Here is a 71,083-nt window from a genome sequence, read left to right as displayed (position 1 = left end):
TCAAGATTTACATTTGAACCTATTAAATAGGTCGAATATGTTTTTCATCTTAATCAAATTGATATTAATTAAGTGGTAACAAATCACTAATTGGCAATATGCATTTGTTCTGAGAGAACAGTGACTGTCTGCCGACTGGAAGTAAGTGGAGACAAGTGCAGGGTTCCGGTACAAATTATACGCGTGGACATAAATTCCGCTGCTTGCACATCAGTCTCTCTGTCTCTCTCTGCTCTTCTGAAAGGAAAAGATTTTGCTCACAAAAAAATAAAAATCGTAAGCAAATTTCAATATACATATCATCATCCTTATTCACTTCATTATATATGCCTGCAATCATGATTCTTGGTTGCCACACCAGCATGCCCCTTCTCCTCCTCCTCCTCCTCTTCTCTCTCTCTCTCTCTCTCTCTCTCTCTCTCTGTCTCTCTCTCTCCTACCTATAAATTCCACACACCCCACCATCTCTCTCTCATCTCCACATTCCTCCTCACAACCTCTCTCTCTCCCTCTCTCTCATAACTCATTTCTTTCTCTCCATCTCTTCCTACCCATTCTTTCATTTGGAACTTGTTGATTTCTGCTCCTCTTTCAGGGCACTTGTTTGCTATCTTACTAGGGTTTACCCTACAATTTGCGTGTGACCTAAACCTAAACAACCCAAATGGCGGTTTCTGGTTTTGAAGGGTTCGAGAAGCGTTTGGAGCTGCACTTCTCTGGGGACGACCGTAAAAATGTAGGGTCGTCGTTCGGTCTTGGTCTTCGCCTCCTTGACTTCGAGTCCTTGCAACATGTCCTACATGCCGTACAATGCACTGTGGTCTCGGCCGTAGCCAATCACTACTTCGACGCCTACGTGTTATCCGAGTCCAGCCTCTTCGTCTACCCTACCAAGATCATCATCAAGACCTGTGGGACCACCCAGCTCCTCAAATCTATCCCTCCACTTCTCCGCCATGCGTCGCTAGATCTCGGCCTCACCCTCGTCTTCTGCCGCTACACCCGCGGTAACTTTATCTTCCCCAATGCCCAGCCTTTTCCCTACACCAACTTCCAAAACGAGGTCGTTTATTTGGAGGAATCTCTTCCCGACAGTCTCTGCTACCGCAAGGCAAACGTCATGCCCTCCAAAACCCCCTCACATGCATGGCACGTGTTCTCCGCATCCACAGAAAACACGAAATGTGCTTTTGGAGAAGACGACAGCGACGGCGGACTGTTCACACTCGAAATCTGCATGACCGAGCTCGACCGCGACCTCGCCCGCAATTTCTTCCTCCGTCCCGGCACCGAATACGACGGTGACTCCGCCGGCAAAGAAATGACTGCGCTCACTGGAATATCCGGAATTAACCCTCGTGCTCTGATCTGCGATTTCGCATTCGACCCCTGCGGGTACTCCATGAACGGTATCTACGGGAACCGCCACTCCACCATCCACGTCACCCCGGAAGACGGCTACAGCTACGCGAGCTTCGAGTGCGTGGGATCGGTCTACGACGATCGAGACGACGTTGTTCGGGTGCTGAAGAAGGTCGTCCAAATCTTCAGGCCGGCGACGATGTCGGTATCGACCACGTGTGCGAGCCACGAGGTGTGGATGCGTGTCGCGGGGGCATTGGAGCCGCTTGGACTGAAGTGCCGGAGTTGCTCCGTGGACGAGTTTCCCGCCTCCGGTAACGTCGTGTACCAAACGTTCGTCGATCGTCGGAGTAAGAAAAATAATAATAAGTAGGATTAAATCGTAATTAAGTGGGGTTTTTCTTCTAAATTTAATTAGAAATTTAGCGGAAAAATTTAGAGCGATTGTACGGTGGAGGTACGAGGAGAAAGAAGGTATCGAATGTGGGAGTTGTGGGGATAGGCAGTAGAGACGACGTGGAAGCATCGCGTATTAGTTAGCACGATGTAATGCACCCCACTTAGGATTGCCACGCCTAAGATTTTTAGGTTGTTTTTTGTCTGGTAGTGGGGTACATCAAAATTAAGTGCCAAATGTTGAGAGGGATGTTTACTTAGAGTTTCTTTCTTCTATCTTCTCAAGATTTCTATTCTTTTCATTTTCCTTTTCCCCGATCCTTTCGGATTTCCTGTTTAATTCTCCATATCTTTGTCTCACACAAATGCTGAAATGTTTAGACAATCAACTGAACATTTGTTTGCAGTTGGACGTTTATTCGTAATATGACAATATATTATATGTAGACGTTCAAAAAATGTGTTCAAACTCTTCAGTGTGATTATTTGAATATGTTTTGTTCCTTTCACAAGTCTACAACGCAAACACCAGCCCTTAATTAACACAACAATATGTTAGAATGTATAAGTTCAAAAATATGATCGACCTCTCATTCTTGAATATAGACTCATAATCCTGAATATTCTTCGTTCATTTCACGAGTATGCAACTAAGTATACCAACACTTTATATGATCAAGTCATCGTTCTTGTACTATAAGCATATTACACCTTGGGACCCTAACAAAAACAACGTCGGTATTCTGTTGGAAAGCTCCTTTGTTTTGAAGCGTCAACCCCAATTTGCATGCATGGGGAGTTAAATGAATTTTTTCATGAACAAATTAATTCTCCGTCCATGATAATATGCGATGGGCAATGAAGTCACGACCCCTCCTCACTATTATGTCATTCAATAGTTCCTTGTCGCATATAATTTTAATTAATTTTTCATCCCTTTTACTTTCACGTTTATAAAAAAATATCATATAATTTGCACATGATAATTATTATGGAACTTTAACGAAAAATTTCCGGTATTGTTTATTTTAACGAAAACCCACATTTTTACACTAAAAAGTCAATCCTGGTACTATTCACTTTACCCTTTATTTTGTCATTATCGTTAAAACTCAAAGTTTTAAAGTTATTTTCATTAATTTTCCTTAATTATTATTAAGTTGAAGTGGTCGGACAGGACACACATAATGAACAACCTGTCTAAAGTTGATTTATTACTCAAGGGGTTCCTATGATATGAAATTATTACGTGTGGGCTATAACCTTATTTTGTCTAAAAATGGGTTCATTTTTGTAAGCATTCTGTTTTTGGTAAGTGGACTGATTGGTAAATTGGGTAAATCCGTTAACAGGCTAAGGCCCATTTCATGACAAGAAAAAGTTCTAAGCCCAAGGACCTAAAGTTCTTGCCCGAAGGACCCGGTGCAAGTCAAAATAATCGACTACAAATGAAGGTCTCTACTCCCTATCTTTTATTTTATTTTTATTTTTAATTCCAGCGATATTTTAGGTTTTTTTTTTTTTTTTTTTTAAATTATGAGAATGAGAATTCAAATTTAGATGCATTTGGGGGAGTGTATCTATAATCAACGAGCATACACTCCCATGAAACATAGGAGAAAGACGAGATAATGCGACTTGGAGCCCAATTTTTTTTAACAATGAGAACTAATAGTAATTTTTATTAACAAATAAGAACGCAATTATAAACACACGATAGTGTAGTTACAAAGGTTTTTGTATGAGTATATTCCTTAGTGACCAAATATTGATCTAGTGATAATCTGTACAAATAAGTATAACAATAAAATTCCTAACGACTACCACAAGCACAAGTACCTCCATACTAGCACAAGCACCCCAGTACAAAATTGCCACAAAGTGGTAGACGCCAATGCACAGATAGTGTTAGAAAAGAACTAGAATCCCACCAACACATGGGTCAAAAAAGAAGTACATGATATTATTCTGCATTTTTTTCTTTACAAGCATAACGAACAAACACTAACTTGAGTGCCATAATGTGTTATGCATTGTCTTCTCCTCCCTCGTTGATGCCAATTGAAAGTTGATGTCTAGCTTCTCAACAAGGCTACAAGATTAATGTCGGAAAATCCAAAATTCTAAAATCTAACTGTTGAAAATTAGTTTCTAGATTTCAAAATTTTTGGTGAATAATGAATGAAGGAAAAATTATGTTATTGGCTCTCCAAGTTTGATATTGGGCCGGACTACAAGGTATTTTCAAGCATCTGCTCCTTTTCATTTTTGCTAGCTTTAACTAATATGCTTCCTTTACAGAAGAAAAAGAAAAACATAAAAAATAAAAACAAAAACAAAAAAAACTTCCTACTTAAACAAGATTATGTTAGGGGGATGTGAGACAATTAGACGACTAGTTGTATGGTGCGTGACGGGAAATCATACTTCCCGTTAAAATGGAAACCCATCTATGAAGTAGTATGTATGTTTGCATTATTTCGGAAAGTTATTCATACAGCACAAGTGTTTGTCAACCTAGAGATTGAAGCAAAGAAGTATTCATTCCTTTATATGCTTATGATGTTGGTAGTTCCTTAGTAATGTGATAACACATAGAAGATATTAAACTTGATCGATGCTCCAAATTAATCATGGTTTAGCAAGAGAAACATTAACATGATTGAGCTTGAGCTGTTATCCTTTTTAAAGTGCATGCCTTAATCAAGTAATAAAGCATTAAGAATCTAAGATGATTAACCAAAAAAGAAAAAAAAAACTTAATTAACCCCATCAACTTTTGGAGCTTTATTATCAAAAGCTGAAGATATAGATGGAGAAAAAGGCTTCACATCAAAAGCTTGTATGACAGAATCTAGTGGGACTGATGCGACAATGCTTTTGGTCCCCCAATCATGTTCAAAATTGCAATTAAGGACGCGTTTACTAATCCGTAATCAAATTGAGGAGGAATTGGATTGAGGAGGAATTGAAATGAGGTGAAATCAGAATCAAATTCCTATTGAAGTTGTTTACTAAATCTGTCTGGAAACGAAGTAGAAATGATGTTGAGTCCATATAAGTTGTTTACTAATTGTTATGAATCCGAATGAAAACTAATGTCATTACTAAAATGCCCCTATTCTAAATAATCTATATTATATGCTAATCTTTTTTTATCTTTAATTAAAAAAAATATTTTATTTTTAATTTATGTGAGAAGGGCTTTTTAAGTCCTTTTAAATCCAATATGGTTAGTCCTTTTCGTTCTCTGATATGCTGACAAAACGCCTCCTCCTCACCCTTTCACTCACGCTCGACCGCGACTACCCTCCCTAAGACTCCGACCATTCTTTGCTCTCCCTCCCTACCTCACCATCAAGGATTCAAGGTAAGCCTTCTAGGTAAATTTTTATTTTTGGTTGATTTGATTATGCTCTGCCATGACCTTCCCTATGCGGCTCTGTGTAATGATTCAAGCTAATATGTTGTTGAATGGTTGATCTTTCAAGTGTTTTAAGGATGCCCAATTGCAATCCTTATCCCTTATAAATTCTAACGAGAGTCTGAATTTGCAGTCCTTGGAATTAGAATCGGCAACCTAGCCCCAAATCAAAAGAGTTCGACATGGCAATGCATGGGGCGCAGAGAGGCGGCATCGGAGGAGCACAGAGCTGTTGGAGAGGATGGCGGAGGACAACGAGAAGATGGAAGGGAATGCTGAAGGTGAAGGGTGCTTTGGGAAGAAAGTTTTGATTCCGGATGACCCCTTCTCCCCGGAATCCAAATACTACCTCCGTGTAAGTAATCCAATTCCGTCAATATCATGAATTGAACTCTTGATTTTACATGGGTCCTGCAACAATGTGCATTCCGGTCGAATTGGTAAACAGAGGAATAATCATGAATGGGGAATGACTCCCATTCTGCCATTTCCTTTCCCCATATGTAAACATGCCATAAATTTCTACTCAGCAGCCCAATACCCTCTTTTCCCAAAAGCACTTTCGGAATTTTCTTCCTAACAAGGCTCAAGTTCTTCCGAATATATTATTATGTGTATTAGAAACACATGTCACAATGCATTATTTTATGTGTTTTTAATAAGAGTGAACGATAAAGTTAATATGTTTTATTTATGTAAATAAAATAAGAGATATGCTAAGGAGATTCTTTCAGAAGTGGAACTCTCGATGATCTCTCTATCACTTCATGTTTTGTACATAATATTTTTTAGTGTTGACACGATAATTAAAGTTAAACTGTGAGGTGATAGAGAGTCAATATCGCACTTTAAGAGTCTTCTTATCATTTCTCATTAAATATGTTCTATGTGTTATAATTTGAATGACATAATAATGTTACATAATTGCGTTTTGGGTAGACCGCAAAATTGCTACGAGATCTTCTCACAAGTCACAGCCGAGAGAAACTATGAGCCTTGAGAGGTGTCCATGTTAATAATTTGTATTTTCATAAGAGTTCAAGGGGAAACTTCCAATTTAGACAGATAAGGAGACAAATAAACAATGATACAAAACTCCAATTACTAAAGAGCTGTGGATATGGAATTGGATCCTCATCTTCTTACTGGGGATTCCGGAGATTAATTAATACCAACCATTGATCAAAAATCGTGAGGCTCCAAATTTTTTTTTTTTTTTTTTTCTAACAATAAGGCAAATTCGTTTTGTGTGAGAAATATAAAAAAGAAAAAACTGTAGTTACATGATTTTTTATGAATGGTTGGTATTAATTAATCCTCAAGATTCACAGTAAAAAAATCCAGAGATGATCTAATTCTACAGGAAATAGCACATCATATTGGAACTTTGACTTTCACGTGCATAAGAAAATCATTTCATGGAATATTGTTGAAGTTTTGATTTCTATTTTTAGTCAATTTTGAACATTACATGTGCGTGGAGACGAGTTGACTGGTGGTTTCCTTTTTAGTTTAGGTATAGTTTTTAGTGTTTTACGATGCTCCGCTTGGCAAGTTTGCGCAGCTTGGGAGATTTGTGTATTTTGTCTAGTGGTGGCTGTATAGCTGTTGTAATTATTAGAGGGGGCGTTGAGGGAGAGTAAAAGGTGCAGTCGCACATGATCTTAAAATTTGGAAGGATCCCTAAATTTTTTTCATCTAATATTTATATGTATTAATGTTTTATATTCTAAAATTGCTTTTGTTATGTAATAATGTTCTATATTTAAAAATTGTTTTTGTTATCATTTTAAAATCTCATCATGTATTCCTTATAAGTGTAATTTTTTTTTTTCCTTTCAAAATATAAAAATTTGAAGTATAATGAGATATTTTGAGTGCCAGTAATAACACCTTAAAAGGGACTTTTCTCAATTTTATTATATAATAATGTTATATATTCAATTGAAACCTTAAAGTTAGAGTTTTTCAAGTTTTTTTTTCTTTTTCTTTTTCTTTTTTTCTTTTTTTTTTTTCTTATTTGGTTATTTAAAATTGAACTGCTTTTGATTATTTAGTAAATATTATATTTTTTGTTCTTTTTACTTATTATTAATGATATTTTTAAACATGCAATCATTGAGTGCTAAACTTTGTTTTGATTTAAGTGATTGCTTTCGCTACTTAGTATTGCGGTCTAGTACTATTCATCTTCAATTGTAAATCAGAGGTCTTAGGTTCAATTCTTCCCAAAGGTGAATTTGAACTACATTATTGCCGACACACCCCAACCAAAATCAAGGCGTGCTGATCGTCATGTGAGGGTGACGTAGCCATGTGCGCAGTGCGGAAATGATATTGATAAAAAGAAATGTGAGTAACTAAGAACCAAGCTAACTAATTTACACTAAGCAAATATAAGTGCAAATCCCGATATTTAAGTGTGATACACCATAATCAGAGCATAGGTAGCCTAAGTGCAGTCCAGCAAGACAAATACTAATTATACAATACCAGAGATGATCCTACATTAGTGATAATCTGTCAGAACCATCGTCAATTCCTCGTAAGCCACCAACAAGCACTCCTACCTAAAACCTGGAGGGGCGCAAAATAGAAAATGTAAGTGGGCAAAAACAAAGCTTTTCAAAACCATTTCAATTATCAAAGGTAGTAACCCCTCGCCGTAAAACCTGTATAATTTTCCAGAAATTAGAATATATATCTATATCACAACCATGCTCAGAAGAGCAAAATCCATAGGTATACCATGCCAAAAATCTCAGTATAACGAATTAGGTAAACTAGGTGAAGTAAGTCAATGACAAGTAACATATCAGCCGGAGTCAAGTAACATGACATGTATGGCTGAGTCTATAGCTCATCCATCCAGCTGGAGTCACCTAATATGACATGTACGGCTCAACCAATAGCTCAACAAGTATGCCTGCACACAAGTCGAAACCACCTAAAGTGGTCTATACGACAGGACTGGGTATAAATAAATATGCTCAAGTGCTACGATCACATGAAGACTGTGCGAATGATTGCGGGTCACCTACAAGTCAAAACCACCTATAGTGGTCTGTACGACATGATTGTGCACCTAAATTGGATCCAAGGTGAGCGTATGGTGCAGGAGGTGAACATCACGTGAAGGACTGTACCCTAACCATGGGCTGGAGCACTAACACCGGGGTGCAGGTTATGAGCTATAGATACATCTCAGCATAATCATGCAACTCACATCCACAATCTATAAACTCACCTGGAACTTACCTGAGCATCCTCAGCGTCAAACATAAATATATGCAACTACTAAATGCATATTCTAAATGTAAAACATTTGGCATGGCATTTTAAAACACAAGTCCATTTAGACACGTTTTCTGGGAAAATACCAAGCATATATATATTGAAAACCAAAAGCCCACTTACTGATATGTGGAAGGGTCGTAGCCCCTGAGTCTTGCTTGACTGCACTCGTCCTCTTGAAAAGTCTCACCTATATGCGAAACAACTATTTTAATGTTATTTTTAAGCACATATAAAAAATTAGGTAATAACTTCTCATACGTTGCTCAATTGGGGCATTTGAATATTCCATCGTGGCCTACTCAACCCCACGAATATCACCATATTTTTAGAAAAAATTTCTAAGTTCCCACGCGCCCTAATGCGTCAGCCAAGGCATGGCCACAGGCAGGCACGTGCCTTGCATGTTGGACAGAATCCCTAACGGCGTTAGGGAATATTCAATTAAATAACAGCATATTTCGTCTAAAAAATAATGGTGTTACCTTACGCCGTTAGCATATTTCATCAAAGTTGACGGAATATTCTCCTTTGTCTCCGATGGTTCGCCGGATTCCGGCGCCGGCCGCTGTTGCATTCGCCGGTTTCTGGAAAAACTTCAAACTTCAATAACTTACTCAATTCTCAACCAAAATTCATAAAATTGGTACCAATGTGAAGCTCAGGACAAAAAGAACATATCTTTACCACTTTTAGGTCCTAAAGCCAATGGAATTTGGCCGGAAAAATCTCGATAGTCTGGCCACCCCTGCAACTCGACGAATTCGAGTGTCCCAACATCCAAAACCTTCCAAAATTCTTCTATAAGCTTCACGAAGAAGTATTAAGACTCCCTAGGACCCTAAAACTCAACGAAACATCTGTGATCACGACGGAGTAACAGTGCACCTCGTCGGAGCTCCTTGGTTCTCGAGTTTCCGAAGTCCTCACGTTCAACCAAAGCTATAGTTCGACTCCTGAGCTTGAAAGGAGCACGAAGATAAGATCCACAACCTCAATCTATGAGTGATGAAGTGATTTGAGAGAGTGACCGTACGGGTTGTACGAAAAATGGAAGAAAATCCGAGAGGGAGAGAGAGAGAGGTCAACGGGTGTGTGTGTGTGTGGTACAGGTTGGCCAACCAAACAAAATAAAAATAAAAATAAAAATAAAAAGTTCTTAAGTTCTAATTGGGTCCAACTACTTAGGAAGAAAAATGAATTGGTCCAAATCCTAAGCTCATTCACACAACACACTCAACGTTCAAGGGCATAAGAGTCATTTCCACGCTATCAAGGACAAAATATATTATAATTCAGGACGGGTTGTCACAATTGCTGCCCATTGTGAACCTTAGCCTACTCCCCCACCACATGTAGGTATAATGTATCCATTTGACATCTCATTATAATTTTTATGTTGTTAGCATCATTCTTTCTTTTCAAGGTAAGAAGATGTTCGAAATCCAGTTCTTCACCGCATTATGTTATTAAAATATCATTATTATTACCAACTCATAATTATAACACGTGAATTAATATTAATGTTACTGTCACTTGAAAAGTTGTACAAATATGAATATTTTGATTTTTCTTTGGATTGTCCTATCCATACATCTTTTTACCTCTCACATATTATTTTTTAATTTTTATTCTTTAATTACATTTATTTAATCTCATGGTAAAAAATTAAAAACGGTATATGAGAAATAGAATGACATGTGTGGACGGCACTACCCTTTTCTTATTGTTTCTGTTGCTGTTGTCTTTCCGCAAAGCAAGGAGGCAAGCCATCATTTCGAAAAGCCGTCTCTCTTCAGCTTTTGCAAAGATTATTATTCCATGCGAACCCCACCCACACGTCACCCGTCCATATGAGTGATTTGATGCATTTGCTTTGTTTTTGATAACATTGCTTTTTTGTAGGTTTATTCCAAATTTGAAATTGCAACGCACTAAATAACAAATTTTGGTTCCATACAAGGTGAGTATATTATTTACTAGTATTGAATTAGATTTAGGGCTCCAATTTGAAGGACTCGGTTCGATATTCCAATTCAAGGAAAACACTCAATAACGTGTTGACCAAAGTTAACTTCAACAAATTAATTACTCAAAAAGTTGGAGATAATTGGAGCATATTCAACCTCAACGATTTCATTGACGCCCAATAGTCAAAATGGTGTCTTTAATATTTATCGAGTCCCACTTATGCATTCTATTCTCCTTCATGCACATATCTTTGTCATCTTAATGAATATCATACTCTTTAAAAAAAAAAAATTTAATTTATACGAATTTTTCAAAATTACTTCAACGTTGGTTGGTTTTATTTAAAAAATTATTATTACTATTAAAGGATTTATCAAAATTAATTCAAAATGGTGTCTTTTGCCAACTATTCTTATGTCGTATGTGGCTGATTTTTACTATAGTGGGAATTGGGATGCAAAATGCTTGATCCATTTCCTTCCTAAAGTAATTGTCTATAAAATTGGTAATATTATTGTGGATAGTATTTTGGTGGCTTGTTAGACAAGTGTATATGGAGACCAACTAGTGATAGTAATTTTACTGTGAAGTCTGCCTATGTGTTGGACCTAAACGCTAATATGAATACCAAGTGGCGATGAAGTTTTATCTGGGAGTTGCATCTTCATCCTAAAGTGTTCTTTTTTCTTTGGCTTTTGTTGCTGGACAAATTATTGACCAATGAACACTGAGTTAGACGTGGGTTGGCTAGGATTCTTCATGCGGGAAAATCAATTGTTCATGTCTTTAGAGATTGTTCTTTTGCTGCTAAGGCTTGAAGAAATTTTCCTGCTCTTGATAGTTTTTATTCTTTTCATTTTCCTTTTCCCCAATCCTTTTGGATTTCCTGTTTAATTCTCCATATTTTCTAATCCGACGCCCTTTGTCTCACACAAATGCTGAACATTTGTTTGCACTTGGACGTTTATTCGTAATATGACAATATATTATATGTAGACGTTCAAAAAATGTGTTCAAACTCTTCAGTGTGATTATTTGAATATGTTTTGTTCCTTTCACAAGTCAACAATGCAAACACTAGCCCTTAATTAACACAACAATATGTTAAAATCTATAAGTTCAAAAATATGATCGACCTCTAATTCTTGAATATAGACTCATAATCCTGAATATTCTTTGTTCATTTCACGAGTATACAACTAAGTATACCAACGCGTTATATGATCAAGTCATCGTTCTTGTACTATAAGCATATTACACCTTGGGACCCTAACAAAAACAACAACGGTATTCTATTGAAAAGCTCCTTTGTTTTGAAGTGTCAACCCCAGTTTGCATGCATGGGGAGTTAAATGAATTTTTTCATGAACAAAATAATTCTCCGTCCATGATAATATGCGACGGGCAATGAAGTCACGACCCCTCCTCACTATGATGTCATCCAATAGTTCCTTGTCGCATATAATTTTAATTAATTTTTCATCCTTTTTACTTTCACGTTTATAAAAAAATATCAGATAATTTGCACGTGATAAGTATTAGAGAACTTTAACGAAAAGCTTCCAGTATTGTTTATTTTAACGAAAAACCATAATTTTATACTAAAAAGTCAATCCTTGTACTATTTCCTTTACCCTTTATTTTGTCATTATTGTTAAAACTCGAAGTTTTCAAGTCATTTTCATTAGTTTTCCTTAATAATTATTAAGTTGAAGTGGTCGGAAAGGACACACATAATGAACAACCTGTCCAAAGTTGATTTATTACTCAAGGGGTTCATATGATAAGAAATTATTACATGGGGGCTATAACTTTATTTTGTCTAAAAATGGGTTCATTTTTGTAAGCTTTCTGTTTTTGGTAAGTGGACTGATTGGTGAATTGGGTAAAGCTGTTAACAGGCTAAGACCCATTTCATGACAAGAAAAAGTTGTAAGCCCAAAGATCTAAAGTTCTTGCCCGAAGGACCCGGTGCAAGTCAAAAGAACCGCCTACAAATGAAGCTCTCTACTCTCTATCTTTTATTTTTATTAACAATGAGAACTAATAGTAATTTTTATTAACAAATAAGAACGCAATTATAAACACACGATAATGTAGTTACAAAGGTTTTTGTATGAGTATATTCTTTAGTGACCAAATATTGATCTAGTGATAATCTGCACAAATAAGTATAACAATAAAACTCCGAACGACTACCATAAGTACAAGTACCTCCATACTAGCACAAGCACTCTGGTACAAAACTGCCACAAAGCAGTAGACGCCAATGCACACACAGGGTCAGAAAAGAACTAGAATCCCACCAACATTATATTATTCTGCATTTTTTTCTTTACAAACATAATGAACAAACACTGACTTGAGTGCCATAATGTGTTATGCATTGTCTTCTCCTCCCTCGTTGATGCCAATTGAAAGTTGATGTTTGGCTTCTCAACAAGGCTACAAGATTAATGTTGGAAAACCCAAAATTCTAAAATCTACCCGTTGAAAATTAGTTTCTAGACTTCAAAATTTTTGGTGAATAATGAATGAAGGAAAAATTATGTTATTGGCCCTTCAAATTTGATATTGGGCCAGACCACAAGGTATTTTCAAGCATCTACTACTGTTCATTTTTGCTAGCTTCAACTAACATGCTTCCTTTACAGGGAAAAAAAAAAAAATTAGAGGGATGTGAGACAATTAGACGACTAGTTGTATGGTGCGAAACGGGATATCATACTTCTTGTTAAAATGGAAACCCATCTATGAAGTAGTATGTATGTTTACATTATTTCAGAAAGTTATTCATACAGCGCAAGTGTTTGTCAACCTAGAGATTGAAGCAAAGAATTATTCATTCCTTTATACGCTTATGATGTTGGTAGTTCCTTAGTAATGTGATAACACGTAGAAGATATTAAACTTGATCGATGCTCCGAATTAATCATGGTTTAGCAAGAGAAACATCAACATGATTGAGCTTGAGCTGTTATCCTTTTTAAAGTGCATGCCTTACTCAAGTAATAAAGCATTAAGAATCTAAGATGATTAACCAAAAAAGAAAAAAAAACTTAATTAACCCCATCAACTTTTGGAGCTTTGTTATCAAAAGCTAAAGATTTAGATGGAGAAAAAGGCTTCACATCAAAAGCTTGTATGACAGAATCTAGTGGGACTCATGCGACAATGCTTTTGGTCCCCCAATCATCTTGAAAATTGCAATTAAATTTCTACTCAGCAGCCCAATACCCTCTTTTCCCAAAAGCACTTTCGGAATTTTCTTCCTAACAAGGCTCAAGTTCTTCCGAAGATATTATTATGTGTATTAAAAACACATGTCACGATGTATTATTTTATGTGTTTTTAATAAGAGAGAACGTTAAAATTGATATGTTTTATTTATGTAAATAAAATAAGAGATATACTAAAGATACTCTTTCAGAAGTGGAATTCTTGATGATCTCTCTATCACCTCATGTTTTGTACACAATAATTTTTAATGTTGACATAAGAATTAAAGTTAAACTGTGAGGTGGTAGAGAGTCAATATCGCACTTTGAGAGTCTTCTTATCATTTCTCATTAAATATGTTCTATGTGTTATAATTTGAGTGACATAATAATGTTACATAATTGTGTTTTGGGTAGACCGCAAAATTGCTATGAGATATTCTCACAAGTCACAGCCGAGAGAAACTGTGAGCTTTGAGAGGTGTCCATGTTAATAATTTGTATTTTCATAAGAGTTCAAGGGGAAACTTCCAATTTAGACAGATAAGGAGACAAATAAATAATGCTACAAAACTCCAATTACTAAAGAGCTGTGGATATGGAATTGGATCCTCATTTTATTACTGAAGATTCCGAAGATTAATTAATACCAACTGTTGATCAAAAATTGTGTGGTTATAATTTTTTTTATTTATATTTTCAACAGTAAAAAAAATTTGTTTTGTGTGAAAAAAAAAAAAAAAAAAAAAACTGTAGTTACACAATTTTTTATGAATGATTTGTATTAATTGATCCTCAAGATTCACGAAAAAACCCGGAGATGATATAATTCTACAGGATGTAGCACATCATATTGGAACTTTGACTTTCACGTACATAAGAAAATCATTTCATGGAATATTGTTGGAGTTTTTATTTCTATCTTTCGGTCAATTTTGAACATTACATGTGTGTGGAGACGAGTTGACTGGTGGTTTCCTTTTTAGTTTAGGTAATATTTTTTAGTGTTTTACGCTGCTCCGCTTAGCAAGTTTGTGCAGCTTAGGAGATTTGTGTATTTTGTCTAGTGGTGACTGTATAGCTGTTGCAATTATCGGAGAGGGTGTTGAGGGAGAGTAAAAGGTGTAGTCGTACATGATCTTAAAATTTGGAAGGATCCCTAAATTTTTTTCATCTAATATTTATATGTATTAATGTTTTGTAGATTCTAAAATTACTTCTGTTAAATAATGTTCTATATTTAAAAATTGTTTTTGTTATCATTTTAAAATCTCATCATGTATTTCTTATAAGCGTAATTTTTTTTGCTTTCAAAATATAAAAATTTGGAGTACAATGAGATATTTTGAATGCCAATAATAACACCCTACAAGGGTATTTTGCTCAATTTTATTATATAACAATGTTATATATTCAACTTAAACTTTAAAGTTAGAGTTTTTGAAGGTTTTTTTTTGTTTTTTTGCTTATTTGGTTGTTTAAGATTGAACTGCTTTTGATTATTTAGTGAACATTATGTTTGTTGCTCTTTTTACTTATTATTAATGATATTTTTAAACATGCAATCATTGAGTGTTAAACTTTATTTTGATTTAAGTAATTGCTTTCGTTGCTTAATACTGCGGTCTAATACTATTCCTCTTCACTTGTAAGTCAGAAGTATTAGGTTCAATTCTTGACAAAGACGAATTTGAACTACATTATTGATGCCCATTGTGAACCTTAGCCTACTCCTGCACCACATGTAGGTATAATGTACCCATTTGACATCTCATTATAATTTTTATGTTCTTAGCATCAATCTTTCTTTTCAAGGTAAGAAGATGTTCGAAATTCAGTTCGTCACCACATTATGTTCATAAAATATCATTATTATTACCAACTCATAATTATAACACCTGAATTAATATTAATGTTACTGTCACTTGAAAAGTTATACAAACATGAATATTTTGATTTTTCTTTGAGTTGTCCTATCCATACATCTTTTTACTTCTCACTTATTATTTTTTAATTTTTATTCTTTAATTACATTCATTTAATCACACGGTAAAAAATTGAAAACAACATATGAGAAATAGAATGACATGTGTGGCCGGCACTACCCTTTTCTTTTTGTTTCTGTTGATGTTGTCTTTCCGCAAAGCAAGGAAGCAAGCCATCATTTCGAAAAGCCGTCTCTCTTCAGCTTTTGCAAAGACTATTATTCCATGCGAACCCGACCCACACGTCACCCGTCCATATTAGTGATTTGATGCATTTGCTTTGTTTTTGATAACATTGCTTTTTTGTAGGTTTATTCCAAATTTGAAATTGCAACGCACTAAATAATAAATTTTGGTTTCATACCATACGAGAGTGAGATTTTTCAAGTTCACCATCACACGATGTTGTACATCATATATTTATATATAAATAGTGGGTTATGTGTGTTAAAAGATTAATAATTTAAAAATTAAAATTTTCCATCACTTATATAAAAACACGTGATGTACTATTCGTGTTCTCGTCACAACTAAAAATTTCTCCATACAAGGTGAGTATATTATTTACTAGTATTTAATTAGATTTAGGGCTCCAATTTGAAGGACTCGGTTCGATATTCCAATTCAAGGAAAACACTCAATAACGTGTTGACCAAAATTAACATCAACAAATTAATTACTCAAAAAGTTGGAGATACTTGGAGTGTATTCAACTTAGACGATTCCATTTATGCTCAATAGTCAAAATGGTGTCTTTAATATTTATTGAGACCCACTTATGCATTCTAATCTCCTTCGTGTATGTATCCTTATCATCTTAATAAATATCGTACTCTTTAAAAAAAATATTTAATTTATATGAATTTTTCAAAATTACTTCAAAATTGGTTGGTTTTATTTAAAAAATTATTATTATTATTATTAAAGGATTTATCAAAATTAATTCAAAATGGTGTCTTTTGCCAACTATTCTTATGTCGTATGTGGCTGATTTTTACTATAGTGGGAATTGGGATGCAAAATGCTTGATCCATTTCCTTTCTAAAGTAATTGTCTCTAAAATTGGTAATATTATTGTGGATAGTATTTTGGTGGCTTGTTAGATAAGTGTATATGGAGACCAATTAGTGATAGTAATTTTACTGTAAAATCTGCCTATGTGTTGAACCTAAACGCTAATATGACCACCAAGTAGCGATGAAGCTTTATCTGGGAGTTGCATCTTCATCCTAAAGTGTTCTTTTTTCTTTGGCTTTTGTTGCTAGACAAATTATTGATCAATGAACACTGGGTTAGACGTGGGTTGGCTAGGATTCTTCATGCGGGAAATGTGATGGTGTTTTTAAATCAATTGTTCATGTCTTTAGAGATTGTTCTTTTGCTGCTAAGGCTTGAAGAAAATTTCCTGCTCTTGATAGTTTTTTACTGATGCATGTACTAATAATTAGTTCCAAAATCATATCTCTTCCAAAATATTAGTCTTGGTTTTTTCTATAACTTACTAGTTTTTGTGGCATTGGCGAAACAAAAATATTTTTAAACATGATTTTTCTCTCCTTAGTGATTCCAACTCAGTTATTATTACTTACGTGAAAGATTGGCTTAGGCAAATATGGTTTCCACCATAGATGTTAGATAAAACTTAAATGTTGATGGGTGTTGCAAGGGGTTGGCCAATTTCATTGTTGGTGGTGGTGTTCTCAGAATCTCGTCAGGAGCATGGGTCTCTGGTTTTTTTGCTACTGTTGGTCGAGGTGACATTCTATGTGCTGAAGGTAGGGGTATTTTTATTGGACTACAACTTGCTTGGAATAATGAGTTTGAGAAGATTATGATAGAATTGGATTATGCACTTGCAGTACAATTTATTTTAAATGCTAAAGTGGATAATCACTCTTGGGGAAGTTTAGTATTGAATTGTTATACTCTTATGCACCAAAGTTGGTTTTGTGAAATTCGACATATTTGCCGTAAAAAGTATTTTGTTGGTGATGATTTGGCTTGTTTGGGTTTGTCATGCAGTTTGGGTCCAATCTTTTTTTAACAAGCTCTTCCTTCTTGTCATCTGTTGCTAGTTACAGATATAGCTAGAGTCTCATGATCTCGAGATATTCTTATGTAATATTTCCTTTTGAAACAACAAGTTTTAATTTAGAAATCAAAACTCTAAGGGGGCGTTTGTTTGCCCTCACTAACTCGGACTGGACTGGACTGGACTAGCTATTAGTCCAATACTGTGTTTGTTCCATGCTGGGACTAATATTAATGAGACTAAAGGGGACTAGCATGGACAAAACCCTTCACTAAGAGGTCTTAGTGAGACCCCCAAATAACCATGGGACTAGCTAAGACTATCATCTATTTCTCGTCCTTGTCATGCTCAACGACCACTCCCGACAGACTCCTCGTCATCGCCGGTCACCTAGATCAATCATTAACTTCCCGACTCTCTTTCAGATCCATTTCACAACCAACTTTCATATAAAATATACCAAATTGAAGCTGGGAGTGACAAGATTATGATTTTACTTGAATCGAGGCCAAAATGTGGTCGAATGTGGCCGAAAAATGGCCTGGAAGTCTCGGCCTGTTTGGGCTTCTTCAAATCCATGACAAATTCGAGCATGCAAAACTAAGATCTCGGTCCAGGGATGGTGATGAATTTTTTGGCGGTGCTAACTTCATCCAATTTAATGAGGGTTGGCCAAAAAACACATCGGGAAACCTGCAACTCGTCGGGAAAATTGGAGCCGTGCGGTTCCGTTCGAACAACGCATAGCTAGAGAGGGAGGGAGGACAGAGAAATAGAGACTGGAATCAATAAGGAGTTTGACCAGGAATGAGAAAGAGACATGAATTGAGAGGTCTGAGAGAAAAAAAAAAAGGGAGAGGATGGGACGATGAGAGAAGAGGAAAAGAGTGGTACGGAAATGGTAGGAAAAGATGGAGAAAAAGATAAGATCATAATAAAATATTAATAATTTATATATTAAATAAAATAATATTAGAATTTGTTATTATCCAGCTTCTTAGTCCAATACTGCACCAAACGCTTCACTAAGTTAGTCCAATTTAGTCTAGTCTAAGCCAGTCCAGCTTAGTCCTTGAAGCTAATCCAGTCCAAGATAGTCTGGCACAACAAACGCCCCCTAATTAGACCAAAGTCCATGAATCAATGCTTAAAAATTTATATATGGCTTTTTAGCCAAAATGGTCCCTGATTTTCATAACTCATCTCTTTGATCCCTAAGATTTGAAATCAATAGAAATGATCATTGAGATTGTCCACCATCCATCATTTTAGTCCTTGGGTGAAAAATTATGTTAAATAAGGATCCAAATGACAAAATTACCTCAATTTAATAAACAATAAGCCAAAATGACTTGACCAAAATTAAGGGTATTTTTGTCATTTTATTCTTATTTTATGGAGATTTTTCATGGAATAACCAAAATGATTGATTATGGAAAAACTCATGGACCAATTCTATCGATTTCAAATCTCAATGACCAAAATGATGAGTTATGCAAATCTTAGGAACTATTTTGGCTAAAAAAATCTTTATATATCTCTACTAATTAATAAAACACTCATTGTCAACCAAAACCCTATGAAATTACCAGTTTAACCCTATTAAAACAGAACATGAATAAGAAATATGGGGCAGAAATGTAATTTTACACAACTAAATTTTGCTATTTTTTTTTCAAAACCTCACCTACATGTAATCCTAACATATATCTAATTAACAAAAAAAAAAAAAAAAAAAAAAAAAAGCTTCCCACTCCTACATTCTCTGTCACTCTCTTCCTCTCTCATTCTATTTCAAAAATAAAAATAAAAAATTTTCTCAAATATCTTGTATGTTGTATGTGCCTATATGCTAGTTTATAAATTAAAATTACAAAAAAGAACAGGACCTTTACTTCTACATGGTTTGGTTGGTTTCTTGGGACATGGGTTTCTTTCACACACTCAACCCACCCATGCACACATGGAATCTCATCCCCCTTTCTCCCTCTCTCTCTCTCAAGAAACCCCATTTCGCCACCATTTCTCAGAGTCACAGACAGAGACAGACACAGACCCCATATTCTTTGGACTCTTCCTTTCTTAGGGCTTCGCATTTTTGAATCTTTAAGTTCTTGAGCCCTGATCTTGTGCCCTCAAAAGAAAGTAGAGTTTGTATTTTTTCTTCTGAAAACCCACAAACTCCTCGGTTTTCTGTGTCAATTCCCCCATTGCGCGTGTGATCACAGAAACACAAAAAGGTCTCCCCCTTTTAAACTTTTTATTCCTTTGGGTTGCTCTGTGGTTTTGTGTTGAACATCGTTTCTGGGTGGCGGATATTTTTCTCTTCTGAGAATTTTCCCGGAAATTTCATTTCTTTGAGGGTGGAAAACAAAACCCACCTGAAATTATCATCTGGGGAAAGCTTGATCCTCTGTAGTCACAGCTCAGAGGGATCCATTTCTCAGTTCATTTGCTTTTAGGGTTTTGCTCATCGTGCCTAAATTCTGGTTCTGAATCATGAGCTCTGCTCAGAATCACCACTTCAAGCTCCACAATGTCGAATTCCAAGATTATCCATTTCACCATTCGCACCAAGAATTGCGTTTTGGAAGCTGATCACGCTTAGTTTCTTTCAGGCATTTTCACAAACACCTGGGTGCAATTGACCTGGATTTCAATTTCTTGGCTCTGTTCATCTCGATTCTTTCCCTTGTAGAAGCCATGGGTTGTGTCCATGGCAAGTGTTGTGGCCGTTACCCCCAGTCTTCCGATGGTGATCTCCGGGACTTCAGAGATGCTGGTCCGTACAGCGCTCAGAGGAAGCACATACTCTCACAGAGGTCATTGGAGTTCGTCCCTGTTCCTTCACATGGCTATCGTTTGGAGTACTCTTTGTTAACACAGCGCGGCTACTATCCTGACTCGCCGGATAAGGAAAACCAGGACAGTTTCTGTGTTAGTAAGCAAGTCCGAGGTAACCCGAATATCCATTTCTTTGGTGTGTTTGATGGGCATGGCGAACTTGGTACCCAGTGTGCTAATTTTGTTAAGGACAGGTTAATAGAGATATTAGCCAATGATTCCACATTGTCAGCTGACCCTGTGAAATCTTACAATTCTGCTTTTCTAACGACGAATTATGAGTTGCATAATAGTAAGATTGATGATACTATGAGTGGTACCACGGCAATTACTGTGCTTGTTATTGGGGATACCCTTTATGTCGCGAATGTGGGTGATTCGAGAGCAGTGATTGCAGTTAAAGATGGTAATAGAATTATTGCAGAGGACTTGTCTTGTGACCAAACGCCATTTAGGAAAGATGAGTATGAGAGAGTGAAGCTGTGTGGGGCCAGAGTTATGAGTGTTGATCAAGTGGAGGGGCTGAAGGATCCAGATATCCAGACGTGGGGTGATGAAGAGAGTGAAAGTGGTGATCCTCCAAGGTTGTGGATTCCAAATGGAAGGTATCCTGGAACTGCGTTTACAAGGAGTGTAGGTGATAGTACCGCTGAGACGATTGGTGTGGTTGCCACTCCAGAGGTTTCAATGGTTAAGCTGACACCTAATCATCTCTTCTTTGTTGTCGCAAGTGATGGAGTTTTCGAGTTCCTCTCAAGCCAAGCTGTGGTTGATATGGTATGTCACTTTGACCATTTGTAGACTGCGATAAAGCTATTCTTCCATTGTTTGTTACCCTTTTAAATGATGCTCAACTAATTTTGTTATTGATGCATTGTATTTGAATGTCTCATTGCTAATACATTGATCTTTTGCCGCTTTTGGTATCTCAAGGATAGTTCATCATCTTGCATATTGTACAATGACCAAGGCAAATGATTGTTTGTATGCTCTTGTGTCCATGTTGGTGTATGATACGTTGGGATTTGTTAGCTCTCGACATATAAAAGCAATAAGTACGGAAGAAACCTCTATTGCCATCAGAAAATAAGTTTGTTATTTGGAGTTGATTTTATAAGTACGGAAGAAACTTTAAATATCATTGTGGAACATTGTTGATAAAACCATCTTGTCATTGGCATATCTATTATGGTTGTTGAGACTGAGCTCAATATAAACTAATGGTTGCACTATTGGTAGCTCATTTAGAATCATTAATGTCATGTTGTCGTATTTGTATCTAAGAATATTCCAAAAGTAGAAGTTGCTTGTGTACTTTCCTCTTTAGCATTTATGAACTGGTAAGTCGTTTGACATTTTACAGTTTGCAAGCAAGTTAGCGTTTGAGGTACTGCCCTTTCTTGTCCATATATCTTCTACCTGTGTAATTGACCAATTTATATGTGGATTTCATCCTGTATAGTTACAGAGTTTTCATTAAATATGTAATTATTTAGCATCAATGCTACACCAAAAAGAATAAAATGTCAAACAGTTCTCTCTTTTTAATTTTTAAATATTTCTATTACTATCCTTCCTGCTCACAAATATTCACACACAATTCTTCGTACAGGCGGCAAGATATCCAGATCCTCGAGATGCATGTGCTGCCATTGCTGGAGAATCATACAAATTATGGTTAGAACATGAAACCCGGACAGATGATATAACAATAATCATTGTTCACATCAAAGGCTTGTCCAATGTATGAATTGTGTAAACCTTCTCTTAAGTTTATTACCTTTTCCTTAGGCTGATTCCAATGCCCATGCTTTGTACGAACTCCCATCGGTCCTTATGGTGGTAAGCTGTAAGATTCTTGGGTGTAGGATATGTGGTCCCTAGGGGCTTCCATAATAAGGTTACACTTTTGCTTCTGTTTGGTTTCTATTGTAAAGTTGCACATTTTAAGCGGCAAATTTCTGATCATACGATTTAGCAGGGTGACATCGGACACTGGGTAACATATGCCCCATGTCCAGAAGAGGATTTAAATTTACAACTAGCTTGATGATATTATCTATAACATGAAGGAATAGAGGAATATGAGAAATCTTATTACACTCCTATTGTATTGCTGCTTCATATTGCGTTGCACATGACACATGCATAATCTCATATTAGCTATAGTGGGCATTGTTTTCCGATGTAAGCTCTATTGATTGGCTCGTTTACCAACTTTATATTGTGCGTGCTACAGTCAGCTGGTGGTGCTACAGATGGAGCTAGTGGGGCCAATAATAGGCCGGCAACAAGGGTGAGAAAAATTTCTGAGTCATCTGTAACCACTGGGTCGGAAGTTTACCGTTCTGTGAGAAGTGATTCCTCAGAAATACAGTCTTGTCAGCTTGTGCTTTCGATGAATCGAAGCCCAGCTATTGTTGTTCCATCTCCTACATGTCAGAGCCCTGTGAGTTGGTATGTCTGTTAAGCTGTCATATATTATTATGCGACTATTATGCTACAACTATCCATTTATGTTCCCTCCATTGACTGCAGCGGTTGAACTGAAGGGCCTTAATGCAGCTGCCACACGTCTCCTTGTTATTTTTCTTAAGTGGTACTTATTTACTCGATGTTCCCTTCAGTCCTTTTATATCAGATACAATTCCAATTAAGTTGACCATAACAAGCTTATTATTGGAGAGATCACTTTGGAGAGTCAATCAATGCCTTTGTTCAAATACCTGACTCAATTTTTTCTGATTGCAGGATGTGTGTTAGCGGGGCATTCAGCCGTTACCAGAAGCGTTGGTTCTGCATGTAGAAGGTGTTCCCCCGAACGCTAATCTCACTAATAACACGGTTTCTGACCTGTGTGATATGCCTGGAGAACATATTCTCTTCTGCTAATCCAACAATATAGATAGAGGGAGGAAATGAGATTGAAGTAGGAGGTACATGGAATTTAGGGCGAACATTTCACATACTTAATCTTGTTGTTAGCTTCGGTTGTAATTCGTCATCTCCTAAAACTTAACGATGATTAGTAGATATAACATATTGTGTATGCTCCTACCACTTCGCTATATGTATAATATGATTTCCTCTTGAGACCGAATTGGATTCTTAACTGATTTAGGCATGACCTACTTATGAGCGGTAAATTGCGCTTTCTGTAACGCTATGGTTAGAGTTTCAGAATTCGAATCTTGTTTAACTTTGTTAACGATGAGAAGACGTGTGGTGCTATTTGGATGCTGATTTTTGAGCGATAATGTTGGATTGGATCGATTCAATAATGTGATCAAGGTATGAGATTGTCATGGAATGTGGGGCTTTTTTCATGTTGTTTGTTTCCTCATCAAGTGGCAATATCTTCGGTGCAAGAGTGGCCTACATGCCTTCACCTTCTTTGGCGAACCTCAATTCTTATCCTAGCGATAACTACTTTGCCCGAAAATTGTAGTATGTTCCGGTGTATCTTGTATATTGGGATTTCGGACACAGATCTTGGTTATTGACCATCAATCAGGTTCCAACCGCTAGAAGCGATTGTACATAATATGCTTGTCTACAAGTTGCGTAGTGAAAACATTGCTAGCCAATCATCAACGGCTAAGACAGTGTCACGGGGTAGCGAGGTTCCGGTTGATTATCGCAGTTCTTAACCGAGGCTTAGGTTAAATTCTGTCGAGAAACAGTGTGGGGTTAGGACTTCGGAGTAAACCATCCCGAACTAGGTATATCTCGTCAGGTAAATACAACATTGTTACAACAAATATTACACGTAATACAAACTTCGTACACAAAATCGTTAGAAATTAGAAAAAAATGGACAGCTTCTCGTCTATCACATTCTGTAACATGTCACACTGTTCTAACAATATGCTTAATTTTTCAGCCCCCTTGCCCACTTCTCCAGTCACCACCATTTCTCCGCCAGCATTCTCCAATCTCCCATTTTCGTGGGATACGTTTTCTATTTCCGCTTGATCATCGTGCGCTAAACTTCGTTCATCCTCCATCCAGTCAGTCGTATTCGGGGTCTTCGTGGATTTCACCATTAGGAGATGTTTCAGGAACGGCTACACCAGATTCTACCGAGGGCTGACCTCTATGGGATGAAAGAGGGGCGCGCCCAACTTCGATGATTTCATCCAGAGACGGCTGATTAAGGTAACAGGGTGAAGGTCCGGCATCTTCAAGCCCTAACTTACCCAGATTTTCAAAAACTGCGTTAAGATGAGGACTCTCCAAGACATAAGCTGACGAAGAGGCCCCATTGGCTAAACCCATTAACCGCCAGTTGAAAATTCGTCTGAAGATCATAACCCAATTCGGGACTATATAGCAGCATGAGTCATGGCGCTGCAGTCGACAACTTCTTTGTAGCATTACATGTGCCTCTTTTATAGCAAGTGCACGTCCCATCATCTTACTTGAATTCGTCAGGTATTCGATCAAGCCATTTTCAAGTTCACCTCTCAGGTTCTCAATCTCCTTTCCTGCATTACAACATTGGGGTAGCCACGAAATATGGTCGGGAAAAGCTGGAAGCCTACAATCCCCTAGAGCTGACATTAGTGGTTCAACTTTTTCCGCTGAGCTCCATCCTACGCTTGGCAAGCACCATTTCACAACCCTGTACTCATCACTGAACTCCTCCAGCAAAGCAATCTCGGGGCAAGGCCAACTGGATGGATTTGATTTGACAGCAGCAGCAATTTCCTTCTGTGACCAATCCAATGCTTCGTTGAAGGCAAGGATACAGTTGTCTGGACCTGCTTCATAATCTTTCATTCTGTCTAGTGGCTCCAATGAAGAATTCAAGTGGGTAAGAACGAGTTCGAGTGTTTTTACATGATGAAGAATAGGTTGAAGGGGCGATTCACTTGCAAGCCATCGAAGCCCCTCCCTAAGTTGGTTGTCACTGAAAAAACCATCCAATTGTCCCATTTGCTGGCTTTCAACAAGCGGAACAACCAGAAAGCTGCTTATTCGTGACTTATCCAAGTCACGGAGACCCAAATTATCAACAATAGTGGAGTCATCAACATTGTTCTTGTACGAGCCACTTAAGATCAGAAGGGGCAAGCAGGAGCCGTAAGGTATCAACATTAGAAGGTTATGAAGACGGACTTTTTGCAAATTCCAAGAGATACTTTCAGATGTAAGGAACAGAACAGCACTTGCACCAGACACACTCTGACTTAGGTTATCAAAACTTGCATCCTTGACCACAGACAAATAGCAGTTCAGATCTGAACCAGCTTGGCCACGCACCCATTTCTTCCATACAGAGACACCAGGAGACGAAACTACGAGATCCTCATCATCATTGTCCGCATCATTTGCCGAAGGCATGAGTTTTGAAAACAACCAGGGGGCTGCTCCCAAGAAGTGGCTCCTCTGCCCCAGGTCATCACCTTCTAGATTGTTCATCTGAGAACATACAACAGTTTTCCAACAGAGGCATCTAGCATCCGGGTTTCTTGTGCCCAGTATATCCGCTATTACATCTGAAACATTAAGTCTTGACCATGACCGACCATGGTTTTTAAATCTCTCCCTCAAGACGAGATCAATGTCAAACTCGCCAGAAGTGCTTGGTTGCTACAAAATGAAACAAAAAAAAGTTCCAAGGCTAAGATAAATAATCAGTTGGATTTCTAATCTAGCAAATGAACTATGTTCCAACAGATGTAAACACAACTCTCCTATAGGAACAAATGCTTCAAAAAGTCAGAAAAGAACTTTATGGGACAAGAAATCCAGTAAGACAGCAGTGAACAAAGAAACAATCTCTAAAATCCAACAATTTAATTATCTTTCCATTGACGAAACTATTGAATCATGCTCGAACCCACAACAATAATCACCCAACTACAGCTACCTAAGCTCACAAAGAAGAAAATCTACTGCCTTTATGACTATCTTTTAAGCACAAACAAAAACAAACTTGCACGATAAAGCAGACAGTTATTTTAGTTTCATAAAATTGAAAAGGCTTACATCTGTCTTGAGTTGAATTGGCGGCCCCAATGATAAAGAATTCAATGCAGCATTTGCTGCCAACTGCTTTTTCTCTCGCAATTGTCTTAGCTTCAGAGCACGCCGCTTCCATAATCTGATGAGAAGAAAAGTGAGAACATGAAGGTACAGGATAACAATAGCCTCAACATACAGCCAAAGAAGTACGACAAGCTATATACCTCAGTATCAACTTAAGTTTTGCCTCTGCAATTTCTTCCTGTTGAGAACTCTCCATAACATCATTGTTTTCATCTATCTGATGAAGATCTGAAGGTTCCTCGCCTTCCAAGTTATCAGTGACCATAATTTGGATATCTGGATATTCCTTACCGGAACTATATATACCAACAGATTTCTCTTGTACAGATGTTTTTGACTCAATTTGCAGTGGCATTCGTTCCATGCCAGAATGCATGCTTCTCTCTGGAGAGTTACTAAAAAGAACATCATAATTTCGCTTCTCAATGGTACCAACTTTATCCGGCTGACGTGTAAATGATGAGAAACCCCACGGGGAAGGAGACACAGCAGCCACCTTAGGGGAATCTTCACTGTATATACCAAAAATTGGTGTTTGAATCGTTTGCTGCTTTTGTCTGGAATCTTCCGGAGATGAAAAGATTGGTGCTTGAATCATTTGCTGCTTTTGTCTGGCATCTTTTGGGGGTGAAAAAGCTTCAAAATTAGGCATTTCTTCATCAACTTCATGGAGAGGTTTTGTAACTCTAATGGCTGGAGCACGACGCACAGGACTTTTCTTTTCAACATATGAAATAGTTTTTGGTTCAGGCTTATTTGACTTAGTCAACTGAGTCTTTTTTGTTGGTTTAGAAGACGAGGGTATGACTTGACTAGAAGCCAAAACATCCTCTACTATCCTTCTTGACTTTTTCATATCGACAAGTTTAGAACACTTGGTAGGATAATCCTCATCACCATTGAGAAATGGACCTTCCTTCACAATATATGGCTCCTGGAATGACTTTATTACAAACCCATGATACTCTGAAAGGCTTTCAATTTCATCTTCCTAATTTCAATCATCAAAGCAGAGCATCAGATAAGTTAAAATGGTTCCTCCTTCGCCACAGGGTACCAAAATGGAGTTGTAATCAAACCAAAGAATCATACCTCCATTGCCAGCCACTTGGCACCATCCGCAATAGGGAGACCTTGGTTATTCTGGAGACCTGCGTGTATAGAAGCAAGTGCCTGGGTTCGTAACTGGTCAAAACAGAAAAGATTGTTTGTTATCTTATCTGTACCAATATACAAATCTAACTTCAGCAGCAACACGTAAATCACATCAGCTGAAGATGAGCGGTGTTATTATTCTGTTACAAGACCCTATGGCCGAATCTTACCGCCTTGGGTCAAAAGTATGAAAATCATTAGAGCCTAGGCCCTAGACACTGCAACCATACTTTAATCAAGTTCAACCCAAACTTCTATTCACAAAAGATTTCCATCCGAGTATAACACGGTTGATTTCACAACTTCTTCCCTTCTTTGAGTAAGAAAGCTACCAATCAAACACTTTAAACACTTATGCTCAAAGAAAACGCTCAGAAAACCCTAGGTAAACCTTATCTTAAAAATATGCTAGGTTTAGTAGAATACTAAAACTCTACAACAGCATATTAGAACAATGGCTGAGACTTAAAAATCTTTTAAGCCTATACTTTTGATGACACAGAGTTCAAAAGTATGTTCAAAACATTTCCCTTGAATGTCATGGCTGAACATAAATATGTGATTGATACAGCTGGAAGGGAAGAAACAAAATCTTTAATATGATTCTGTCTATCCAGCTCAGCAAGTTTCTAGAACCACAAGCACATACTGCATTTTACAGTACTTGATGTTTTAGCAACTGAATGCCTTGCTGGTAGATAGAGCAGCTTGTTAATCTTTGTGTGAGGTCAAAGATCCTAAACATAATTGTGAAGCAGTACCTCAAAATAAGCAAAATTTAACCATACCTTTGAGAAGTGAGCATGCATTAGGCATGATTGGAGGTAACTTGCTTTCCTTGCAAGTCGAAAAAAAGCAATAAAATTACCAGTTCTGCAAGCTCTGCAAGAGGAAATCAATCGATATCAATATTCCAGTTTACACACCGAAATTAGAAAACACAAGTGAAGGAAGTGATTACCTAGCGACATCACGTGCAAATAGCACCTCTGAAGTTTGTCTTATTTCTGGAGTCATCTTTGCAAGATCAAGCGAGAGCTCTGCAGGTTCAACCTAGCACGAATCCCTTAATTTTAGACAACAAAATGAACCATGTACAACAGAGTGACTACTGCAGGAGACCTTACCATGTACCCAGGATGCTTGTCCAGCTTGAGAAGGGCATAATAACCTCGAAACTCTTTTTCTGTAGGAATGTTTATTCCTTTCTTTCTGTGATCATCATACAATTGGAACAATTCAACAGATGTTTTATTCATCTGTTCGATATTGAGGTGTGCATCAAATCCCTCAGCAAAGCCTTCTCCTCTTGAGTATTCACATAATTCATGCATGACAATTATGTGAAGTCTTATCTGAAACTCAATGCGTAACAATCAGTCAAACAGAGCTTTGTATTTATCACCAACCAGATGCATCTCCTTGAAGAAAAAAAAAATGCTGAGATAATATGTATGTGAAATACATAGAAAGGCAAATAGGAGTTTCTGAGTTACGTGCCTATACAAAGAAAGAAAAACATAACACGTGTACATATGAATAATTTAACCAGTGTTTTTTATACAGCTTGAAACCAGACGATGCAAAGGGACCTCAGAAACTATGAGGAAGAGCCATAAGAATAAGAGAATTTTGCTATCCCATTATCCTCACTCCTTTCATAAAAAAAAAAAAAAAAAAAATCCACACATTTTTCTTCATACTAAATGTTGATAATTATGTAGTTATGTTAAAGCACTAGCATATCAGTAAACAGGAGGAAAAGTAAAGAGGATTCACCATTTGCTCCAGCATAGTAATAGCCTCTTGGTTAAAAATGTGCTGCATTCTCAAGTCCATTCGAATTGCTCGCATCCGATCCCACAGGAAGTTGTAAATTCTAAGAAACCTATCATTGTAAGGCTGATCAAGCAAATTGAGCAAATAATCAATTGTCTTCTGCAGGATTGGCATTGGTCTTATCAGGTTTGCATCTCGCTCAGCTGTTCTGTTATACTGCATACAAATGACATTGAACATCCATCACACCTTATCTTATTACAGAAGTAATTTCTAGAAGAGTGGGGGTGGGAGGGAATAGCACAAAGAATACCTTTTTAACAGCAAGGGACATGCTGGTTTGATTTCTATCCCCATCCAAGCGCTCATATTGATCAAGATCCCCTTTCCTTTCTCGTTCTGCCCTTTCTGACTCTAAAATATCAAGGAAAATTTAGTGAGATTAAAGGACTGAGTCTCTTACTCTTCTAGCACAAAAAAGAAAGGCAACGGATATAAATTACTAAAAATCTGGAGTGTTAATGTTTCATTGATATTTCCTCATTTATGGATGACACTATTGGCCATTTGTCCTACTTTCCTCCATATTTTATCAAGTGGTCATGCTAGAGACATAAAGAACCGTAGATAATTGTGCATCATGGTTGGGAGGCATACCTGGACACATATCCGGGCACAACCCAATAATGATACCAGATGACTCCACGCCTTCATCCTCAGGTAATGCATTGCCATCACTACCACCCATAGCCAGTTCGGTAGATTTATATGCAGCTAATTTGTTCCTCTCAACATTAGATTGCTCATGTCTATTTGCAGAAACCCCTGGTTCTACATTATCAGGATTGTTTTGTGGAGTTTTACTTAATTCAACCTTGAACCGGGCTAACCGCTTAGCTTTGGCTTGCATTTCTCTGCAAATGACATCAGGAAAAATAATTTAGTAAACCTCAAGCTTGAGTAAGCATGTAGAAAATAACCAACACACCTTAAATTTTACCGTTCAGTACCATCTTGAGTGGCATGAGAGTTTCCATGAAACACTTGATCCTCCGGAAGTAAAGGAGGTGACCTCGTCCTTTTGGCCACAGGGATGTTGGTCGCATTTCCTGCAGCAGCTTCAGAAATAGTATTGCTTGCAGATTGCAAAGACTTTTGATGTACCCGAGAATCAGGAGTACTAAAATTGGTATTTGATCTAGTATTGAACCCAACAGAAGATACAGAAGGCCTGGAAGGGTCATATGAGATTCACTCAGAATATTTCCCACCTCATTTTTGGGGATACAAAGGGGCATATGCAATAAAAATGCCACTAAGAATAACAGGTTTTACAAGTGCACAAATTCCATTGAATTTCTCTTTTTCCAAACCTAAAGACCCACTTTCACTTTACAGTAAAACACCACTTGATAAACTTTGCAATGTAACTGTCCCATTTGTAGAAGAAGAAAATAATAAGAACTCTTATATTTCTCTCCTTATGCTGCTATGCATTGCACATATATCATAATCTATTTTGGTTGCCCAGACTACAGAAAGTAGATCCCAGTTGTGTTATGAATCTTAAAAAAATTTTAGGTCTCTACCAATATATGTTTATATAAGTTTTATAGTCATCTCAAGGAAAATGTGAATTTTCTAGGCCAACTTCCTTAGTCTTAGTATATAGTAAAAGTGGGAACCTTGTTCTTTTCGAGACCTGACCATTGTCATGTTTCAGAGGAAAATTTCTACCAGTATATGGACCCATCAAAAGGTGATACTAGAGAAGGTTCTTAAGGAAACCGCAATTCAGGATGATCAAGTAACTTCTGACGACTATCCATTTCAGAAGAGGGAAATGCATGCCTATATGTGAACCAACAGCCCGATCAAAAAATTGTGGGATTGAATAAAGTTATCTTACAGATTAAAGCCATATTTAAAACACAAAAGGAAACCATCCATATCATCTTTAATAAAAGATGAAGCACGTACCTATATAAGAAAAAAAAAGTGTTCACGGGGAAAATACTTTTCTTCTCTATGATGATCCCATAGCAATGAGCAGACATGCAAACATAAAGAGACCAGTATTTTTGGAGATAATGTAGCTGAACTATTATGTACTTGCCCAAAACATAGTTTCCCAAGTACCATACATGGCAGCGTTATGGTAAGCATACAACAGATGGATTTCATGAGAACATTAACAGTTTAATGTCACCCATCATTTCACACTCAAACACGCACGCACAAAGAGTTGAACTAAGAACTTACTCTTCAACTCCAACGGAAGGATGCAAATCCTCATAAGAGACCAAGGGAGGTGATCGTATTCTCGGAGCAACTAAGTGACTGCACATATTTACAAAAAAATCTGAGACTGAGTGGCTATAAGAAACTATTCAACCCCAAGTTGAAAAAGGTAAAGAAAACATATTAACCTCGTTATGGATCAATATAACAAGCATAGATCATATCACTAAAGTTGATACACTGGCCGAATTAAAGGTTTGCAGTCATATAATACAGTTTCATTTGCAGAAAAGTAAGCACACTTCTGACAGCTAGAGTCACTAGGTTGGCATAATGCAGTTTCTAATGTAAATAAGTGCAAATTCATCAAGATCAAACACAGACAACAAAATGAAAAAACTAACAAGAAAGAAAGGACTTAACCTTCTGGGGGCACCTTGAGTGGAATTTCTAAAATTGACATCTTTAGACAGAAAGGGAGGCGACCTGATCCCTTCAGTGTCTTGGAATCTGGACACCTTGGCAGTAACACTAGTTCCAGAATTACGAGAAACAACAAATGATGTGACAGCAGATGGCCTTTGATGAGCTTGGGTATCATAATTCTTAAAGGAGGATCTCTGCCCATGATCCCAAGTAGGATGAGACTCTGTGGACCTGGAAGCAAAAGAATATGAGTGATGACATTTCTGATTTAACAGCACCACTAACCAATCAAAATAAAACACAGGAGTTACATTAAACAGAAATGACTCACATGCGAATAAATGCATACATGAAAATGTAAAGCACAGAATCACGATGCTATTGCCAAACATAAGGGTCTGTACATGTATCAGAATCACGTGCAAAATGTATATCCAGCTCCTTAGTTTAAAGCTACAGTAAGCTTATAGGTTGGTGTTTATCTTTACACAGACAAGCCTCAAGCACTCAGTTCTCCAAGACCACATGCAAAAGTAACTCACCAAGGGTAGAAACGATGCTAATTGTAATTAGTTTTCTAAAATCATCTTAAACACAAAATAATGAATGTAAAATTACAGGCATTGTCGTACCTATGAACTCCTGCAGATGGGTGAGGATGACTTGCAGCAGGACGAGCTCTTTCAAAAGCCAAAGGAGGTGAATGCAGCTGCCCTGAAGATTCAGGCCGCCTATGGTGAAATAAAATCAATAAGTTTTTAATACATAACGGAACCCAAATGCTCAATGGCTATTTAATAACAGGTGTTTATGCATAACTCAGGTACATTCATGCATCAATAATATATCACAACACTATTTTTTTCTATGACGTGTCATAAATTACACATACACCATAAGAATGTGACAGCATTGAGACAGATAAATACGGCAAAAATCATATAACACCAAGTGAAAAACATAATAACAAATTTAGCTGTTTACTGTAATAAGGGTTGTCCTTACCTATAGACTCCCGCAGATGGGAAAGGTTGACTCGCAGCAGGACGAACTCTTTCAAAGCCTAAAGGAAGAGAATACAGCTGCCCTGGAGCTTCAGGCCCCCTAAGTTCAAATAAACACCAATATATGTGACTCAGCACATTCATACATCAATAATATATCACAGCACCATATTTTGCTATGACATATGCATATAAATTAAACATACAACAATAACTTTGTGATCGCATTGGGACTCCTGCAGGGATGACTCGCAGCAGAAGGAGCTCTTTCAAAGGCCAAACGACCTAGAGATTCAGGCCCCCTAACATAACCGAACCCAATTGCTCAATTGATATTCAATCATATATTTTTACAATGCTCTTTCGAATCAATCCAGACTTGCACATAACCCTTAAACTCAAAGAAGATATACAGATTTAGAAAGCTGACGTGAGCTATTTTTATAGAATTTGATTTAACAAGCACCCAAGAATTTGAACTCGATCACGCGAATACATTCTTTTCTTTTTCTTCAAAAACACTCTTCTACTCATACAAAATTGGGCACTAAAGTCTGCCCATTTATCCAAATTTCTGTCATATGCTTAAACCAAAAAAAGAGAAATATAATATCAGAAATTCTTAGAGAGCGATATACAAAATTAAAAAAAAAAAAAAAGATTGATACTTTGGATTAGTTTCGAATATCCCAAAGAAACCCACGTGATGAACAATGAAGAAAAATTGAGAGAGCGAACCTGGACGGAGAACGCAGCGGAGCAGCGCCGGAAAAAGGAGGGGTGGTCGGCGGAGAAGGCGAAGGCGGCCGACCGCCGCCAAGGTTTCCGAAAAGTGGCTGCGATCCCGGCGGTCCTGTTGGTCCTGACGCCTTGCCAAATCCCGGATACATTTGTGTGATCAGAGTGTGTCTTCTCTTGCTGATGGTTTGCTCTCATCTATTTGTTTCAAACTTTTGAAATCGCGGAGAAAACCAGCAAGTTTTGAGCTTCGAAACTTGAAAGCATGAAACGCCAAGTGACGATGTGGGTAATGGGCCAGATTCAAGCCCTACTCAGCCCATTTCGAACTATTGGGCCTTTAGTTACAGGGGCCGCATCACATAACCGATGACAAAGAGTTCAAATCAAATGTTCACTTTCAAAATTGATAGCAAATTTAAATTAATTTAAATTGATTATTTAATGTTTTGAATTTATTAATGAGTGGTGATTATTTTTTCGAAAAATGATAATGAGAGATACTAGTCACACATTTTTTTATGCTATAACTTTTTTTAATTTATTTGATCAAACGATTAAAAAAAAAATGAGAAATAAGAAAAATGTGACTAACATCACCTTTTAATAATTAACCAATTTACTCAGTTATAAAATTTAATAATTAAATTTTTTTTCTCACCATGCACCTAAACATTTGTAACGTATTCGTTTACTTAACTTTTGTTAATTTTTTTTCAAAATTAAAGAAGTAATATTTAATATGAAAGTTAATTAGAGTTATGTGAAAGAACACATGATAAATGATTAGTTATACGGTGAGTATACACCATAATTTAAAGAGAACTTTAATGAAAAGCTACCGGTACTGTTCATTTTAACGAAAACCATATTTTTACACTAAAAAATCAATCCTGATACTATTTACGTTATTTTTTATTTTATCATTTTCGTTAAAATTCAAAATTTTAAAAAATTTTCTCATTAATTTTTCTTAATTTAAAAAATAAGAAAAAATAATCTTTATTATGATATTTAGTGTACTGTCAACGAAAATCCTCGACTAATTAGGAATCTTCGGGAGATGCTCTAACAGAGGATATGGTTGATTTTGCGTCCATGTTCAATATTAGAATTTCCACATAAGTCTATTCAAAAGTTTTCCAAGAAAACGTATCGACCAAAAAAAACAGCGAGGAGAGTGAAGACATGGCTGCACCTACACCTGCACCGCCAGGTTCAGTTCAGAAAACTGAGGAAGAATGGCGGGCTGTTCTCTCCCCGGAACAGTTCAGGATTCTGCGCGAGAAAGGAACTGAGTAATTCCTTTCTCTTTTCTTGATCTGCCTGTTCCTATTTCTAATTTTGGTCATCATATTTTATACTATGATCAATTTAGATATGTCTCAATTCTCATGTGGTATTTGGAATTTGATGGGTTCTGTCTTTTCTCTGGATTTTGTGATTAGTCTGGTCGATTGAAGAAATTTATGGATTTTGTTGTTCTTGGATGGTATATTCAATATTTTTTTTTTAAATCTTCTGTTTCTCTGATAATTTTTTTGTATTTTTGATAATATAACTCATAAAACATGTTGTCATTTACAAGATTGTATAACATATTCGAAGTCTAACAATTTGTTAGCCACAAAAAATATAGCATCTGTGATGAATTGGCAGAAGAACACCCATGAAGTGCTTTAGGGTTTACTTGCTTACTAATGGTATTTAACTGTTTTTAAGTCTGCTTGCAAAACTAAGGCTATTTGATAACCATTTCGTTTTCAGTTTTTAGTTTTTATGTTCGTTTTTGTTAACACGTTGAAGACCTTTTTGTCTTCCATTAAGATTTAGAAAAATTCCCAATCTAGGCCCTTCCAGCAGTAATTGAACTAAAATCGAGAATCATCGAGTTGTCAAACTTCTGAAAGATACAAAATTTTGCGAAATCTCCAAATTTACCCTACTTCTTGTGTATATAATATGTATAGAATTAGATTTCGGAGGAAATTACTCCAGTTACCAATTTAATACATGTTATCTAATCCCTTCGCCTTGAGTACAATGTTGGGGAGATATTAGTATCTGCACAATGTGTGAATTGATTAAGTTAGACTTGCTTACGGTTGGAGTTATGCAGGCCAAAATTCACTGGGGAATATGACAAGGTTTTTGAAGAAGGGGTTTACAAATGTGCTGGTTGTGGAACACCGCTTTATAAGTCAACTACCAAGTTTGATTCCGGATGCGGTTGGCCTGCATTCTACGAGGGTCTGCCTGGTGCCATAAACCGATCGGTGTGTTCCTGTTGCTGATAATACAAATGTTGTTTGTTTTTGTTTTTAGCTAATGCATTTTACTGACATTGGATGTAACTGAAACAACTATGTACGTACTTCAGCCTGACCCAGATGGGAGGAGAACTGAGATCACATGTGCAGCTTGCGGCGGTCACTTGGGGCATGTTTTTAAAGGGGAAGGGCACAAGGTGCCGACAGATGAACGCCACTGTGTCAACAGCGTTTCCATCAAGCTTGTTCCTGAAATGTCTGCATGATGAGGTCTTTTGGATCGTTGTCACAACAGATCTAGCTGCTTTCTTACGCTTAAACCTTAACGTGATTTCTGCCGTGTATGAAGAGAACACAAAGATTGTTAATCTGAATGTTGTGTTTGTGAGTCTGTTATGATATTTTATTATAGCTGAAGGGCCAATAAAACCTCTTTGTTTTAGTTTCTTGTTTCATGGATGAATTTTTCCTGCCTATTCCAGCAACAACATTGGATTGTGTTAAACGTGATTTTTCTTCAGCAGCTACAGGCACCGAGTGCCTGTAGGGACCGTAGAATCGGTCTCAAAGTGCTCCAAGTTCAAGCAATTATTTGATGGGAAATTTGGAAGACAAACTTTTTAGAATTCGTCTTCTGTGATTAGAGATATAGCCACTCGAGGCCGATTAAGTTGTCCTCGAGTTCCCCTCGAGCATTTCATCGTGAAAATTATTCTTCGACGCCAGTTCATCGTGAAAATTATTCGGTTATAAAGTCTTCGGAGGTTGTCATCATCCCTCATCAAGCTGCTTTTACTCTGTGCAATAGTGGAAATAAGTATTGTCTTTGCATTACCGCGTGAATTATAAAAAAGAGTGTTGTCTTTGCACCATCGCGTAAATTTGAACCCGTTTGACTTCCTTATCTAACAAACAAACAAACAAAAATTGCTGACCCAAAACTCTAGTGTCTTGACTAGTCCAACTGGTACAAGTGAACGAGAAGGACACCGGTCCAACTTCTAACCTTCGCGGCCAATTGCCTTCTCATTTCCCTCCGCCGCCGGAAATAAAAGATGCCGAGAGGAAGGAAAGGGCAGAACCCCACGAATCCAAAAAAAAGAGCAGCAGCAGCAGATACACCAGAGCCGCCAACGACCAACAACCACCAACAAGAACGACGGCAATGGCAGCAGCCCAGACTTCCCTCCAAATTTCAACTCCTCCAGCGGTCTATAGTCATGGACATCCTCTCAAGGCTCCCCATCCAAGCCCTCTTCGACTGCAGGTGCGTTTGCAAATCCTGGCTTACTCTAATTTCCGACCCGCAATTTTCCCTTCTCTGCACTTCACGATCCCCCATTGGCATACTGATCAAGACTTTTCCCCCCAAAAGCATAACAAGAAGGCTCGATTTTACCCAGATTGAGGAATCCTCCGGTTCTCGCTTTCGCTACGAAAAACTGAGGTTTACCCCCAAATTTAGCCTGCCCATTTCTGAATTTAATCTGATAAACTCTTGCAATGGTTTAGTTTGCTTGTCCGGACCCGAAAGAGGGGACCTTTTGTATGTCTGCAATCCAATTTTGGGTGAGTTCATCACCGTGCCACGGAGCGATAGGGCTAGGCCTAATTTTACCTCTGTTGGACTTGGATTTAGTGTTGGGACTAGTGAGTATAAGGTGTTGCAAACGTTTGTTCCGTTGACTAAACCGATCAGCAATGATAAGTGCAGCTATGAGGCTGAGATATACACCATTGGTAAGGGGGTTTGGAGAAGCATTGGAACTGCTTCTGGGAGCCTTGGCTGTCAGTTGCCCTTCAATGCTTATCTTCATGGAGCTCTGCATTGGGTTTCTCGCGGTAGCGATGTTTCTGAGCTGATAAATTCCTTCAACTTTGAAAGGGAACAGTTTCAGGCAGTTGCCCCACCTAGCTACTTTGGACCGCTGGAGAAGCAATTTTCAGACTGTTTGAAGTTGGGAGTGTTGGAAGGTTGTCTTGTTTTGTGTGTGTTTGGGGACGATTCTAGTAAATTTGTTATGTGGGTTATGAAGGAGTATGGTATCCGAGAGACTTGGACTAAAACTCTTGTTATCGAAAACTTGTATCCGAGAGAACTTAGTTGCGATTTGTATGAACCCATGGTGTTTTTGAGAAATGGGGAAATTGTAATGTCTTACAATGATTGGGCTGTGGTTTGCTATAACCAGAAAAGGACGAGTCTCAGAGAAACTAGAATTACTCAGACCCGAAATCAGTTTCATGCAATTGGTTACTGTCCATGCTTTGTTTCACTCTATAATGTTTCAAGGGCAGAGGAGGTGAAGAGGTACTGCAATTTTTCTTCACTTATACATGCATAGATTTAATTGCATTTTTCGGTTACAAGTTTACAACTTCTTATTTGCTTTCAGTTTGTGGAAGTTGATGTGTATGTTCGGAAATACGATCCAGGCCTTGAATATTTGAAAATATGGAAATCTATCGCAACTTAACTTCTGTCAATATCTCTGCATTTTGAATTGTTTTGATATGACTCCAATCTCTATCGCCGACCAGTACTCTTCAGGCGGTTTATGACAGAGCCTTTTGTTATGTGTTTTGTTCATTTTCTTTTGTTAAATTCGAGATGATCTTTTTTTTTTTTTTCACATATCAAAACATAGTGGCAATGGTTATCAGCAAAAGCAGAACTATTGTACTCCATAAATTTGTACGATACATGGATGTTTAGGGAGGAGTCTGAGACGTTTGTCGGGAATTATATCAACTCATTTTGGCATGCTTACTATATGATATGCAGGGTGCAAGGCTGTAGGAAACGTGACAATCTTCCTGCTGAAGAGAGTTCTGATCTTCCTCGTGAAGGGAGTTATGATTCTGCCTCTGAGATGCAACACCACAAGTCTACAAAACTTAACTTGGGCCGTGCCTGGCCTTCCTTCGAAGCAAGTCTTCCAACAAGCACGAATTCCTCTGCGAACGTGAGTCCTCATAGTTCATCAGTCTATTTTCTTAGCGATCACATTTTGTTTTCTCGAATCCATCTGATGGTTGTTACTGTGTCTTTCCTAGACAATCTCTTTTCAGCCGGATTTCACTTGGAGGGCAGGGGCTCCGTGTGCTCTATGCAATGAGCACTTGGGTTATGTTTTCAGCGGTAATGGGTTCCCGATGTGTCTACGATGCTCCAGCACTGGTTCCTCTTGAAAATTCTTCAGGATAACTCCGCCTCCATCGATGAAAATGGCAGTCATAACTTGCTTTGTTAAATACTTTTGTTAATGTAAGTTCATTGCTACTAACTTGTATGTAATTGTTTGACTCAGAAGGTTTCTTTTGAGTTTTAACTTAATTTCCCGACAAACGCAAAGAAGTCATGTTGAAGGCCATGCCCTATTGGGCCTATTCTAATCATCCGGGCCCAGCCCAGTTTTTATCCAATTTTTGGCGCCTTTTCCGCAGACCAAAATTGGATTTCACGCGGGAAAATTTGCCGCCAAAATCTCTTCCTTCGTGATTTTCCGGGTTTTCCATAAATTCGCTTCTCCTTCTCTTTCAAACTCTCCAATTTCCTTCAGAAACCTAAAACCCACAAAATGAATCATAGGAAAAGAGTGGCAATCACGCCGCTGATCGGCGGCGAAGCACGATTAGGAGAAGAATGGCCGCAACCCGAAGGACCTCTTTGCAAATTTCATCAACTCCCACAGGCTTTAGTCTTGGAAATTTTCTCAAGGCTCAACTTCAAGACCCTCTCCAACTGCAGGTTCGTTTGCAAACCCTGGCTTTCACTAATTACCGACCCGCTATGCTCCCATCTCTGCCTCTGGAGATCGCCCACTCCCGGCATCTTGATCAAGACCACACCCCCTAAAACCAAATCAAGGAAACTGGATTATACCTGGATAGAGGAACTCGCCGATTCTCATTTGGGGATCGAGAAAATGAGCTTTACCCTAAAAAATAGCCTGCCCATTTCCGATTTTAAGGTGATAAACTCGTGCAACGGTTTGCCTTGTTTGTCTGGACCTGGAAAATATGGTCCCTTGTATGTGTGCAACCCAATTTTGGGCGAATACATCGCTTTTCCGCCTGCTAATAATGGTAGGCAGTCTGGAATTTTGTTGGACTTGGTTTTAGTGCGGCGACGAATGAGTACAAGGTGTTGCAAACATTTTATCCTGAGTGTGAATCGTCCTCACCTGACAACTTATATGAGACTGAGATATCCACCATTGGTACGGGAGTTTGCAGAAGCATTGAGAATGCACCTTGGGACTATGTTTGCTTATCATTCAATGTGTTTCTGCACGGAGCTCTTCACTGGGTTTCCGAGAGTACTAGGTATTCACAGTTTAGGGAGAAGGAATTTGCAGATTGTTTGAAGTTGGGAGTGGTGGGAGATTGTCTCTTCGTATGCGTGTATGGTGACGATCCTAGACAATTTGACATGTGGGTTATGAAAGAGTATGGTGTCCAGGACTCCTGGACTAAAACTCTTGTGGTCGAAAAATTGTATCTGAGGGAACGCAGCTGTGACCTGTATGAACCACTGATATTTTTAAGCAATGGGGAAATCCTGATTGAAAGATAGTAATTATAAACTCAACTCAATGAATAGAGTGAGCATTCGTGCATTCATATTTATAGGATTACAAGTCATACATATGTAGAACTAGGATTACAAGTAGGTGAATCAGGACAAAACATGATCTGCAGCAAGCGGTGAGGATTCCGTGTTGGACTGGGAGTTCGTGTTAGACTGGAAGTCTATTTGTGCAACAGTCATAGACTGAGTTGGAGTCGGTTTATCACTCCCCCGCAAACGTACAGGGAGGTCACGAACTGGAAGTTTGGACAGCAAGGATGCAAAACGAACTGCAGACAATCCCTTGGTAAGAAGATCAGCCAGCTGATCCGTGGAGGAGACATAGCAAACGATGAGCTCGTGACGAGTTACCTTTTCCCGAACATAGTGATAGTCAACTTCGACATGCCGCATGCGCTGGTGGTGAACTGGATTGGAAGCTACGGAAATGGCACTAATGTTGTCGCACCAGAGGCGGGGCGGAGCAAGAGGGAGATGAAGCTCTCGAAACAAGGTGCGATACCAAGAGAGAGCAGCGGCTGTGTAGGCAAGCTGTCGATATTCAGCTTCTGTACTGGAGCGTGAGACACCACGTTGCTTCTTGGAGCTCCACGAGATGAGGTTATCACCAAGGAATATACAGTAACCACCAGTAGAACGGCGATCGTCCGGATCACCAGCATAGTCCGCATCAGCATAGGCAGTGAGCTGAAGGGAACTCGAGCGATAAACAATCCCATGTTTTGGAGTAGCTTTAAGATAACGGAGGATGCGTTTAACCGCAACCCAATGTGTCGTTGTGGGCTTATGCATAAACTGACAAACCTGGTTAACGGCAAAGGCAATATCAGGACGAGTGAAGAGAAGATACTGCAAGGCACCCACAATGCTACGAAACTCGGTGATATCAGACAATGGGTCGCCATCAGAGAGACTGAGGCGTCGGCCACTAATTGCTGGGGTCGAAATGGGCTTGCATTCCAGCATGTTGGTGCGTTGGAGAAGATCAGTGATATACTTTGTCTGAGTAAGATGAAGGCCCGTGCTAGTACGATGAACCTCCATACCTAAGAAATAATGAAGTGGTCCAAGATCCTTCATTGAAAATAATGTGCCCAACTGATGAATCAAACGAGTGATATGGTCCATGCTATTGCCAGTAAGAAGAATGTCATCCACATAAATTAACAAGTAAATAACCACGGAACCATCAAAGAAAGTAAACAATGAGGAATCTGCATGAGAAGATACAAAACCCAAATTTTCCAAGTGATTGGAAAAACATTGAAACCATGCACGAGGAGCTTGTTTAAGACCGTATAAAGAACGTTGCAACTTGCACACATGAGATGGACGTTGAGGATCAATGAATCCCGGTGGTTGCCGCATATAGACCTCTTCATTCAAAGAACCATGAAGGAACGCATTTTGGACATCAAGTTGTCGAAGAGGCCAATTGAAATGAATAGCAATGGAGAGAATTAACCGAATAGTCGCATGATTGACAACAGGACTAAATGTCTCAGCATAGTCTAAACCCTCTTGTTGATGAAACCCGTTAGCTACTAACCGTGCCTTGTAACGCTCAAGTGAGCCATCAGAACGTCGCTTGATTTTATATACCCACTTATTTGGAAGAATATTCATAGTGGGTTGAAACGGAACCAAAGTCCAAGTGCCATTATGTTGTAAAGCATTGAATTCGTCAACCATCGCCTTTCGCCATTCGGAATCTTTATTAGCCTGACTAAAACATGTAGGCTCAACCAAGGCATTAGTAACAGTAGCAACATAAGTATATTTGGGATTAGGTTTGCAAATACCACTTTTGCCTCGAGTGACCATAGAATGGGACACGGCACTTACCTCGGGAGTAGATGAAACCAATGGGGCGGGTGTGACTGGTGGCAGGTTTGATGTAGGGACTGTTTCAGGAGAAGAACTGGAGGGCACGGTAGAGAGTGATGCAGGTAGGACATGAGGCTGAGAAGGTTTGGGGCGTGGGGATCGGCGAGTGTATACTTGAAGTGGGCGTTGGGTAGAAGGCTGAGGTGGGGTAGACACGGCTGGAGTAATAGGATGAGGTGGGTGCGGGAAGGAGTGGATGGCAGTAGTAGGTGTTTTGGAAGGGCCAATCTCGAGAACGGGATCCACAAACGAGGAGAGTGGTGATGACGAAGTAACAATGGAGTCTTGATATGGAAAACTGTTCTCATCAAACACAACATGGCGAGAAAGAAAGACACGTCCCGTAGTGGGATCCAAACATCTATAACCTTGATGATTTAATGAATATCCTAAGAAAACACACCGTTTTGAACGAAATTGTAATTTGTTAGTATTATAAGGACGCAAGTAGGGATAACAGGCACAACCAAAAACTTTGAAAAACAGATAATGAGGAGGTTTGTGAAATATTTTTTCATAAGGAGACATATGGTGTAAAAGACGAGTGGGCAAACGGTTAATGATATAATTAGCAGTATGAAAAGCTTCGGCCCAATACGAAGTAGGTAAACCAGATTGGGCTAAAAGAGTAAGCCCAGTCTCGACTAAATGACGATGTTTACGCTCGGCTAATCCGTTTTGTTCAGGGTGATGAGGACATGTAAGACGATGTAAAATACCATGGTCATGTAAAAACGTACTAAGGGCCTTATTAACAAATTCCCCACCACCATCGGTTTGAAAAGCTTTAATCTTAATAGTGAACATATTTTCAACCAAATTTTTAAAAGTAACAAATGTAGGAAAAACGTCAGATTTTGCACGTAATGGATAAAGCCAAGTATAACGAGAAAAATCATCCACAAACACCACATAATATTTAAAGCCAGAAACAGATAAAGAGGGTGAAGTCCAAACATCGGAATGAATTAACGCTAAAGGAGAAGAAGACACAGATGTAGACAAAGAAAAGGGTAATTTATGACTTTTTCCGAGGGGACAAAATTGACAAAATTTATTTTGAAACGAGCCTTGAATGGGCAATTTATTTGCAGAAATTAAATGTTTTAAAATTGAAAACGAAGGATGACCTAATCTACTATGCCACAAGGCATCAGTTACACGTTCACCTAAGAAAGCAAAAACACCATGGGTTTGATGAGATGGGCGATTAGAACACGGGTAGAGTCCATTGTTACTCCGGCCTTGTAAAAGGATCCTCCCCGTCCGTGAATCCTGCACACGATAAAAATGGGGATGTAAAGTAAAGAAGCAGTTATTATCATCCGAAAAACGGTTCAAAGAAATCACATTAGTGGAGGCTTGGGGACAATAGAGGGTGTTAGGCAAACGAAAAGAAGCATATTTAGTTTGAAGGTACGAGTCACCAATTTTTGAGATGTTCAAACCTGGACCACCATTCACACCACGAATTTGATCGGTGCCATGATACTCACGAGGATTTTGGAGATGGTTGACATCATTGGTTATGTGAGAATTTGCGCCGGAGTCAAAAAGCCATTGCTGGACAGAGGGTGCAGCGGCGGGAGCACGGGAAGAGGGTGCAGCGGTGTAGGCTTGAAGACGAGAGGAGGGAACCCGACCTTCGTAGGACATATTGAGACGATTGAAGCAATCAATAGCCGAGTGCCCAAAGCGTTGACAAATCTGACATTGAATACGCCCAGAGGAGGAAAAAACAGGCAAGGATCCAGGAGATGTGCTGGAGCCAGGGGCTGGACCAAGAAGGCCATTGTAGGAAGAAGAGGACCCGCGGGAAGGGGCTGCAGAGGTGGTAGAACCGGAGTCATGAGCAGCCAAATTTTGGCGTGAGAAGTTACCAGCACCACCACGGGAGAAGCTTCCACCACGTCCACCACGAAAAGAATTACCACGGCCACGGAAGCCACTGCGACCGCCACGGACAGCAGCAAAAGCAGAGGTGCCGCTATCAGAGGGAAGAGAAAAGGCGTTGTAACGTTGCTCGGCACTCAGTAATAAGGCTTCCAATGAATTGTAGGTGATGGGAGTGTCACGAGCCTGTGCGGAAGCAACAGTGGTCTCATATTGTGGACCTACTTTACTCATAATAATGGCAACTAAGTCAGATTCAGAGACGGGGGCGCCAGAAAGAGCAAGGTTGTCGGCGATGGCGTTGACGTTGTCGAGATAGTCAGCAATAGAAAGATTACCACGAGCAGTATTCATCAATTCTGTACGCATTTGGATAATACGATTTTGAGACGTAGAAGCATACCGTTCTTGAAGAGACGACCAGGCAGAAGCCGAATCAATTTTGTTGACGATTGTAGCAAGAACCTTGGGAGTAAGGGAACTCGTAATCCAAGAAAGGATCATCTGATCAGTCTGTATCCATTCAGCATATACTGGATTGACCTTGTCAGTGAGTTTACCATTGTCATCAAGAAGAAAAGCAGATGGGCAGTGATTTTCACCAGTAACATAAGATAGTAAGTTGCGGCTGCGCAGCAAGGGAAGGAACTGAGCACGCCAGAGAGGGTAGTTGTTGCGGTCGAGCTTGATGGTGAGAAAATTCATGACAGAGGGAGCAGCAGTAGCAGACGAAGAAGACGCCATAACTGTAGAAGACGGAGAGAAAAGAAAAAAATTATAATATGAACCTTTGTCGTGAGACGCTGGCTCTTGATACCATGAAAGATAGTAATTATAAACTCAACTCAATGAATAGAGTGAGCATTCGTGCATTCATATTTATAGGATTACAAGTCATACATATGTAGAACTAGGATTACAAGTAGGTGAATCAGGACAAAACATGATCTGCAGCAAGCGGTGCAGCAAGCGGTGAGGATTCCGTGTTGGACTGGGAGTTCGTGTTAGACTGGAAGTCTATTTGTGCAACAGTCATAGACTGAGTTGGAGTCGGTTTATCACTGATGTCGTACAATGATTGGATTGTGGTTTGTTACGATCCAAATAGAAAGAATCTGAGGGAAACTAGAATTGCTCGAACTCAGTCAGATTTTCGTGCATATGCTTACAGTCCAAGCTTTGTTTCTCTGTATTTTGCTTCAAAAGGAGAGGAGGTGAAAAGGTACTGTAATCGTTCCTAAGAGATTTGCATGCCTAGATTTAGCTGCATTTCTCTGTTAACTTTTAGTTCTGGTTTTTAATTGCGGAAGTTGATGTTTTGTAGATTGTATTGCATTTTAAAACATATAGATCTTAAGTTCTTCGATTATATCTCTCCAAATTTTGAGGAGGCGGTAGTGTGTAATAGATAGATGATAAGCTTTTAACGTACGTAAACTCCAGTTAAAAATGACAAACGGTTAGTACTATAGTATCTGTGTGTGTGTCTAATTTCTTGATGAATTACAGAGCAATGTAGAGCCTTTCTGTTTCTTTAATTGAATTATCTCATTTGTGCTACAGTAATCGCGAAACACTTCTTTAAGAAGTTTAATGGATTTGAGACTAAAACGACGTAGTCTATTGCCTTCCCTAAAACACATGTTAACTTACGCGTAACATGTTGAAAATATGCTTGCCACTTGCTGATGCTACGGTAATTGGCTATTGATTCATTGAAATGGGAAAGAAATTCTCTACTAATTTACTTTTTATTTTTAAGTATGAATATTACAGTGTGCGTGAGTTTTCCAAAGGAGCCAAGAAATTCTCTACTAATTTACTTTTTCCTGAATCATGATCACTATATGATATGCAGGGTAGGCACAGCTAAGAAACTACTCAACAAGCGGTTAGCTGAAGGGGGTTCTGATTGCGCCGGTTCTAGCATGCCACCCCACAAGTCCACCAAACAGAACTCCAGTTCTAGCATTCCCCTGTGAGTTGTCATAGCTCACATAGATCTAATTCTTACGCGTGTTTGTTCTTACATCACTTTCTGTTTCTTGAACTATCTATTTTATGTTGCTACTCTCTTGGTTTGCCAATTTTTCATTTTCTATTTCAGCCGGATTTGAATACTAGGCCTTGGACTGCATGATTTCTGCAGAGATTCGTCAACAAAGCTTCGATGCAAAAGCAAAGTTACCTTCTGTTCCTCAGCAAAGACCAAAAAGGCTTCTTTTCGTTATTTAGGCACGCATCTATAGACTGGAGAGGAGCATCATTGAAACCTTTTGTCACATCTGTTTATAAAAAGTGGTCTAAGAAGTTGATCTTCCTAACATTTTTTTCTTGTCTAAATGCTAATCACAACCCTCTTATTATTTTCTGTGCATTGTTTTTTCTGTTAATCTCTTTAATTGAAATTCCTTTTTTATTAGGAGTTGCGGTCGGCTATAACATCACTGTGTATTAATTTATGTGAACTTAAAAAAACCACAAGACATACGCACATCACCTGTTTGTAGTTTACGGAAATTTGAGTGAATTTGTAACGCTATGCGAGGAAAAATATCTCTCCTTACTGTGCACTGCACATATATACCTTCCGCAGGCTTTAGTCACGGACAATCTCTCAAGGCTCTATGTCAAGACCGTCTTCAACTGCAGGTGCGTGAACAAAGAGTGGCTTTCGATAATTTCTGACCATCAGTTTACTCATCTCCGAGCTTCAAGATCACCTGCAGGCGTCTTGATCAAGTCATATGCCCTGCTAATAACATCAAATAAAGTTTATTTCATCCAATTAGAACAATGTTTTGGCTCCGATTTTCGGCATGAAAGGCCTTTTCCTAGCGCCACAAATTCTTCTGTGAGTTGTCACAGCTCATACATCAATCTATTTCTTGCGTCCGTTCGTTCTTACATCACTTTCTGTTTTCTTGATCTTATTTCTGTTGCTACTTTCTCCGTTTGCCAATTTTTGTTTGCTATTTCAGCCGGATTTGAATTCGAGAACTGGACCTACATGATTTCTCCATGAGATTTGTCGACGATGCTTCGATGCAAAGGCATTCACCTTCTGTCCTCAGCAAAGACCAAAAATGTAATTTAGCCATGCTTCTATAGACCAGAGGGCAGCGTGATCAGGCCCGTCCCAAAGCATGCTGGTGCCTAAGACAAAAATGAAATGGCGCATTCCTAATTAAGTTATCTTCATATGATTTTTTTTCTTTTTTCTTTTCACAACAATATAAATTTGAAGTACATCAGATCCAATTTATGAGAATAAGAGATTCGTTTTTCGTCTTTCTAGAATACGATGAATGATGAAATTCTAAGATCATCTTCAACCCTTAGAGTAAAATCTAACATTTTTAGCCCTGAAAATTTAGGTTTTAATTTGGCTTTTATGCTCTAACGGCTTAAATTTTTTAGTCCGAAGTTATTAAAAAATAAATTTGGGCTAATTTTTTTTATGTAATTGAAAAAATAATAATAATTATGTATACTATCATAATTTAATTTCATGAACATTTTAACCTAAAAAATATTTAGATTCCAACAAATATTAAAAAATCACTAAATTTAGGTGAATTTTGAATTAAATAATTTTTTGAATTTTTTTAAGGTTTAGGGTTGTTGGATCAGAAAAAAGAGTTGTTGGGCTCATTGTTGCGATCGACAAGAGGGGGACATGCCCACATGGGTGGGGTTCGCCTGGTGCGTGCCAACGCATCCGAGCGTGGGTCTTGGGCTACTGGGCTTCACATCCCGTTTTCCACACTTACATGTGGACTCCACTGCTAACCTTTGCCTAAATCTGGCCTTTTTTTTTTTTTTTTTAATATATATATATATATATATATATATATATATATATAAAAGTTTTAAGACTCAACTCCATTTTAGAACAACGGTTGTAATGATTTTTTTTTTTTTTTTTTTTTGGGGTTTTTTGTTTTTTTGGGGTTGGGGGGGGGGGGGGGGGGGGGAAGGAATAGAAGGGGTAGAACTTACTCCAAGGGTTAAGATAAAGGTAAATATGAGGTTTAATTTAAAGTGGGACTCAAGGCACATGCCTTGTTTGCCATATGAGGCCTACTTTAAAGTGAGACCTAAGGTGCATGCCTTGTTTGCCTTGCTTATGGACCGCATCCGAATGTGTTTGAAGTCTATATCTTTTGTTATAAATCTTTTAATTCATGTCCAAATGCTAATTACAACCCTCTAATTATTTTATGAGCATTGGATTTGTGGCTAATCTTTTTAATATGGTTAATTACAAGTCCAAAGTCCAAACCAAGGGGAATATTTTGTTTTTAATTGGACTCTCTTAAAAATTGTGAGATCAGTTTTAAATGCATTTTTAGGATGTGAATCAAATTACTTTGTGTTCAAGTTGAGAAACAATTTACAAACCCTAGTCCTCCTTTTCATTAGGATCACGTTTACTACAAGAATCTGGTTTTCCATCAATTACTGACACACTTCGCATTCCGTTGAATTGAGTGTGAGATTAGAAAAATTCTTTGAGTGAAACTCTTCAAATCTAGCAGATTATATCATCCATTTTGTATGTGCGCAAAGATTCTTACTCCGCGTTCAGTGGTGTGCGATCAAAAGGAGACAAAAAACTGCTTGCTTGCTTCAAAAATTGTACTGCATCGTGTTGGTAAGGTATGTGTATTGCGCGGCTCCCCACCAGGTTTGAATAACGTATGTGCTTCTTTTTCTGATTAAAAAAAAAAAAAAAAAAAAAAAGAAGCAGCTTTTTGCCGGAGGTTTTTTTTTTTCCCATGTGTTGGTGACTTCCGGCATAAAAGCGTTTTCTGCTCTTCTCTTTCTTATGTTCATTTATATTACTGGTGTCTTGCATTAATCCTGTTGTCTGTGTTGTATTTAAATCAATTCACAAAGCACGTTTATGGATTGGTTCACTGTCATCTAAGTTTGTTTAGCCCATCCATCTACGATCTTCAACTTATAAAACCATATTTTTGAAAACTCACTTAACTTATGCACATCATCTGTTATATATATAGTTTTGTGTCAACTTTATAATACCGTGTTGGTATGTCACATGGTTTATGAGATTATGAGTAACGAATTTCAGTGAAATTGTAACATCATGTCGATTATGTGACAAAAAATATTACTCCTTATAAGGATCACCCTAACTGTGTAGTGTGTACTATACATATATACCGCCATTGATTCTCTAACGTCTCTACAATTTGAGACAAAAGAAAAGAAATGCCATGAAGCCAAGGAAAAGAGTGGCAAAGATAGCAGCAATTGCAACCAAGAGAAAGGGGATCCTGGCAAATTTGAACAACTTCCGCAGACTTTAGTCACGGACATTTTCTCAAGGCTCTCTGTCAAGACAGTTTTCAACTGCAGGTGTGTTTGCAAAGAGTGGCTTTCTATAATTTCTGACCTTCAATTTATTCATTTCCATGCTTCAAGATCACCCAACGGCATCTTGATCAAGGACTATCCCCCACATAGAAGATCAAAGAATGCTTGTTTCACCCATGTAGACCAATGTGTTGGCTCTGATTTTCGGCTTGAGAAAATTAGGTTTCCCTTGGTTGCCCTCAGGAGTTTTGTTATTATTTACCGTTCAATGCTTTTCTCTATGGAGCTCTTCATTCGCTTCGCCGCGAGTGCTGCGTTTCTGATCTTATACTTTTAACTTCCTCAGAGAACAATTCGGATCACTATCCCCCACATGGAGATTGTCTCCATTTATGTATGATTGGGGTTGATTCTCTCAAATTGGTCATGTGGGCTATGAAAGAGTACGGTGTTCAAGAGTCTTCGACAAAAATCATTGTTTTTGAAAGCTTGTGTAAGTATCACAGGGATCTAAGCTGGCATTCGTATGAACCGATTATGTTTCTAGATAATGGTGAAATACTGCTGTTTTTCAACAATAGGGATGTGCTTTGTTATAATCAAGAAAGTAAGAGCTTCAGGGAGATACCAATTCAAGCGACTACATCGCCCTTTTTAGCAATTGCTTACAGTCCTTCCTTTATTTCGCTCTACGATGTTGCAGAAGGAGAAGAGTGTTGAATTGTAATCTTGTCTTGGCTCAAAGATAATTGATCTGACCCATACACAAAGAAAGATCCATACACATGCTAGAGAATTCTAGCAAAGTTCAAGTTGGTGGAAGAGTCTAGAAAAATGGTGAGGATTCCACCAACATACAAGATTAGTGTAGATAATTCTAGCTTAGGAAGGTAGTGGAATTATTTAGATATCTCTAGCATGATGCTTCCATGCTTCTCCAAGGTTCCATCTATGCCTATAAAAGGAGAAGGCATCCACACCATTTGTAACAACCAAGAGAGCAATTAGTGAGAAGTGAGAATGCCAAGTGAGAAGTGAGAAAAAGCAACAAAGCTTCTAAGAGTGTTTGAGTGTTTCCTCTTGTACTAAGTTTGTGAGTGAATGAAAAAAAAAAAAAACAAAATCTTGTGTAACACTTTGAGTATTCTTTCTTTCTCTTGCCTATCAAATTCCGCTGCATTACATTCTCCTTTGTGAGATAAACATCTTAGTGAAGCATTTTTAAACCCCAACAAAGTGGTATCAGAGCTATGGCTAGCAACGCTATGACAACCTTCCAAGTTCCAATGCTTGACAGCAACAACTTCAATAATTGGAGTATCAAAATGAAGGCCATTTTGGGTGCACACAATGTTTGGGAAGTCGTGGAGAAAGGCTACATTGAGCCAGAAGATGAAGCTACTCTATCTCAACCCCAGAAGAAGAGTTTGGAAGATTCAAGAAAGAGAGACAAGAAGGCTCTCTACCTCATCTACCAAGCATTAGATGACAATGGCTTTGAGAAGGTCTCGAGTGCAACCTCTGCCAAGCAAGCATGGGAGAAGCTTCAAACCTCTTACAAAGGAGCTGAACAAGTGAAAAAGGTTCGTCTTCAAGTATTAAGAGGTGAGTTCGAATCTCTACAAATGAAAGGGTCTGAATCAATCTCTGATTATTTCTCAAGAGTCTTAGCTGTTTCCAATCAATTAAAAAGAAACGAAGAAAAGTTAGAAGATTTTGGAATTATGGAGAAGATACTATGCTTGTTGGACCCCAAGTTCGAGCACATTGTTGTGACGATCGAAGAAACTAAAAACTTGGAAGAAATTAGTATAGAGCAATTAATGGGTTCGTTACAAGCATATGAAGAGAAACATAAGAAGAGGCAAGGGAATGATGAGCAGCTCTTCAAGACGCATGTCCAACCAAAGAAGAAAGTTTCGACAACAAGAGAAGCTAGTACGAAAGAAGTCGTGGCTGAGGTCGCAGACGTGGACATGGACGTGGACGTGGTTGGAACTTCAACAAACATAGCAACTATGAAAGAGGAGGAAGCTCAACAAAAGGTCATGGAAGAGGATGCTCAAACTCGAGGTATGAAAAATCTGAAGTTCAATGCTATAATTGTCAAAAGTTTGGGCATTATGCTTGGGAATGTAGAGCTCCAAACAGCAGACTTGATGAAAAGGTCAATTATGTGAAAAAAGAGAAAGAAGAGAATGTCGTTGTGCTACTAGCATGCAAGAACAATGATGGAGACCAAGACTATACATGGTACCTTGACACCGGCGCCAGCAACCACATGTGCAGAAGAAGAAGCATCTTCGTAGAGCTCAATGAATTAGTGAGTGGCAACATTTCTTTTGGAGACGAATCCAAAATACCTGTAAAAGGAAAAGGTAGCATCCTTATTCCCCTGAAAAATGGCGGTCACCAATTAATTTCAAATGTCTACTATGTGCCCAATATGAAAAGCAACATTTTGAGTTTGGGTCAACTTTTAGAAAAAGGTTATGATTTTCATACGAAAAATTATATCCTTTTTCTTAAAGATGACAAAGGAAGATTAATTGCCAAGGCGAAAATGTCAAAGAATAGGATGTTTCCCATGAACATTCAAAACAATGTTGCAAAGTGTCTCAAGATATGTTACAAAGACATATCTTGGCTTTGGCATCTTCGTTTTGGGCATCTTAACTTTGGGGGATTGGAGTTATTATCTAAGAAGGAGATGGTGAGAGGCTTACCATGCATCAGACACCCTGATCAAGTTTGTGAAGGATGTTTACTTGGGAAACAGTTCAGGAAAAGCTTTCCAAAGGAGTCGACCACAAGAGCCCAGAAGCCACTCGAGCTCATTCACATCGATGTGTGCGGTCCAATAAAACCAAGCTCTTTGGGTAAAAATAATTATTTCCTTCTCTTCATTGATGATTTTTCAAGGAAAACCTAGGTGTATTTCTTGAAGCAGAAATCAGAAGTCTTTAGAGCATTCAAGAAGTTCAAAGCCACCGCACAAAAAAAGAGTGGTTGCAAGATCAAAGCCATGAGATCTGATCGAGTAGGAGAATTCACTTCAAAGGAATTTCAAGAGTTTTGTGAAGCAAATGGAATTCGTCGACCTTTGACAGTTCCAAGATCCCCTCAACAAAATGGTGTGGCGGAAAGAAAAAATCGAACCATCCTCGACATCGCTCGAAGCATGCTCAAAAGCAAGAAATTGCCTAAGGAATTGTGGGCAAAAGCTGTAGCATGTGTTGTCTACCTATCCAATCGGTCTCCAACAAGAAGTGTGTGGGGAAAGACTCCGCAAGAAGCATGGAGTGGAAGAAAACTAGGTATCTCTCATCTAAGAGTTTTAGAAAGCATAGCCCATGTACATGTACCAGACGAGAGAAGAACTAAACTCGATGACAAAAGTGAAAAGTTCATCTTCATCGGCTATGACACAAATTCAAAAGGCTATAAGTTGTATAATCCAAACAATGGGAAGATGGTGATCAGTCGAGACGTGACGTTTGATGAAGAAAAAGAATGGGATTTTGGCTCGCATGCAGGTGATCTTCATTTCTTTCCTCAGTTTGAAGAAGAGAATGAACAAGGGATGATTGAGCAAGTAAGAGAAGTTCGACAAGAATCCACTACTCCACATGCTTCACCAACATCAACCAATCATGGTAATTCACCAGCATCAACATCGTCAAGTGGGAGCCTAAAAGAGAAGTACCACGCATAAGAAGTATACGAGTTCTCTATGAGGTAGCTAAAAGACTTGATAATCCTAAACTTTTCTGTCTCTTTGCTGATTGTGAACTAGTTAACTTCCAAGAAACAGTGCAAGATACTAAGTGGAGGAAAGCAATAGATGAAGAAATCGAAGCAATCCAGAAGAATGATACATGGGAACTCACTATTCTTTCGGAAGGACACAAAGCCATTAGAGTCAAATGGGTGTACAAGACAAAGAAAAATGCCAATGGAGAGGTCGAAAGATACAAGGCGAGACTGGTGGCAAAGGGCCATAGTCAAAGAGCTGGAATTGACTATGATGAGGTATTTACACCCGTTGCTTGTTTGGAAACTATACGATTACTAATTTCTTTGGCAGCTCAAAAGAAATGGAAGATTCAACAAATGGATGTGAAGTTCGCATTCCTAAATGGAGTCCTTGAAGAAGAAGTCTACATTCAGTAACCGTCAGGCTATGAAATCAAAAGGCATAAAGACAGAGTTCTGAAGCTGAAAAAAAGCCCTCTATGGGTTAAAACAAGCACCACAAGCATGGAATAGTTGCATCGACAAGTATTTTCAGGAAAACAACTTCATCAAGTGCCCTCATGAACATGCTCTTTACGTCAAAGTCAAAGATGGGGATATTTTGATTGTGTGCTTATATGTGGATGATCTAATCTTCACCGGGAGTAATCCAAGCATGTTTGAAGAGTTCAAGAGAGTGATAACCAGAGAATTTGAGATGACCGACATCGGGTTGATGGCATACTACCTAGGCATTGAAGTCAAGCAGAATGAAGAAGGCATTTTCATCTCCCAAGAAAGCTACACAAAGGAGATAATGAAAAAGTTCAAAATGGACGACTACAAGCCCATAAGCACACCAGTGGAATGTGGAGTCAAACTAACCAAGCATGACAAAGGAGAAAGCGTAGATCCAACATTTTTCAAAAGTCTAGTTGGAAGCTTACGCTACTTGACTTGCACCAGACCAGACATTCTCTATGCCGTCAAATTAGTCAGTCGCTACATAGAGAATCCCACAACTACACATTTGAAAACCACCAAAAGAATTCTTCGATACCTCAAAGGTACTGTTAACTTTGGCTTGTTTTATTCAAGTTCTGATAACTACAAACTTGTTGGATATAGCGACAATGATTGGGCAGAAGATTCTGACAATAGAAAAAGCACTACTGGATTTGTGTTCTTCATGGGAGACATTGCATTCACATGGATGTCAAAGAAGCAACCGATTGTCACTCTCTCTACCTGCGAAGTTGAATACGTAGCTGCTACCGCATGCATCTATCATGCAATTTGGCTGAGAAACTTGTTGAAAGAATTAAGAATGCCACAAGAAGAACCAACATAGATCTATGTCGACAACAAGTCTGCAATAGCTCTAGCAAAGAATACAGTATTCCATGACAGGAGCAAACACATAGATACCCGTTATCATTTCTTAAGAGAGTGTATTGCAAGAAAGGATGTGCAAGTGGAATACGTGAAGTCTCAAGACCAAATCGCAAACATATTCACCAAGCCACTCAAATAAGAAGACTTTGTCAGACTGAGAAACTCAATCGACGTCACAAGACAAGATTAAGGGGGGATGTTGTATTGTAATCTTGTCTTGGCCCAAAGATAATTGATCCGGCCCATACACAAAGAAAGATCCATGCACATGCTAGAGAATTCTAGCAAAGTTCAAGTTGGTGGAAGAGTCTAGAAGAATGGTGAGGATTCCACCAACATACAAGATTAGTGTAGAAAATTCTAGCTTAGGAAGGTAGTGAAATTATCTAGATATCTCTAGCATGATGCTTCCATGCTTCTCCAAGGTTCCATCCATGCCTATAAAAGGAGAAGACATCCACACCATTTGTAACAACCAAGAGAGCAATTAGTGAGAAGTGAGAGTGCCAAGTGAGAAGTGAGAAGAAGCAACAAAGCTTCTAAGAGTGTTTGAGTGTTTCCTCTTGTACTAAATTTGTGAGTGAATAAAAAAAAATCTTGTGTAACACTTTGAGTATTCTTTCTTTCTCTTGCCTATCAAATTCTGTTGCATTACATTCTCCTTTGTGAGATAAACATCTTAATGAAGCATTTTTAAACCCCAACAAAGAGGTGGAGAGGTACTGATCAAGTTATAGTTTTCACTTTTTACTTGTGGAACTGTGGAAGTTAAATCTTTTTTAAGACAAACGTGACCTATGTTTTTGCATTTTTCAAACATGCTTAAAAAGGTCGTATGAGTTCTACTAATTATACCTAGTTCTGCATATCATGATATACGCGCTGTTTACTAGGCCGCGACGAATGTGACATATCCTAAACTTAAAGCAAACTTTTTGTTAGATATTGATGGGTTTAGTTTGTGTACCTTTCTTTGGTCACGTAAGAAATGATTGTTTCTTTTTCACTGAATGTGGCAAATGATTTTCTCTGGTAAGTTAGCTGCACTTCTGTGTTGCAACTCTTAGTTTTGCTTTTTTGGTTGGGAAAGTTGATTATACCCTTCATTTATGTCATATTTTCAGGGTAGGCAACAATAAGAAATCTGAAGGGAGTCACGGCGGTGGTGCCGTCCTCGGTGAGCACTTTCATTTACAAGGAAAAGAATTATGTTAAGCATTTGGTGGGGGGCACGGGGTTCTCAGTTTGTGATCAATGCTTAGATGCAAGTTCCGAGTTCTTCAATTACTTTTATATGAAGGTTAATCGTTGGAGTGCAAAAAAACTCACCTTGTATTCCTTAGCAAATTTGCTTCTGTAGATACCAAAGCATATGGTAAAAGAGGCCACCTGAGAAACTGTTCTGCTTCTGTAGATAACAAGGGGATTACAAAGCTCTTGTTATAATTTAACTTTTGGGCAATTACCACTTTACTACTCTTCAAGTTTTGCAGATATCGCACTCAACTACACTTGTTTTTTTCCCATCACTTCCATACATAAAAGTTTGATTTTTCTGTTACTTTACACTTTCCCATCAGTACACCAGCATACCGAGCGTGCCAGGCTCCTTACGTCATGCAATGGTTTGGTGTGTTTAAGTGAAGAAGAAGTAGAAGTTGAAGCATCAGGTTCAGATTTCAAAGATTGGCGTCTTTCAAGCTATCTTATTTAGGGGAAATTTTCATTATGTCTGAAATATAGGATGATATACTATGTGTCATTATATAGCTGGGGAAAAGTTTTATTTTTGAAGTGTCTTAGCATTGTTTAATGACATGTGATGTACCACCTTGTGTTTCGAGCACACTAAAAACTGTCTCAATATAATTAAGGGTAAATCTCAGTTTACTACCCTTAAGTTTCGTGGTTTTCAACATTTGGTACATGAAATTTTTTCGTCCCAGAGTCATACCTAAAGTGTTAATTTTGGAACAGTCTCATACATCCGTTAATCTAGTTGTTAAGTCTTCTATTAACTGATGACATGGTGCCCATGTGGATAATAATTGGATATCACGTGTCATTAAGGGGACCACGTGGAAATTAAAAATTCAAAAAAAAAAAAAATTCCCACCCAAATTTTTAGCTCATAACTGTGTACTGCCTTCCTTTTTTTCCCGCCAATTTTTTTGAAAAAAAAAATCAAATTAAATGGGGAAAAAACCACAACTTTCTATTCCAAATCTGCAAATTCAATTCCAAACAAACTTTCAATTTGCTTTCCAAAAAAAAAAAAAAAAACCTTCAATTCTAAATCTGCAAATTCAATTCCAAACAAACTTTCAATTTGCTTTCCAAAAAAAAAAAAAAAAAAAACCTTCAATTCTAAATCTGCAAATTCATCCTTTAAACTACCAACTACCAACAAAGTTCACAATAAAGTTTCAAGGGTTCACAACACAGTTCAATTGTCAACAACTTTCAATTCACAACAAAATTCAATATTTCAAGTTGTACACCCTCCAATTCACAGGAAAGTATCAAAATACCACAACTTTAACAACTACCAAAGATTTGTCCAAAACACTAAAGATCTATCCGAAAGTTGTTTCCCAAAAAACTAAGGGCATATTCAACTATAACAAAATGAACCCTTAAACAACCTAAAGCATTAAAGCAGCATCATGAAACATTCTTCCTCCTTTTCTGACCTCTTGCAGTAGACCTTCAAGCATTAAAGCAGCATCATGGAGCATTAAACAACCTAAAGCATTAAAGCAGCATCATACCTTTTCACAAGTCATGCCACTTTGGAGTTAGGATTTTCCCTCCAAATCCTCGGACATTCATGTTTCCCAACATAAGTTTTCACTTGCATTGAATCTTCATTGTACACCCTAGAAGCATACAATCTCCATGGACAGTTTTTCTCACACCTTGCACTAATCTTTCATTTCTCATTCCTTTTTAGCTTAATAGAAGGTGCACCATGCTTAATGGAGTGAGACCACACTGCCTCTCTCAACTGTGCAACATCTCTGAACTTCAATCCCTTTTCAAACTTTGGATCATCCATGTCGATTTTTTCATTGAACTCAGGGTAGATGACATTCTCATCACATTCTGAACCTGAATCATCAAAATTGTGTAGGCCATCTGAGTCTTTTATCTCATCATCAAGGGGTATGTCTTCTACATCCCTTGCATCAATAACTTCTTGATGTTGGTTCCCAATCCCTTCACCCCTTTCAACATCTCTAATCATAGTGTCTACAACCATATCATCTACTGCATGATGATGATCATCTTCCAAACTATAGTCACTGTCCACAAACTCACTATCAGTAATGTCATCTTCTGCGTTTACTGCCACAAACAATGCATATTTGTTAAAAACCTAAACTTTGCAAAAATAATTGAATATTGAAATTAAAATTGCAAAAATAAATGTTTCAAAATGTTTACCTTTATTAGCTTCTAGTTCAACCCCTTCATTAACTTCTTCAGCTCCTTGACCTTCATCACCTTCATCACATTCATTATCAGCATTGAAAGGACGATCTTCAGCCTCATCTCCACTTCCTTGTCCTCCCTCAGTTGCTTCAGCCTCATGCTCATCATCACCATTGTAGGCTATGTCATTCAAAAGACATAGTCGTTTTTCCAAGTGATCAGCACCCCATTTTGCTTTACCCTTCTTCAGTTTTAGTTGTAATGACACATGATGTATTACACGATGTGTTTCGGACACACATAAAAAATTTATCCATTTGAGATGTATAAGAGAGAATAATCAATTATTAATTATAAGAAAAAAAATTAAAGAGACCTATAACTAATAAATACAAATCATCCCTACCTATTTTACATTGCAATAATCAATCTTAATTAAAGTGCTTGATTCCTACATATAGAAATGAAACTCACCTATACTTATGTGTAACTAGGAGTGTTAAGGGCGTTGTACACGTATTAGATGATTTCTTCTTTCTTGATTACCATTTGACATTTGTCATTTGCCAAATACATGCAGTTTATACGTGCCAATTTAGCAGGAAAGAAAAGTTTCCACAACAAAACATGCAGGAGGTGGTTCTTCTCTAAAAACACTATATCCCAGTGCTCCGGAACTTTCCCAATACCAGACACAAAAAATGGCGAGAGAAAAGAAAGGAAATCCAAAGAAAAGAACAGAAGGCAGTGCAGCAATCAGCAGCAAAAACAAAGAGAAAAGAGAAGGATGCAACAAATTCCTACAACTTCCAAAGGCTTTGATCGTGGAGATTCTCTCAAGGGTATTGTCCATCAAAACCCTCCTGAATTGCAGGTGCGTTTGCAAAGAGTGGCTTTCTTTAATTTTCGACCCCGAATTTACTCGTCTCCACGCTTCAAGATCACCCATTGGCATCTTGATCAAGACCTATCCCCCTATAAGAAAATCTAGGAGACTTGATTTCACCCATATACTAGATTCTGCTGGTTCTGATTTGCAGCTCGAGAAAATAAGGTTTAGTCCCAAAAATAGCCTGCCCATCGGGGCCATGCCCGAATTTCGCTTGATAAACTCATGCAATGGCTTACTTTGCTTTTCTGGAGCTAATAGAGATTACCCCTGTTTTGTGTGCAATCCGATTTTAGGTGAGTATATTACTATCCCACATACTGATAACACTCGACATCGAAATAGTTGCTTTTTCGTTGGACTTGGTTTTAGCTCCGCGATGAATGAATATAAGGTGTTGCGAATGACCAATGGGACCGAGGCTGAGGTTTACACCATTGGTTCGGGAGTGTGGAGAAGTATTGGAAATGCTCCTGGGGACATTGATCAGTTGCCATTCAATGCTTTTCTGCATGGAGCGCTTCATTGGGTTTCATATAGTAGTAAAAGTCCCGAGTTTATACACTCTTTCGACTTTGAAACAGAACAGTTTCGACCCCTACCCGTCCCTAGCTTACCCGTGAATCAATTTTCGGATTGTTTCCTTTTGGAAGTGATAGGTGGCTGTCTCCATTTGTGTGTGTTTGGGGACGATTGTAGTAAATTTGACATGTGGGTAATGAAGGAATACGGTGTCCAACAGTCTTGGACTAAAGTTCTTGTTTTCGAAAAACTGTATGATTGTGTAGAGGAACTGTGCTGTGATGTGTATGAACCAATTATGTATTTGAGTAATGGGGAAATCCTGATGTTGTACAATAACCGCGCTGTAGTTTGTTATAATGGAGAAAGAAAGAGTTTCAGGGAAATAAAGATTACTTGGACTCAGGCGCCCTTTGAGGCCATTGCCTACAGTCCATCCTTTGTTTCACTCTACAATGTCTCAAATGGTGAAGATATGAAGAGGTACTAAGTTTACATTCCAAATATAGACATGTAGTAATCTAGTTACATTTCTTTACTGCGACTTTTATTTTTTGCTTTCTGAGTGTGGAATTTAATGTTTCTTGGGCAAATCCAACCTTCGAATTTAATGTCTAATTATCTTCTTGAGTCCTTAGCACTTCTACATTCCTAATAATATTTGAACACTTTTGAGAAGAAAAAGATAACATGTTATTCATATTACTCATAATACATGTAACAAGTTCACTGCCTATTATCTATTGACACATTAAGAATACAATTTTTCAAAATTTCTCATCATGAACCAACTGGGGTAGCCCATTGGTGAGGGTGGGTAGGACGATGAGCAGGAGTAGGTTAAGTCAAGTGTTCCACGTACCAATGTATGCTTGATTTCTGTTCAGACGAAATTGACGATCAGTTTTTTGTTGTAGCATTTTGTTATCTAGGAATTTGAAAAAATAAACGGATGCTTCAATAGTGGTTGAGACATTGGTCACTGATACACTCTTTTTGGCATGCTTACCATGTGTGGCATGAAGGGTACAACGACATGAGAAATGGCTGTTTGCTGAAGGGAGTTACGATTCTGCCAGTTCTAGGATGCCACCCCGAAAGTACACAAAACTGAACTCAGGTTGTGGCTGTCCTTTTGGAGAGGATCTTCCTTGAGCCGTAAGTTCTTCAGTGCGTTGTCATAGTTCCTATTATGAATCTGTTTTCTTGTGCCTGTTTGATGGTTATTTTATCGTTTTAATTTCATTTCCTGAATGCATGCTGAATGATTTTGTTTCTTTTCAGCTGGATTTCACTGAGTGCATTCACTCTATGTGATCGGCACTTGAACAATGTTTTGAGTAGCTCTTCTTCGATCTCTTCCACAGCAAATAAAGAAGAAGACTGCCTTTTTGTTAAGTAGCCATCAGAAAAATTCTGCTTGTATATGCAAGTGATGGCTTGTCTAGAGGACAACGGCGATCGGAAACTTTTGTTAACGTCTGTTCTATAGTAATGTGTAAGTGTGAGCCGGGGGTTGCCCATATGGTAACGTCTGTTCTATAGTAACGTCTCTTTTGTTAACGTCTGTTCTATAGTAACGTCTGTTTTGTTAACGTCCGTTTATTCGTTCCTTTTCCCGTTGCTTTTACCTGAATGAAGAAGCTTTCTCTTCACCTCTTCCTTATATATCACACGAACTAAGACTTAATGTGTTTGAGCAAAAAAAAAAAAAAAAAAAAGGAAAAAAGAAAAAAAAAAAAAAAAAGACGTACTTTGTTAAATATTTGTAACACATTTGCTCGAAAATTTCAGTTATCAACTGTATTTTGATCCACTGAAACAGATTTACGATGATTACAAACTAATTTCATTCAGCTTTTGGAGCTAATTCTTAATTCTCACTTGTAAGATTTTTACCACCCTCAAAAGTAAGAATAAAAACACTTAAAATACTTAGTACAAGGTAATTGTAGTATAGTCGACTCTAGCAAAATCATTTTTCACCGGAATTGAATGAGTAATTTAGGTTAAAATCAATTTCTTGATAAGATTTTTACCACTTGCAAAAGTAGGGATAAAAAACACTTAAAAAACTTGCAAGAATACAAAGTAATTCTAGTGTAGTTGACTTTAGCAAGGTCGTTCTCCATAGAGATTAAATGAATAATTTATGTTAAAACCAAATCTTAATTAATTATTTGAAAACAAATTTTAGAAAACATGATTTTATAACCTAAAATATTAAAAACGAATTTCATTAAAAATAATTAAATAAATTGGTAAAGTAAATAAAACAAAAGAAAATAGTTTGAAAATCTATTTAAGCATTAGGGTTTTGCCACCACCTTAACAATCCTACGTAATTCTTCCAATTACTTATAAATTACTCATACATATTTTGAAGGTTAGGTTTTCCTAAATATGTCATACTTGGAACCTCCAACATAGAACATATATCTAATCCATAGTGTCTAGATCGAATGTGAACATGCATGACTCATTAAGTTTTGTGAAAACCTTTTGAAAAACCATATAACCCTTAAGACGTGTCGTTCATCCTAAGAAGTTTCACATATTAACCACAAGAAACCTTAGTCAATTTTAGGGACAGTCCTCCGTCAAAATTGCATTAAATTATTTTTCTAAATATCCTAATAGTGGCCAATCATCAAGACAAATAGATGTTACAAACACAATGATTAATAATTCAAAATCTGCATGCATAATATCATTAGCAAATTGAAAAGAGACTACATATTATTGCTAAGGCTCATGGCCTCACCCTAGCAAATGGAATTAGTTACGAATAATCATAAAATAAAATATTATTAAGAACATGGATATAAAACACCTTGAAAATAAACTTGAATCGTCAAAAGTTCTGTAAGCTGAATTCTCCAAAGTAGTGCGTTCTTCCTAAAGTAATGCGTTCGTTTTTAACTCTTAATGGCCAAATAACCTTATTTAGATTTGCTACAAATAAAATCCTATCTAAAAAAGGTTTTCTAAAAACTAGGAAACATAATAGAATAAGATAACTAGGAAATACATTCATATTCTAACTTTGGAAAATCTGCCCAACCACAAAGAATCACACGTTTCTGGATCTTCAGGGCTCCAAAACAAGCCCAAAAGGGCTAGATATTATTCATTCTTCACCCAAAAGAACGGCACATCCTTCACAGCTTTGTTGATTTACTTTGATGATATTGTTATTACAGGCAACAATTTAGATGCCATTAATGCCCTCAAACGGTTTCTTCATACCCGTTTTCGTATTAAGGACCTTGGCAATTTGAAATATTTTATGGGTATTGAAGTTTCTCGTTCAAAAAAAGGATTGTATATTTCACAAAGAAAGTATGCCCTTGAAATAATCAAGGATTGCTGTCTTTTGGGTGCAAAACCCGTTAGATTTCCAATGAAGGAAAGCAAACTTTTGGATAAAGGCAAACTACTTAAAGACCCATCTCCGTATCGAAGATTGGTTGGACGCTTGATTTATCTTACCGTTACTAAACCAGACATCACATACTCCGTGCATGTACTTAGCTGTTTTATGCATCAACCGCGTCAGCCACATATGGATGCAGCACTTTGAATTGTGCAATATTTGAAGTCCGCACCAGGTCAAGGCTTATGTTTCCAGTCAAATAGTAATAAGTTAACTTGAGAGCTTTTTGTGATTCGGATTGGGCCGGTTGTTCGATAACTCGTCGCTCTACAACTGGGTATTGTATATTCTTGGGGAATTCATTGATTTCATGGAGGACTATGAGGTAAAAAATGGTTTCGCTCTCTAGTGTTGAAGACGAATATAGAGCCATGGCTAAGACATGTTGCGAGCTCATTTGGTTGCGGTTATTTGTTAACAGATTTGCATGTACCCATTTCAGGGCCTGCTATTATGTTTTGTGATAACCAGGCAGCATTGCACATTGTTGCCAACCCTATCTTTCATGAGAGAACACGTCATATAGAGATGGATTGTCATTTCATTCGGGACAAGATTTTAGACGATTTTATAACTACTCGATATGTCAGTTCTTCTCAACAATTGCCAAACATATTTACAAAGGCCTTAGGCAAGGAAAATTTCTCATCAGTGTTGTGCAAGTTGGGAGTTCTTGACATTCATTCTCCAACTTGAGGGGGAGTGTTAGAAAGTCAATGTAATTAGATAGGAAGGAATTATATGATTGATTTGTATTTGATACTTTCCATTGATGTATTCCTAGATTGTAGGTCTTCTTGTTGTACAAGGAAAGCTATTGTATATATTTTGTATTCTATCAATGAAAGGATTATTCTGGCCAAATACGTTTTCTACATATTCTCGATTCTATTTCGTTACATAAGATATGGGTTGCCTTTTAATAAAAAAGTTAAAGTGGAAAAAGGTGTTCTTTGTTTAAATATGACTTCAGGTCATCGGCGTTGTGTGTCTTGCTGAACTACAGAACATTACAAAACCTCTGAGTTTCATTGAAAGAACTTTCCCCTTGATGCTATGTAGTAATAATCAAAACAGTATATCGACAACAATTCCCAACAAGCTTAATGAATTTTAGTGGTACAAGGATATGTTTATTCAGAAAATCTGCACATTGATTGCAAATACTGTGATCGTTTTGCTATTTACATATCGGAATGAACCTCTTTGCAGTGTTGTCGCAACTTGCGATACATATTTAAAGTTGGATTTAATTCAAGCTTTTGGTTAACTGTATATGCATTTGTAAAATACATGGATGTTTTTGGAGGGAGCTGACTTGGTAACTGAATTTTCCAATTCATTGCGGCATGCTTGCCCTACGATATGCAGGAAGTTCTCTGGCAGGTCTGCTTGTTCTCATTGGAATAACCTAAATTCCGATGTTTGGGGTATGGGGTATGGGTTGAATGTTGAATCCCTGTGACTGCTGTTGTTTCTGCCTCTTCATGGTTGAACAATATGTTTCCATAATGCGTCAACAATGTTTTGATGCTGGTTCCTTGTGAAGAGTCTTTCCTTGATCGTGTAAAGGCTGCTGTAATGCTGAAGCAGTTCTTCCTTTTGTTTCCTCATCAAAGACTAGAGCTGCATGCCTCCAGAGACCAAACTGCGAGTGAATGAGCTTTTTTTATTACTTATGTACTCTATTCTCCTCCTAACTTTAACTCTAAGCCATATTCCAAGTTTTATATACAACATGAATTAGTAAATTGCTTTCTGATATAATTTTTCAAAACAAGATGATAATGAGTATTTGTTTGCATTAAACTATGGACTCAGTTCAGTTTGGTTTGGTTCGGTTTACAATTGGATTTGAAATTTTCAACCTAGTTTTTGACTGATATTTTCGGTTGGGATCATATAAAATATGCCGGACCAGACCGTCTGCGTGTTCAACCTTGTTGGTTTACATAGGAGTTGGGTTTCTTTTTCACTACAGTCAAGTAGTAACATATTTCGTGTGCGATGTGTCTTAAAAGAAGAGTATTTGGTGAAATTGAATTCTGTATTTCAACTCAATGCTAGTATTACATCTTAATACAAGATAGGATCAATCAGGATCCTAGACTGTCTCTTATAATTATGTCTATTATACATACAGAAAAGGAAGAAATTAAGGTCAATCAATTTACAATATTCATCGGCTTATTTCTTGGAATTATCTTCAACACTCCCCCTCAAGCTTGAGTGTATATTGATGACACCCAACTTGGCAAGTAAAGCTCCAAACTGTGGTGAATTCATTGTGTTAGTGAACAAATCCATAGCAGGAATTGTGGTTCAAATATGGGATATTCGTATCATGCCTTATGAATTTTTTGTCTCGTACCAAATAATAGTCAATCTCAATATGCTTCGTATGTTCATGAAAGATTGGGTTCAAAGCGATGTGCAATGCTGCTTGGTTATCAGGTAACAACATAACAGGTTGTTCATGTTGAATTTTCATGGTTATTAGGCAACAGCATAACAAGTTGTTCATGTTGAATTTTCAAGTCTCTCAAAGCATTCTTCAACCATGTAACTTCACAACAGGTGGTGGCCGTGGAACAATATTTGGCCTTGGTCGTTGAAGGAGTTACTACAGTTTGCTTCTTCCTCTTCCAGGAAATAGGTGATTGCCCAAGAAATATACAATAACTTATTACCGATCATCTCATATCTTTGAAACAAGCCCAATCTGCATCACAGAATGCTCTTGGCTGCATTGTGCTTTTGGCAGACAGAAGAATGCCTTATCTTGATGGTCTTTTGAGGTACCTGAGAACCAAAAGTGCTGACTCATGGCTTGTCCATAAATTGACTAAGCACATGAACAAGATAAACTAAGTTAGGTCTACGTTAGGTTTGGTAATCCTTAAGTAGATCAATCTTCCCACAGGACACCTATATGATGACAGGTCGCTTAAGAGCTCTCCATTAGTCTATGTGAGTGCTAATTTTGATTCATTGCAAACTTCACTGGTTTAGCTCCCAAAAACCCAAGTTCTTCAAGTATCTCGAGTGCATATTTCCTTTGAAATAATGAAATGCCCTCGGATGATCGGGCCACCTCGATGGCTCGATACCCAAGAAATATTTGAGTTGGCCGAGACTCTTGAGCTTAAATTATTGCTTGGATAGAAACTGTTTGGTTGCTTCAATGTGTTGTATGTTGTTTCCCACCAAAATTACATCATCCATAAATACAAGAATGACAATGAAACTACCTTTGTGGGATTGGACGAAAAGTGAATAATCCACCTTCGATTGGTTGAAACTAGCTGCTTTGAGAGCTGTAAAGAGCTTCAAAAACCTATGTCTAAAGGCTTGTTTCAACCTATACAAAGATTGACTAAGCTTGTATACTCGAGTCTCCCCTTTTGTCTGAATCCAAGGTAGTGACAAGAACACATCCTCATCAAGGTCACCATACAAAAATGATTGTTGACATTAAGTTGGCGAACATGCCAATTTTGAATAGCAACAACAGTAAGAAGCTCACGAAAGGTGACTAGTTTGGCAACCGGAGCAAATGTCTCACGATAATCGTCCCTCGATTTGACTATATCATTTGACCACTAAGCAAGCTTTGTAACACTCTGTAATGCCATCAGGTTTTAACTTCGAGTAATGCTATTCATACCATGTTTTTTATACCACATTTCTATACAACCTGTTGACCCTAAAAATTACAAAGTCTACGTGCCGCGCAGGCCGAGTAATGAATAAGCTAACTAAGTCCTTCAATTGTATGCGGGGCATGCCAACTCATCAGCTGAGCTCGGTGGAGGAGTAAAATTTGTTGATGTTGCGTTGAGCGCGTTGCTGACTTCTTGATCTTGCGACTGCGGCTGAGGAAGGAACACGTCTCGGCTTTCGGGTTCTAGAGCTTGAAGACAAGGTTGCTAGTTTTGCGAAGTTCAATATCAAATTCGGCTTTCAATGTGCCGAATGTAGTAACCTGTAACACCTCACTTCACGGAGATGGCTAATGAGATGACCTCTACCAATAAGGATTCGAAAATCCTTTTCGATTAAGACTTGGATAGATAACTCGTCGGCCTCGACGCAGTGTTGTTTATCCAAACTAAAGGTGCTTCGGGAATAGCTGATTATACGACAACAGTGCTGTTTATTTAAATTGAAGATGTTTCTTGATTGTCTTCACAGTGTTGTTTATCCAAACTGAAGATGTGTTAGCGGAAAAAAGAAAATAAAAAAAATCTCAAAATGTTTGAGAGGTTTTGCGTAGGGTAGTTGTGTGTTGAATTGGATGGCTTCTTCCATTATTTGTAGCCTTATATTTATAGGGACGAGTATGCACTGGTTAATAAGCTAGTAAAGACTACCATGTTATTAGAACTCTTCCACTGATTTGAGCCTCAGATAAGCCTTACTCCTCCCAAGACTCTGAACTTAGCCAAAAATACAACCAAATCCGATCCTTGTGTTTAGTCTTATCAGTTATCACATCGAATCCCCAAATAATCTGCATGCTTGGAGATGAGCAAATAAATAGCCACCAATTATTTTATATATATATATATATATATATATATAGTTAGCCCAGTCCACACGACATGCAGACTATATGGCCTAATCCCATCATCAATTCTTATGGCCTTGTACTCAATCTGACAACACCATCACCATGCATTAAAAACCTAGCCTACCTAGGTTTCTCATCTCATCCTCACATCATCACCAAAAGCCATCATCTCTATTGTCGTGCATGCATTTTGATCAAATGAAATTCATTTTAAGCTTCCAAGTGTCGTCAGACATCCTAAATCAATTCGAACTGTATTGCTTTATTTGAGATATAAATCACATCCTATTTATCTAGTTTAAGAAGATGCCAAGAAGATAATTATTATGATAAAATCCATAATATTATCCTTTAGCAAAAATATCTCCATTTTTCCATCCGACGGTTGAGAACCATACTCACTCAATGGCATTGATTACTCGGGCCGATGGTGCAAAATCGGGTCCAAACATTGCCCCCCAATTTCCTTGAACTTCGGCTCGTAGGCCGAATGGTTAAGGAAATTAGTGCAGTCGAAGAACTCTCATATCGCTGATAATGAAACTTTTTACTTGACAACAACATCTCTGTATTGCCAACGCTATGGTTTTCCTCGGCTGCCACAATTCTATACAATGCTTGGCCATTTTAATAAATAACCTCTTCGACCATCGCGAAAAAATTTGGACCGAGGAAAACCAATTGCCATCGAGGGCGGAGATATATAGGTAACCTGATTACCTAATATAATTTATCGGCCATGCATATATATATATATATAAAGAACCTGTACTGAGCACCAGTTCACCGAGCTCGGCATGGATGATATAGGTCGAGAAGAGTTGGGGGTAAAAGGCCGAGGGAAAAATCTTCCTTGACAGCTCGTTCCTCGGCCATGCATTTCCATATATATATAAGCCCATTGTCAGCAATCATGACTAAATAGGTAGCCTGACTGATGTGATGCTACTATATATATATATATATCCAATGTCAGCAATGCATTTGATTTTTGTTCCTGTGGCCAAAAGCATTCTTTCAGCTACTTCGGCCAATTCAGCCAAAAGAAAACGGATAGATACTTGTTGGCCCCTTATTTTCTTATGCATCATCGGCTCAAACAGCTAGATGGATAAGAATATATAAAAACTGAAATCTAAAATACAGGAATCAAAGTGGCCGATCCATGAGAAGGAGGAGGCCAACAATGTTTTATCCCAAGCCAAGATCTTTTTATATCAAAATTTTCACTTTGAGTATTTTCAAGGCCGAATAAAATAACACCTCCAAATGTGTTTGGCTTGATGAAAGATTTTTTATCAGCCGCCGAATGTGTTGAAAAATTATTATGCCCCCCTGGCATAATTACATCGTTAATTTCAGCTTTTAACTCAAATAACTGAGTCGAACAGGATTGCTCCATATCGGTTTTATCGCCAATAACCATATCAACTGTCATGGTTTCAACAGCTAAGACCATGTCTTCAATTACCATATCAATTGATGTGGTTTGTTCATCTGACGAATAATTTTCGTCATTGGAGCACTCATCTGACGAATAATTTTTGAAGTTGATTTGTGGCTCAGAAACTGAAACTTTTTCTTTTAGGCTTACCACAATTTCAGTATTGACCGAAAAAATAGGTGGCCTAGGTTCGTCTTCGGCCATCTCGGCAATCTTCTTAGGCCGAATGTTGGTTGTGGCCGGAGCGAAAAATTGCCCCCTGGCCTTTTGATCCAACCATTCTTCAAATGGAATTGATCGGTAGTAAAAAATGTAAGTTAAACGTTCTTCATCTAGCCAAGCATTAAATCGAGTCCTATCTTCATTTACCCATTGCTTTTGTAGGGTAACAGGAGCTTCTATTCTCAACATGATTTTTTTCCTGGCTCTTATGCCACGAAGAATTTTTACCACTTCCCATGATCTTTTATCATCCTCAAGGCGTTTTCTATCCTCCTCAAGGCGTTTTGTACTCTCTTCACTGTTTCTTTTCAATTGCGCAAGAAGCTCATGCAATCGGCTAAATGGAGCCGGATTGGAATCTTGATCTATCATATGAATTTCGTAGTTTTAGCATTAGGTCCCACTGGGCGTGCCAAAATGTTGACCCTAAAAATTACAAAGCTTACGTGGCGCACAAGCCAAGTAACTAATGAGCTAACTATGTCATTCAGTTGATGCGGGGCGTGCCAACTCGTCGGCCAAGCTTGGCCGAAGAGTAAAATTTGTTAATGTTACGTTGAGCACGTTGCTGACTTTTTGATCTTGTGACTGTGGCCGAGGAAGGAACACGTCTCGACCTTCGGGTTCTAGGGCCTAAAGACAAGGCTGCTAGCTTTGCGAAGTTTAATATCAAATTCGGCTTTCAATGTGCCGAATGTAGTAACCTGTAACACTTCACTTCACGGAGATGGTTAATGAGATGACCTCTGCTAATAAGGATTCGAAAATCCTTCTCGACCGAGATTTGGATAGATAACCAGTCGGCCTCGACGCAGTGCTGTTTATCCAAACTGAAGGTGCTCCGGGAACAGCTGATTTTACGGTAACAGTGTTGTTTATCTAAACTGAAGATGTTCGCCGATTGCCTTCACATTGCTGTTTATCCAAATTGAAGGTGTGTTGGTGGAAAAAAGAAAACAAAAAAATCTCAAGATGTTTGAGAGGTTTTGCGCAGGGAAATTGTGTGTTGAATTGGAGGGCCTATTCTGTTGTTTGTAGCCTTGTATTTATAGGGACGAGTATGCGCTAGTTGATAAGTTGGTAAAGACTACCATGTTATTAGAACTCTTCACTGATTTGAGCCTAGGATAAGCCTTACTCCTCCCAAAACTCTGAACTTAGCCAAAAATACAACCAAATCCAATCCTTGTGTTAGGCTTATCAGTTATCACATCGAATCCCCAAATAATCTGCATGCTTGGAGATGAACAAATAAATAGCCACCAATCATTATTATATATATACATATAGTTAGCCCAGTCCACACGGCATGCAAACTATATGGCCTAATCTCATCATCAATTCTTATGGCCTTGTACTCAATTTGACAACACCATCACCATACATTAAAAACCTAGTCTACCTAGGTTTCTTATCTCATCCTCACATCATCACCAAAAGCCATCATCTCAATTGTCGTGCATGCATTCTGATCAAATGAATGAAATTCATTTTAAGCCTCCAAGTGCTGTCAGACATCCCA

At 38.0% G+C, this 71,083-nt stretch overlaps 7 protein-coding genes across 8 annotated transcripts; 6 read left to right on the top strand and 1 right to left on the bottom strand.

Annotated features, from left to right (window-relative positions):
• Window positions 1-475: 475 nt before the first annotated feature.
• LOC103943565 (S-adenosylmethionine decarboxylase proenzyme 4) lies at window positions 476-2,119 on the top strand. Its single transcript, XM_009353873.3, has one exon. The coding sequence runs from the start codon at window positions 665-667 to the stop codon at window positions 1,733-1,735; it is 1,071 nt and encodes a 356-aa protein (XP_009352148.2). The 5' UTR covers window positions 476-664; the 3' UTR covers window positions 1,736-2,119.
• Window positions 2,120-19,613: 17,494 nt separating this feature from the next.
• Window positions 19,614-23,626, top strand: LOC103943570 (probable protein phosphatase 2C 35). Its single transcript, XM_009353880.3, has 5 exons — window positions 19,614-21,303; window positions 22,139-22,270; window positions 22,766-22,983; window positions 23,065-23,125; window positions 23,278-23,626. Exons 1-4 carry the CDS (start codon window positions 20,386-20,388, stop codon window positions 23,069-23,071), a joined length of 1,275 nt encoding a protein of 424 aa, XP_009352155.2. The 5' UTR covers window positions 19,614-20,385; the 3' UTR covers window positions 23,072-23,125; window positions 23,278-23,626.
• A 597-nt stretch (window positions 23,627-24,223) lies between these two features.
• Window positions 24,224-34,226, bottom strand: LOC103929035 (SAC3 family protein B). The gene is given in 17 exon segments (XM_009338183.3): window positions 24,224-24,554; window positions 24,556-26,121; window positions 26,521-26,635; window positions 26,721-27,571; window positions 27,673-27,765; window positions 28,524-28,617; window positions 28,697-28,788; window positions 28,863-29,090; window positions 29,515-29,730; window positions 29,828-29,928; window positions 30,172-30,428; window positions 30,515-30,745; window positions 31,777-31,854; window positions 32,179-32,412; window positions 32,814-32,912; window positions 33,187-33,285; window positions 33,924-34,226. Coding segments are annotated over 17 exon segments (4,731 nt in total). The 5' UTR covers window positions 34,076-34,226; the 3' UTR covers window positions 24,224-24,329.
• An 835-nt stretch (window positions 34,227-35,061) lies between these two features.
• Window positions 35,062-36,635, top strand: LOC103943568 (peptide methionine sulfoxide reductase B5-like). The gene is made up of 3 exons (XM_009353874.3): window positions 35,062-35,221; window positions 36,043-36,199; window positions 36,304-36,635. Exons 1-3 carry the CDS (start codon window positions 35,112-35,114, stop codon window positions 36,457-36,459), a joined length of 423 nt encoding a protein of 140 aa, XP_009352149.2. The 5' UTR covers window positions 35,062-35,111; the 3' UTR covers window positions 36,460-36,635.
• Window positions 36,636-37,188: 553 nt separating this feature from the next.
• On the top strand, window positions 37,189-39,565 carry LOC103929069 (F-box protein At3g07870). 2 transcript variants are annotated; one of them, XM_048572397.1, is made up of 3 exons: window positions 37,189-38,504; window positions 38,979-39,159; window positions 39,266-39,565. In XM_048572397.1, exons 1-3 carry the CDS (start codon window positions 37,249-37,251, stop codon window positions 39,383-39,385), a joined length of 1,557 nt encoding a protein of 518 aa, XP_048428354.1. In that variant the 5' UTR covers window positions 37,189-37,248; the 3' UTR covers window positions 39,386-39,565. The 2 variants fall into 2 exon arrangements, with proteins under 2 accessions (XP_048428354.1, XP_018498445.2); XM_018642929.2 differs by having other exon boundaries at window positions 39,251-39,565.
• Window positions 39,566-39,839: 274 nt separating this feature from the next.
• On the top strand, window positions 39,840-40,772 carry LOC125471490 (F-box protein At3g07870-like). Its single transcript, XM_048571928.1, has 2 exons — window positions 39,840-39,944; window positions 40,287-40,772. Exons 1-2 carry the CDS (start codon window positions 39,840-39,842, stop codon window positions 40,770-40,772), a joined length of 591 nt encoding a protein of 196 aa, XP_048427885.1.
• Window positions 40,773-59,176: 18,404 nt separating this feature from the next.
• On the top strand, window positions 59,177-60,376 carry LOC103943701 (F-box protein At3g07870-like). Its single transcript, XM_048571926.1, has one exon. The coding sequence runs from the start codon at window positions 59,177-59,179 to the stop codon at window positions 60,374-60,376; it is 1,200 nt and encodes a 399-aa protein (XP_048427883.1).
• The last annotated feature ends 10,707 nt before the right edge of the window (window positions 60,377-71,083 follow it).

This window comes from the organism of the source record quoted next, unplaced genomic scaffold (genome assembly GCF_019419815.1).
Source record: "Pyrus x bretschneideri cultivar Hongxiangsu unplaced genomic scaffold, Pyrus_bretschneideri_v1 Contig6, whole genome shotgun sequence".
Lineage (NCBI taxonomy): Eukaryota > Viridiplantae > Streptophyta > Magnoliopsida > Rosales > Rosaceae > Pyrus > Pyrus x bretschneideri.
Note: the sequence above shows the minus strand (reverse complement) of the source record. Positions and strands in the feature narration are given on the sequence as shown.

What these genes read in the sequence shown, in the direction of transcription:
- LOC125471490 (XM_048571928.1), top strand. Translation starts at nt 39,840, where the DNA reads ATGGCCGCAACCCGAAGGACCTCTTTGCAAATTTCATCAACTCCCACA. An exon ending in AAGACCCTCTCCAACTGCAG is followed by an intron (nt 39,945 to 40,286) that starts GTTCGTTTGCAA and finishes TAATAATGGTAG; the next exon opens with GCAGTCTGGAATTTTGTTGG.
- LOC103943565 (XM_009353873.3), top strand. Translation starts at nt 665, where the DNA reads ATGGCGGTTTCTGGTTTTGAAGGGTTCGAGAAGCGTTTGGAGCTGCAC.
- LOC103943570 (XM_009353880.3), top strand. Translation starts at nt 20,386, where the DNA reads ATGGGTTGTGTCCATGGCAAGTGTTGTGGCCGTTACCCCCAGTCTTCC. An exon ending in GCCAAGCTGTGGTTGATATG is followed by an intron (nt 21,304 to 22,138) that starts GTATGTCACTTT and finishes TTCTTCGTACAG; the next exon opens with GCGGCAAGATATCCAGATCC. An exon ending in ACATCAAAGGCTTGTCCAAT is followed by an intron (nt 22,271 to 22,765) that starts GTATGAATTGTG and finishes TGCGTGCTACAG; the next exon opens with TCAGCTGGTGGTGCTACAGA.
- LOC103943701 (XM_048571926.1), top strand. Translation starts at nt 59,177, where the DNA reads ATGGCGAGAGAAAAGAAAGGAAATCCAAAGAAAAGAACAGAAGGCAGT.
- LOC103943568 (XM_009353874.3), top strand. Translation starts at nt 35,112, where the DNA reads ATGGCTGCACCTACACCTGCACCGCCAGGTTCAGTTCAGAAAACTGAG. An exon ending in CTGCGCGAGAAAGGAACTGA is followed by an intron (nt 35,222 to 36,042) that starts GTAATTCCTTTC and finishes GGAGTTATGCAG; the next exon opens with GCCAAAATTCACTGGGGAAT. An exon ending in CTGGTGCCATAAACCGATCG is followed by an intron (nt 36,200 to 36,303) that starts GTGTGTTCCTGT and finishes TACGTACTTCAG; the next exon opens with CCTGACCCAGATGGGAGGAG.
- LOC103929069 (XM_018642929.2), top strand. Translation starts at nt 37,249, where the DNA reads ATGCCGAGAGGAAGGAAAGGGCAGAACCCCACGAATCCAAAAAAAAGA. An exon ending in AGGGCAGAGGAGGTGAAGAG is followed by an intron (nt 38,505 to 38,978) that starts GTACTGCAATTT and finishes TATGATATGCAG; the next exon opens with GGTGCAAGGCTGTAGGAAAC. An exon ending in GCACGAATTCCTCTGCGAAC is followed by an intron (nt 39,160 to 39,250) that starts GTGAGTCCTCAT and finishes TGTCTTTCCTAG; the next exon opens with ACAATCTCTTTTCAGCCGGA.